The sequence below is a fragment of the Anomaloglossus baeobatrachus genome, chromosome 9, assembly GCF_048569485.1.
Source record: "Anomaloglossus baeobatrachus isolate aAnoBae1 chromosome 9, aAnoBae1.hap1, whole genome shotgun sequence".
Taxonomy (NCBI): domain Eukaryota; kingdom Metazoa; phylum Chordata; class Amphibia; order Anura; family Aromobatidae; genus Anomaloglossus; species Anomaloglossus baeobatrachus.
The window spans coordinates 112,595,299-112,667,387 of record NC_134361.1 but is presented as its reverse complement, the minus strand read 5'-3'; the positions used below and the strand labels follow the sequence as shown (position 1 = coordinate 112,667,387).

Below are 72,089 nucleotides of genomic sequence, written 5' to 3'. Positions count from 1 at the left end.
GACCGTCCGGTGCCAAAGCCCTACAGGCCAAAGCCCTGGTAAAGAGAGAAGAGAGTCCATGTAAGCTAAATACAGAAAGTTGACCAGTTTTGAAGTTTTGCAACGTTGAAGAAAAGTTTAAGAAATGTGCCCACATAAACTGATGTGAGAACCCTGTTTACAAAGTCTGCTTTTGCACCTGGTTTGTGCACTTCTACTAAGGACAATAGGCTATGAACTAGCTATAGCCACAAACTCTCGCAGTGTTGATAGTTACCTTAAGCGGTACCACCACCAGAGCACGCCTGTTTAGGGGCTTGGCTCATCTGTGACCAGAGAGCATGCCTGTTTATGGGGCCTGGCTCTCCACCACAAAGAGGGTACCATGCCTGGACTGACTGTGGATGCCGCCTCTACATTCCTGCCAGAAGCGGCCGAAGGCGCGGCTCCACAAGGGAGGCATACCCCGTTAACCACCAGACCAAGGAAGCCGCCTCTACATCCTGCCAGAAGAGGCCCAAGATGCGGCTCGACGGGAGAGTGGTTTACCTTTAACCACCAGCACCGGGAGAGGAAGATTGGAGGAACGGTCTGGGGAAACAGACGGCCCAGACCTGGTTGCTAAAAGGACCGGTGACCTGCCTCCTGAGAGGGTTTTGGGTGGGTAATGGACTTGTGGGTGGAGAGTGTTGGAAAGTGTTACCTGGTGTGGTTTTACAGTGTTTTTATGACGTTTTACTGTTTTATGCATTTAAAATGTTAGTTATCAACAGCACGTCCTCGGGCTGTAAAGACAAAGGGGGAATGTGGTGCCCTTAACCTGGTCAGGCACCACTGAGTACTACACTAATGCTGGGGGAAGTACATAACAGGTAATCCAGAAGGCTGACCGGGGTGTGGACACACAGGTGCATAGTAACCAGGTCTCCCACATTGACCCTTGAAGGGACCCCTGGGGAATCCAGGAGGGGGCATGGCCTCCATCTCCACTCAAGGCTTGTGGTAGAGAGGCTGGTTGCTAAGTTGTGAAGGCAGGCACAGAGGGGAGGGAGTAGTAAGCCATTCAGTCAGTGAAGCTCAGGGAGAGAGAGCAATCGCAAGGAAGATACCTGGAGGCTGTCACTAGTCAGACACCGCGGGTGCAGTGGTTGCTGGCAGGGGAGAATGGTCACTTAGTAGTGCCGCCCGAAAACCACCCGAGGCCGGAGCGCAAAGGAGTGGCTGAGTACGGGGACTGCCAGGTGAACCAGGCCCGCACGGGGTTACATGTCACTAGAGCAGAGACCCATTCAGTTGGGTCAACCTGCAGGTGAGAGCACTTCATGCCCTTTGCCAACCAAAACACAGAGTCCGCAGCCACGTAGAAACGAGAGGGCCCATAGGTGATGAGAGGCAAGCAGACGCAGTTACCTGTCCAGGCTACAAGCAAACGGGCCGAAAAGGGGAGAACAGGAAGAAGCAACTTCCCTGGGTGACCCCGTAGGACTTCAAGTCTGGGTCACCACAAAAACAAGAGGGCTAGGAAGGCGAGTCAGTAGCCACCCCCTAAGTCAGCCTGAAGGAGCCTGGTTCGCCACTTGGAGCATCACAGCATCGCCTGCCATCTGAAGTGAGTAAAAACCCTGAAAGACATTACTGCTTCACATGTGAGTTCTTCTGCGACCTGTGGTACTACACACCTACACTGGGCCCTGGGGCCAGCCTCACTCTCAGGAGGCCACCACATCTAACTGCACTCAACATCAGCCCCAGGCGTCCCCTGAACTGCAGTGGCTGTCGCCCTGACCACAACTACCGAGAGTTGTGTCACGAATCCCCCATTGAAGTTAACCTATCTGTGACCAGAAGGATCCAGGACGTGCAGTCCCTGAAGACCCTGAGACGACCTGAGGTTAACGGGGCCACGGGGCGGCACAATCACTCCCCCTGCCCTGTGATCACTGCCCCTGCCCTGTGATCACTGCCCTTGTCCTGTGATCACTGCCCCTGCCCTGTGATCACTGCCCCTGCCCTGTGATCACTGCCCCTGCCCTGTGATCACTCCCCCTGCCCTGTGATCACTCCCCCTGCCCTGTGATCACTTCCCCTGCCCTGTGATCACTCCCCCTGCCCTGTGATCACCCCTCCTGTCCTGTGATCACTCCCCTTGCTCTGTGATCACCCCTCCTGCCCTGTGATCACCTCTCCTGCCCTGTGATCACTCCCACTGCCCTGAGATCACTCCCCCTGCTCTATAATCACCCCTCCTGTCCTGTGATCACCCCTCCTGCCCTGTGATCACATCTCATGCCCTGTAATCACCCCTCCTGCCCTGAGATCACCCCTCCTGCCCTGTGATCACTCCCCCCCTGATAGTGAGGGAGAGGACCCCACTTTTCTCTATTCCTCCCACTCTTCCTCCTCCAGCGACACAGACTCACCATCACGAAGACGTCGCAGGACAAGAGATCATCCGGAGCCGGAGGCCGGGGGAGAAGAGCTGGAGGCCGGGGGAGAAGAGCTGGAGGCCGGGGGAGAAGAGCTGGAGGCCGGGGGAGAAGAGCCGGAATCCGGGGGAGAAGAGCCGGAGGCAGAGGTAGAAGAGTAGGAGGCCGGAGGAGAAGAGCCAGAAGCCATGGAGGAAGACCCACAGCCAAGTGTGAGTAACCCCTAACCTAGTGCTAATCACGCCCAACCTAGCACTAGTGCCCCATCTGGACCCCCGTCCCTGAAAATTTTGCTCGACGGATTCCTGATTTCGTTCCCTAATCAGGAATCCAGTTCGAGACTGCCAACCTCAGAGAAATAGATTTTTTCAAAGTCTATTTCTCTGAATCAATTGTCAGTCTTACGGTGGAGCAAACTAACCTGTGTGCCCAGCAATTTTTGTCCGAAAACCCAAATTTATCATATTCTACTTGGAGTCCCATTGACTCAGTAGAAATGATGAAATATTGGGGATTGGTCCTTCACATGGGGATTGTGAAGAAACCAGAAATTCGCCAATACTGGAGTACAGATATGTTATATCAAACTCCAATATTTGGCATGGTCATGAACCGCAAACGGTTTGAGGCCGTTCATAGGTGTCTTCATTTTAGGGACAATGCGGACAGCCTTCCCCACGATGACCCGAATTTTTATAGACTGTTCAAAATTAGGCCGGTCAGCGAACACTTCAGCAACAAGTTTGCTGAAGTGTACATTCCCGAAAGGGAAATTTGTGTGGATGAATCCCTCATCCACTTCAAAGGGAGGCTTCAATTCCGTTAGTACCTGCCCAGTAAGATGGCCATGTACGGGATAAAACTCTATAAGCTGTGAGAGTACCTCAGGGTAGACTTACATCTTTAGAGTTTACCAAGGGAAGTGTGACGCCTCTGACCTTATCAGGGTGTCACAGGGAACTGCACTCCTTTCTCTTATGGGGCAGAACTCACCCTCCATGGTTCTGGGATCCTAACTATTGGTATTGCATCAGCATTCAAATCCTAGTCACATCTCACACCACACCCTGTCAGGCACACCAGTGGGTGGTCTGGCTGGAAAAGGGCCACCCGCCTAGGGGTCAGGCAGACTGGTGAAAGGGACGTATTTAGTTGAGTAGTAGCCCTCAGAGAGTGAGGAGCTGAGGGAGTTGTAGCTTCCTGGGACACTTTGGTTAGGTCGCAGACGGTGGTCTGGGACCGGAGGAGTCGAAGACCCGGTCACAGGGTATTGGAGAAGGGTGCCCAGACTTAGTTTTGGAGAACAGTCGGCACCGAAAAAACCTAGTAACCGGACCGGTATCGAGCACGGCAGGGTACTGGACTCTAGATCAGGGAGTAGCTTCACGCAACCTGATAATTAACCTGTGAAGAATAGTCTCTTTATGAAGTTTCCCCAAGAGCTCAGAGATCGAAGGCACCAACACAACGAAGGGGATAGGGCTTTCCAGCTTATGCGGCCCACTGAAATCCCAAGTGTCAGCCATCGAGAGCACAGCTCCTCTATTAAAGTATAGGGAGCGGGACTCCGACAGCTTCAGGCTGAGGGGTCACTCAGAAACGTCTAAACACGAGTGCATGGAGGCAGACTCCAGACCGCCAGCAATACCAAGGGGGATGGATAACCAAACGAGCTCCCCAGAGTGGCAGCGGCACCCAGAGACTTGGTTTACTCCTGTGTCAGAGTCTACTTAATGGTCTCATCAACATCCACACGGCCAGAGTGAGTACGCTGCTTTCCCCCCTGCATCCAGCCTGCCGAATAGCCTGCACCACGCTTCCCTACACCTCCACCATCCAGAGTCCTGGGGCTTCCCCTACCCGTGGAGGGAACGTCATCTGGCTGCCCCACTCCATCTCCCCTGGGTACTCCCATCGGCAGCGGCGATACTTCCCTTACCGCGAACCACGGGTGGCGTCACGCACACATAACCCCCCCTTTAATTTCGAGTGGCCGCAATCCCCCGGGTCCGGAGACCCTCGAGCCACAGCAACCTCGGATACGAGCAGTCCGACTGCTGCAGGGGCGGTACACCTCGAAAACTTTGGTGTCACGAACAGGATTCGGACTGGGCCCACTAACCTGGCTGACGTGTGCATTAAAAAATCCAAGTTGCGGTGTCAAAATTCGGTTACCACCATTTTACGGCATTTTTGGCACCTAAGCGCCATCTTCCCGACCAAAAGAGCACGAAGCTGAAGCTCCGCCCCTCGTTCAGAGAGCGCAGACGGAAGCTGGAGAGCTGACTGCCGAAAACCAAGGGGGCGTAACATCTAACAAGTAACAAGGATCTAACAGCGGAAGTGGAGCAGGGACGCCAGGACTCTGCCCAAAAAGTTCCTGGAACTGGCAGAGGCAAGATGGCGGCAACAAGGGACTGGTCACCGGAGCGTGCTGCTTCTGGGACCACGACCTGGATCAAAGAAGAGGCCGAGCAGCTCTGCAGGAGGATGCGGATGCAGTTTCTCTACATACTGAAGCACTGGAGATAGGAAATGAGGAGCCTGGCTGTGGCGGTGCAGGCCCGTGAGATGGAGGCCCCGCTTGTGGAGCGGGTAAGCAGCTGCCCAGTCCCAGTTGACCCGGCCGTGGGATCCAGATTGCCACTGTCACCTTCGCCATTGGTGGATGCCGAGCCACTTCCCCCAACACCGGCAGCAGAACCTCCAGCCCCAGTAAAAAGCGAGCAGGCCGTAACGCCTCCGGCCTCACCACCGGCCAGACCAGACCAGGCCGCAACGTTTCCAGTCCCATCATCGCCCGACCAGACCCAGCCGCATCACTGGGCTCGTATCTCAGTACGGAGCCCCCAGACTCTGCTATGCCGGCTGCGAAACAGCCACTTCCTTTACCTACCACAGCGGAGGCGGAACCTGTTGAGATGCCGGTTCCACCGCCACGTGGCCTTCTGATAGCCGCCGGGGCCGCCGGAGTCTACCTACAGCCAGTTCCCATAGAGGAGGCAGAGCCTGATGCCAGCGCTCCCTATTGGGAAAGACAGCAGCAACAGCTGCACACCGAGATGGCCACTAGAGAGCGACGCCGACAGGAGATCGCCGCCCGCAGCAACAGGGAGAAGGAGAACCTGAGGAACGCCACCTACCAGGTCAGAGGTCCATGGTACCGTAGCCAAGTGGCCCGCTTTGACCCCATTAAGGGCTGGGGGTTTATTGACGAGCTGGGCCTTGCCACTGGGGTGTTTGTTTCCAGAAGGGATGTAGCCGAGCACCTCCCTAGGGGACACCCCGACAGAAATCTAGAACTGGATGGCCTGGTTTCCTATACCCGGCACTGCGGGGAGCGGGGCTGGTATGCCCTAGAGGTCAAAAAGCACGTGATAATGGGCGACAGGGTCATGCCAGCTCCTGCCACTGCCCCCGACTACTATAGAGAGTAATGTTAGCGGAACCCGGCTACTCTAATGTTTATAGTTATGTTATATGTTAATGGGAACTGTTGAAAAATGCTGATTCATTGCCAACTACTTGAATACCTCACCTGATTTTTGGAGTTTACAATGTTTGCACCCGGTGCATGGACCCTGTTTTATTCATTAGTATTAAGCATGGACCATGGCTGCAGAACTGGAAGCAGCCAGCACGAACTTGTGCTTATTGTATATATTTGCGTCTCGTGCGCCTACCAGAGTCGTCTTTTACACCTCCAGGACTTCAACGCTGTCACCAGGGACTGCCAAGGTGCCTGGAAAAGGGGTGTCCACCAGGATTAGAGTTGGCATCAAGGATACAGGTTGTTTGGGTGGCGCGTTGAAGGGAGAAGGACAATGGGAATGGACTGTCGCAGGAAGGGGCTGCAACAGAGTAGGCTGAGCCACCAACTACCGCTATAACCGGTAGCGTTCCCCGTTGTTTTAGTAAGTGAACTCTAAAGCCAGCTTTACACCTTACAATTAGGTGTGCGATCTCGTATGCGATGTGACACGCCCAGGTTGCATATGCGATTTAATGAGATCGCACATAGGTCGTTCATTTGCTGTCACACGCGCTTTAGTAGTCTACGTTAAATTGATCAATTTTGTGTGCGATCCTTTAGATCATGTGTTCTGTGACGTATGCATTGGGCAACCTTTTTTTTTTTTTTTTTATTTATTGACTTGCCAAGCGTGCGTAATGTGTAGGGAGGCGTTTTTACTATGTCATATGCCATTCAGCTCTGCTACATGGCCGTTGACAGCAGACACAGACAGCCATGTAGCAGAGCTGAATGGCAGATAACAGCAGACACAGAAAGTGCCGCACGATCAGAATGAACTCGGGTTAACTTCACCCGACTTCATTGTCATGCTGCGGCTCTGTCTGTGTCGCGTCCTGATTAGCGGTCACCTGTGAAGGGCTCACCGGTGACCGCTAATCCCCTGAGTGACTGAAGTTAGCAGCCCTCTGAAGTTAGCTGCGCTCTGAAGCGGACCTTTTTTAAGCTGCGGTGCAGAGCACACACCTGCGCACATAGCCTCAGACATCAAAATCGTATGAGGGATGTCACACGTTTCAATTGACTAGGTTCGTACAACAAAACGTCCAATGTATGAGGAATAAACGACGTGTATGCGATCACCGTATTTGCGTTCAATCTTGATCGAAGATTGTGTCTGTTTCTTTAAGTATATTTACTTATATGTAATATTATGCTATATGTTATAAGTAAAGCATTTTTCAGTTGTTGTGTTCTAGCACCATCTACTGGTGAAAACTGTAAGAATCTGAAGTGTTCATTGGGTGTTATCCTATTGGCTAGTTCTTTGTCACATGGCTCAATAGGTTGAGCTATTCTCCAGCCTCTGTCTAGAAACAACTGGAATGAGCTGGTTCTGGCTGAGTCTCCTCTGAGGGAAGACATTATGTGGAGAATCTCTTCACCACAAGACTCCTCCTAGGCCCGAGGCCTAGAATTTCATCATTTCCTGATTTTTACAGCCAATATGCTGAAGGCTTCCTATCCTGACATTGTGCATCTCTTCAGACAGTAGGGCATACTGACTATATACCAGACCCTACTGCACGCAGATTGGGGAAGTTTGAGGGTCTCCCGCCCCACTGCAATATTAGTGGCTTTCATGCCATTGTCCATGCACCAGTTGTCCGCTCCCAGTAGCACGCTGGGCAACTGTCTTCATTTGCTTACAAGTACTGCACGTGTCTGAACTAGCACTGAAATTAACCCCAGGACTCCAGGTCTGTACAATCTTATCATATCTACCCTCTAAACTCAAGAGACTCTGAACCTAAAGCATACCAGTATTAATTCTGAAACAAATCGTGCACTTAAAGCTCCAGTACCCTAATTGCACTTCAGCATTCAACTCCAAGCTGTATTTGCCGTGGCCTACCCACGAGAGACTGTGAAACATATATTCCGTATTGATTTGCTTTGTTCCTGCTATATTAAAGCAACTGTTATCCCCAAGACTGTGTCTGTGGACTGTCCATCAGCTGTGGATACTGTGTGGGGGTGGATAGCAGGGAACATCTGGGCCCTTACAAAGGTCGAATTTGGCGTCACGAACAGGATCATTCCTCTGTGCCTATCTTCTCTTACTGCACTACAAGTCTCAGCATTGCTCATTAACCTCTATCTTGCCAGTGAATACTGCCAAAGACTGTTTCCTGTTTCATGCTGGGGTTAACAGCACCTGCACCAGCTCTTCTACTCTCCTGCCTTTCAAGTTACTCAAATATGTGCAAATCCTCATTCACCGCAGTGCTATTTTCAAGAGGGGGAGCCTTCCATCTCAGAGACTGTGTTGGTGCATAACAGTGCATCCCTTAAAGCTACAGTGTCATCATTATTCTTAAAGAGACAGTACTTGCATTATCACCAAAATGTCTGAACCTTTTCATAATGGCCAGGCCGAGTCTGTTAACTCTGTATCATCATCCTCATCAGCTAGTGCTCCAGTGGAACGGGCTAATGCCGCCAACCCAGTTCCAGCCCCTGTCATGGCTACCGGCATGCCATTCTTCATTGGAACCTCTAGTCTCCCAAGCTACAGAGGAGATCCTCATACACTTGCTGGGTTCAAAGAAAAGATGATGCATACTCTTGAGCTTTTCTCACTTTCTCCCCATCAGCAGGTACAACTTCTCCTGGGACAGCTTGATGGACCAGCTGCTGAGGAAGTCCGTTCCTGGCCATCTACTGAGAAAACCAATGTAGAACAGATCCTTACCCGCCTGAGAAAAGAATTTGAATGCCAATCACCCACCGAGGTTCGTCTCAAATTTTACAACAGACGTCAGGGACCAGGTGAGACTCTTAGGGACTACGCACTAGCCCTTCAGTCTGCATACAGGGCCTTACAGCAAATAGACACTATAGATCCTGCTCCTGCAGAAAACATAATCACCGACAGATTCATAGAAGGTGTAGACTCCAGGCTAGTACAAAGTCAACTCCACATGCTAGCAGCACAAAATCCAAACATGTCTTTCTTAGACTTTAAAGCTCTAGCCCTGCGAGTAGTGGGTACTGACTCACCTTGTACCAGCTATGCTCTTGCGCCTCGTTCCTCAGACCTTGCTGCTGGAACTTCTACTGTATCTCCTCTTTCACCTGTTTCCCCTATGCAGGCCACACAGTCTGTGCAAGCCCCTACTCTCATTCATGCACCTCCTACCACGGATGTACTTGTCCAAGTCCTTGAATCCGTATGCCGAGCCTTGAAGGAGCTAAAAGGCCAACCCCCTGCATCATGTGAATCATCTGTAAATCGGACATTGTCCCAAGAGCCACATTCTAGTAGGTCAAGTCCTGATAGGCCCCCTCCTGGAAGGCCTCCATCTGGTGATTGTGTGTACTGTACTTATTGTGAGCGTCTTGGACACTACAAGTATCAATGTTATAAGTTAAACGGGACACCCCCGAGGCCAAGGGCCATCTCTCGGGAGGTGAATACAAGGGCCCAAAAGGGACAATCACAATGGATTTCCCGGTTCATCTCTAAATGCCCCTATATAACCATATGGTTCGATGGTGTACCTCTAGAAGCTTTAGTGGACACTGGTTCACAAGTCATCACAATTGAGCGACGAGCCTTTGAAAAGAATTGGGACTTTAATCTCCTGAATCCAATGGGTAAAGCAAAGTTAGACTTAATTGCAAGTAATGGTCAACCTATTTCCCAGCTAGGCTACTGGGAACCCACAATCCAAATTGGTGATCGCAAGTTACCAGGTCAGGGTGTAATTGTTACTGAGGCTGAGGGAGATACAACAGCAATAGTGTTAGGCATGAATGTCATTCGCGATGTGTTTACTGAATTGCTCGCTGCCTTGCATGCTTCTCTCCCTTCTGCTTCTTCCCCTTACAGGCAAGCTGTTGAGCGGACTATCAAAGTTCTCTACGCCCAACAGAAGTTTGCCAACAGTAAAGGTGAGATCTGCCGTGTTCGAATCACCGACGCACGACCAGTTACCCTCTCAGCCAACAGCGAGACTCTAGTCTGGTGTCGAGCTCGACCAGGAATTGACAATGAGGACTATGTAGCTCTTCTTGACTCCATCCAGATTGAAGAACAGCCCCTGGTAAAAGCTGCCAGAAGTATTGTCACCGTCTCAAATGGTAGAGTACCAGTACGGCTAGTCAACTTAAGTGATATTCCTATCGAGCTATACAAGTTTAATTCAGTTGCTCAACTGTATAGTCTTGATCCAGAAGACATCATAGATGAAGAGACACTTGCTCATCAAAAGTCATTAAAAGCCACTCCCAAAGGCTCTAATACACCCACTACCTTCTGGTGGAATGAACTTAATGTTGGAGATGCTAACACTCCTATCGAATACATCAATGGTGTAACTAAACTTGCTAAGCGACACAGCCAAGCTTTCAGCAAACACCCCCTTGACTTCGGCAAGACTACTCTGATCCAGCACAAGATCAACACAGGTGATCATCCTCCTATCAAAGAAAGACATCGTCCAGTACCTCCTGCTAACTATAAACAAGTAAAGAAGCTGTTAAAAGAGATGAAAGATTCTGAAGTCATCCGAGAAAGTCAAAGCCCATGGGTCATGTTGTAAGTGCCGAAGGTATCCAGCCTGACCCTGAAAAGATCTCAGCTGTGAACAACTGGAACACCCCAAGAACCGTCAAAGAAATCAGAAGTTTCCTAGGTTTTGCGGGCTACTACCGCCGCTTCATACCTCATTTTGCGCAAATAGCAGAACCCCTTACAGAGCTCCTACGAGGTTGCACTAGAGAAAACTACGACAGAAGACTTCGAATTAATTGGTCTGAGCGACATGAAACTGCCTTTCAGATGTTGAAAAGTCTATTGACTTCACCTCCAATTCTGGCGTACCCTGACTACCATCATCCTTTCCGTGACTACACGGATGCCAGCCACCAAGGCCTCGGAGCGGTACTATCACAAGTCCAGGGTGACAAAGAGAGAGTCATTGCATATGCCAGCCGAAGCTTGAGAGGTGCAGAGAAAAACGATAGCAATTACAGTTCGTTCAAGTTAGAGCTGCTAGCTCTTGTGTGGGCAGTCACAGAGAAGTTCAAAGATTACCTCGCTGCTACACCCTTCACCGTTTACATGGACAATAATCCTCTCGCTCATCTCAATACTGCACGGCTAGGTGCTCTTGAACAGAGATGGGCTTCAAGATTAGCGAATTTCTGCTTTGATATTAAGTATCGCAGTGGCAAGATCAACATCAATGCTGATATGTTATCCTGTTTGCCCGAAGGAGAAGAGCCTCCTGGGGAAGATCTGTGGGAAGATGTTGAGATGCCTCCCTTCTATCAAAGGTTTGCTACACAAAATGCTGTTGCTGCTACACAAACTGATGATGTTTCTACACAGAAACCTGACCTATTCCAAGATCCATCGAGATGGAAAACTCTTCAAAATGAGTCTCGTGTCCTAGGTGAGATCTATGATTGCCTGACTACTGGGAGAATACCTTTCAGATGACGCAGAAGATGTCCTGATGTTGAGCTTAATCGTCTCTGGAGACAGCGCAAAAGACTCTTCATTCAAAAGGGCTTGATCCTGCGCAATACCTTAGACCCGGTTTCAGGTGAAAGGCTACATCAGATTCTAATCCCACGGCGAGATGCCAAAATTGTTCTTCATGCCTACCACGACCAGTCTGGGCACTTTGGCGTGCACAAAACTGAAGCCACCATACGCCAACGCTTCTATTGGATTGGAATGCGGTCAGACATAGAAAATTGGTGTAGTGAATGTCCAACTTGCAACCTCACCAAAGTTGGTAAGAAAGATGCCAGAGCTCCTCTTCATCCAATCCATTCTCAGAAACCAAACGAGCTAGTCGCTCTTGATCATGTGAAGCTAGCACAAACTCGTTCAGGCTACACGTATGCCTTAACCATGGTGGATCACTATACTAAGTGGGTTGCTGTTGTGCCAGTAAAAGACCTTACAGCTCGGACTACAGCTATCACCTTCTACCGTGAATATGTGAGACATTACGGTTGCCCTGAAGCAGTCCTCACAGATCGTGGATCTGCCTTTGAGTCACAATTATTTCAAGAACTCTGCCAATTCCATGAGTGCAAAAAGCTGAGAACAACCGCCTGTCATCCCCAAGGGAATGGGCTCTGTGAGAAAGTCAACCAGCCCTTCATCAATATGCTGCGAACAGCATCTGTTACCAAACAAGCTGAATGGCCTCAATTGCTTGACGAGTTAGTGGAAATCTACAACAATACTGTCCACTGTTCTACAGGCTACTCGCCATATTATCTGATGTTTGGAAGACAAGGTCAGCTCCCAAAAGATCGTTCTCTTGGAATCCAAGTCCCTGACGTGATCAATCCCCTGCCAAAAACTGATTGGGTCTCAGAGCATCAGCGAAGAATACACGAAGCCCAACAGATTGTTGATTACCGCATGGGTGAAGCTCACCGTCAACAAGAAGAGAGCTACAATCAAAGAGCTAATGCTTCCCCACTTCAAGTTGGAGACATGGTATAGCTAAAGAAGTACCACCGTACAGGAAAACTCGACTCACTCTGGGAAACAGAGCCATACACAGTTACAGCTATCCCATATCCTGAGTCAGATGTCTATGAAGTGAATAAACCCGGGATGGCCCCACAGACGGTGCACAGGAACCGCATGAAGCTATGCACCAAAGAGGATCTACTGGTGATGTCATCACCTTCTCCACAAGTCTTGCCGGTCTACACACCAATTCCTGCAATGGAAACACCAGCCAGACAACCTACTGTGGAAGAGTCCCTCTACAACACTCAATTTATCCTTCCATGCTATCAATATGTCCCCGTCTCGGTTCCTGCTCCAGTTGCTGCTCCTCTGCCAACTTCACCTGAGCCAGCACACAATATCTTTCCTGCTCAAGAGGAAGATCAAGTGTTGAGGCGTTCAGAGCGAAGCACAAAAGGAACACTTCCAGCCCGCTACAGAGACTACAAGGTCATATCCTTTTCCATGACTATATAATCTTGTGTTTACTAAACTGACCATCCAGCTAAATAAATAATGTTTAAGCCTCTGCATCTGAGTAATACCAAGCACCTTGTTTATTATTTGCACAATTTTCTGTATACAGCCATGGACTTATAGACTGGACCACTAAAGTGCCTTTCCAGAGCCTTTCATATGTACGATAGTATATTGCGGAAAGAGACTCTATCTCATATTGGCACTACCACATTCATGTTTTGCATTTGTTCATTGCCTTATTGTTACTGTGCCTTAAATATATATTTCCTTCCTTTCTTAGCAGTCCTCCACTCGCACAATCGCCAAGGATGGCTCACCTTCAGAGGGGGAGTATGTAGTGGCCCGGTCCAGATTGTGTCTGTTTCTTTAAGGCATTGCAGCTATAAGTCCCCTTACCTGGCAGCCAGACTGGCTTGCAAAGTCTCCTTAAGGAGAATAGTGTTCCCCCGTGGTCCCCACATAGCTTTCTCATGAGCCAGATCAGACACCCCCATACTTTGCACTGACGAGGGGCAAGCACCCCGAAACACCGTGTCTGCAAATTGGGATTCTGATCTGGCTTATATATCCTGAGTCATATTGCAAAGGATTGTCAAAAATCCACTTGTGACTTTTAGGATCGCTACTTCCAATAGGTGGCGCTGTGCTAGAGTTTGTCTCCTTTACTGGAGAGACAATTTGAATATTTCCCAGAGGGGCATTGCAGCTATAAGTCCCCTTACCTGGCAGCCAGACTGGCTTGCAAAGTCTCCTTAAGGAGAATAGTGTTCCCCCGTGGAATTTTAGGGGCATTGCAGCTATAAGTCCCCTTACCTGGCAGGCAGACTGGCTTGCAAAGTCTCCTTAAGGAGAATAGTGTTCCCCCGTGGTCCCCACATAGCTTTCTCATGAGCCAGATCAGACACCCCCATACTTTGCACTGACGAGGGGCAAGCACCCCGAAACACCGTGTCTGCAAATTGGGATTCTGATCTGGCTTATATATCCTGAGTCATATTGCAAAGGATTGTCAAAAATCCACTTGTGACTTTTAGGATCGCTACTTCCAATAGGTGGCGCTGTGCTAGAGTTTGTCTCCTTTACTGGAGAGACAATTCGAATATTTCCCAGAGGGGCATTGCAGCTATAAGTCCCCTTACCTGGCAGCCAGACTGGCTTGCAAAGTCTCCTTAAGGAGAATAGTGTTCCCCCGTGGAATTTTAGGGGCATTGCAGCTATAAGTCCCCTTACCTGGCAGCCAGACTGGCTTGCAAAGTCTCCTTAAGGAGAATAGTGTTCCCCCGTGGTCCCCACATAGCTTTCTCATGAGCCAGATCAGACACCCCCATACTTTGCACTGACGAGGGGCAAGCACCCCGAAACACCGTGTCTGCAAATTGGGATTCTGATCTGGCTTATATATCCTGAGTCATATTGCAAAGGATTGTCAAAAATCCACTTGTGACTTTTAGGATCGCTACTTCCAATAGGTGGCGCTGTGCTAGAGTTTGTCTCCTTTACTGGAGAGACAATTTGAATATTTCCCAGAGGGGCATTGCAGCTATAAGTCCCCTTACCTGGCAGCCAGACTGGCTTGCAAAGTCTCCTTAAGGAGAATAGTGTTCCCCCGTGGAATTTTAGGGGCATTGCAGCTATAAGTCCCCTTACCTGGCAGCCAGACTGGCTTGCAAAGTCTCCTTAAGGAGAATAGTGTTCCCCCGTGGTCCCCACATAGCTTTCTCATGAGCCAGATCAGACACCCCCATACTTTGCACTGACGAGGGGCAAGCACCCCGAAACACCGTGTCTGCAAATTGGGATTCTGATCTGGCTTATATATCCTGAGTCATATTGCAAAGGATTGTCAAAAATCCACTTGTGACTTTTAGGATCGCTACTTCCAATAGGTGGCGCTGTGCTAGAGTTTGTCTCCTTTACTGGAGAGACAATTTGAATATTTCCCAGAGGGGCATTGCAGCTATAAGTCCCCTTACCTGGCAGCCAGACTGGCTTGCAAAGTCTCCTTAAGGAGAATAGTGTTCCCCCGTGGAATTTTAGGGGCATTGCAGCTATAAGTCCCCTTACCTGGCAGCCAGACTGGCTTGCAAAGTCTCCTTAAGGAGAATAGTGTTCCCCCGTGGTCCCCACATAGCTTTCTCATGAGCCAGATCAGACACCCCCATACTTTGCACTGACGAGGGGCAAGCACCCCGAAACACCGTGTCTGCAAATTGGGATTCTGATCTGGCTTATATATCCTGAGTCATATTGCAAAGGATTGTCAAAAATCCACTTGTGACTTTTAGGATCGCTACTTCCAATAGGTGGCGCTGTGCTAGAGTTTGTCTCCTTTACTGGAGAGACAATTTGAATATTTCCCAGAGGGGCATTGCAGCTATAAGTCCCCTTACCTGGCAGCCAGACTGGCTTGCAAAGTCTCCTTAAGGAGAATAGTGTTCCCCCGTGGAATTTTAGGGGCATTGCAGCTATAAGTCCCCTTACCTGGCAGCCAGACTGGCTTGCAAAGTCTCCTTAAGGAGAATAGTGTTCCCCCGTGGTCCCCACATAGCTTTCTCATGAGCCAGATCAGACACCCCCATACTTTGCACTGACGAGGGGCAAGCACCCCGAAACACCGTGTCTGCAAATTGGGATTCTGATCTGGCTTATATATCCTGAGTCATATTGCAAAGGATTGTCAAAAATCCACTTGTGACTTTTAGGATCGCTACTTCCAATAGGTGGCGCTGTGCTAGAGTTTGTCTCCTTTACTGGAGAGACAATTTGAATGTTTCTTTAAGTACATTTACTTATATGTAATATTATGCTATATGTTATAAGTAAAGCATTTTTCATTTGTTGTGTTCTAGCACCATCTACTGGTGAAAACTGTAAGAATCTGAAGTGTTCATTGGGTGTTATCCTATTGGCTAGTTCTTGGTCACATGGCTCAATAGGTGGAGCTATTCTCCAGCCTCTGTCTAGAAACAACTGGAATGAGCTGGTTCTGGCTGAGTCTCCTCTGAGGGAAGACATTATGTGGAGAATCTCTTCACCACAAGACTCCTCCTAGGCCCGAGGCCTAGAATTTCATCATTTCCTGATTTTTACAGCCAATATGCTGAAGGCTTCCTATCCTGACATTGTGCATCTCTTCAGACAGTAGGGCATACTGACTATATACCAGACCCTACTGCACGCAGATTGGGGAAGGTTGAGGGTCTCCCGCCCCACTGCAATATTAGTGGCTTTCATGTCATTGTCCACGCACCAGCCGTCCGCTCCACGTAGCACGCTGGGCAACTGTCTTCATTTGCTTACAAGTACTGCACGTGTCTGAACTTGAAGTGAAATTAACCCCAGGACTCCAGGTCTGTACAATCTTATCATATCTACCCTCTGAACTCAAGAGACTCTGAACCTAAAGCATACCAGTATTAATTCTGAAACAAATCGTGCACTTAAAGCTCCAGTACCCTAATTGCACTTCAGCATTCAACTCCAAGCTGTATTTGCCGTGGCCTACCCACGAGAGACTGTGAAACATATATTCCATATTGATTTGCTTTGTTCCTGCTATATTAAAGCAACTGTTATCCCCAAGACCGTGTCTGTGGACTGTCCATCAGCTGTGGATACTGTGTAGGGGTGGATAGCAGGGAACATCTGGGCCCTTACAATATTACCGTGCTCCCGCAGGAAAAGGAAGATCTCCAGCAGGAACTGGCAGAAGTCTTTACGAATACCAAACCACCCTGGAAGATTAAGGTTACAGTAAGGGTTCCACAATGTGACCACATTACCACCTCACACACAATGTACGGCGGCACTTACAGTGATTGCCTACTTTCTGGCCAAACGTTGTTGCCATCAGGGTAATTAAAGAAAGCCAGAGAGGGACAAAGATGGGGATATAGGAGAATAAATTATGTCCCTCCAATCGATGAACAAGCAAGATCTGCAACGAGAGAAGACACAGAGATTACACACCACTCACAAAAAGTTATATTTGGATTTTGGGAGAAAGTTTAGGATAAACCCAAAATGCCCTCTGACCTTTTCAGGTGACCTTCTCTAATCGTCTGAATGCAGATGTCCAACTGTTCAATCAGATCAGCAGACATGTGGGGGATTACTGTGGGCAAGCCGAGCGAGCCCGCGGTAACAGGACAGACATGGCCAAGGACGTATAGGTACATCTTTGGTTGTGAAGGAGTTAAAGAAATTTTGTTGTTTTTTTTTTTTTTTTAAATAAACAAACTGCTCCTGGGGACACAGATTTTCTGAAACCAGAAAACACTATAACCAGATTCCCAGAATGCAAAACATTATTTTCTTTATGGCACAGTCTCTATATTCTCTGGATTAGTAGCTGATCTGCAGCACCTGGCAGTGGCCACTACCCCTAACACAGCTCTGCTGTTCAGCTCCATTCAACAGTTACTTGAAGCTGATAAGAGCTGTTTGTTGGGGTCCCCCAATATCTGATATCGAAACTATATTCCTAGACAACCCCTTAAATGTTTGGTGGACTTTCTCCAAGACCAGACCCTTACTGCTCAAAAGTGACGGCATACAGTATGGAAAGTTGTTGTAGTCCTGGATTAATAATCCACTTTTAATAGGAATAGTTGAAATATATATATTATCTACATGTACCATATGACAATTGACATGGCTATAATTTATCTATGGGTATCACTATAACTATCAGTCAACCATACTGGATCCCACGATTATGTAGAAGTGAAAGTATAGACTCCATGCTGAATATGTGACCCCCACCACAGTCACGTACCTCAAAAGTGAGAAACGGCACGAAGATAACCATCCAGCTGACGGCCATGGTGATGTGGGTCCTTCTTTGCTCAGCGATGATGTTCATAGATCGTAACAACAAGACAAACCACACGATGTAGTACAGGACCACAAAACAGAGGAAGGACATCAGGATTCAGATCGGCACACAGACCACCTGAGCACAGAAGACATAGGAAATCACTGAATAATATAGAGCTAATGACCCAGCCGACATACACCAGGAAGAGCACATGGCGGACATCAAGAAGGAAGAAAACTTACAAGCCATGGCCACGTGATGAAGCTGTCCAGCCTCAAGGCAATGAATATAAGCTGCAAGATGTGCACCGAGCACAAGATCTCCAGCTGCAGAGAGAAGAGGTGCAGGTCAGCCGTCCCCATACAGCAGATACAGGTGCATCTCAATAAATTAGAATATCATCAAAAAGTTAATTTATTTCAGTAATTCAATACAAAAAGGGAAACACATATATTATATAAAGTCATTACACACAGAGGGATCTATTTCAAGTGTTTATTACTGCTAATGATTTTGGCTTCCAGCCAATGAAAACCCAAAAGTCATTATCTCAGAAAATTAGAATAATTGCCACAAAACACTTGCAAAGGCTTCCTAAGCGTTTAAAATAGTCTATAGTCTGGTTCAGTAGGCTACATAATCATGGGGAAGACTGCTGACTTAACAGATATACAGAAGATAGTCTCCGAGACACTCCACAAGGAGGGTAGGTCATAAAAGGTCATTGGTAAAGAAGCTGGCTGTTCACAGAGTGCTGTATCCACGCATATTAATGGAAAGTTGAGTGGAAGGAAAAAGTATGGTAGAAAAAAGTGCCCAAGCAACCAGGATAACCGCAGCCTTGATAGGATTGTTAAGAAAAGGTCATTCAAAACTTTGGGTTAGAGTCACAAGAAGTGCACTGCTGCTGGAGTCAGTGCTTCAAGGGCCACCACACACAGACGTATCCAGGACATGGGCTACAACTGTCACATTCCTTGTGTCAAGCCACTCATGACCAATAGACAATGCCAGAAGCGTCTTACCTGAGCCAAGGAGAAAAAGAACTGGACTGTTGCTCAGTAGTCCAAGGTGTTTTCAGATGAAAGTAAATTTTAAATTTCATTTGGAAATCAAGGTCCCAGAGTCTGGAGGAAGAGTGGAGAGGCCACAATCCAAGCTGCTTGAGGTCTTGTGTGAAATTTCTGTACCGCCCCGCGGGCTCGACCGGCTGCCAAGCCGCTCAGATCCGTGCTCGTACGGTGGGTGGCTCGAGCTCCTCACGGACCCGGGGGTCACGTCGCTCTGCGCTTCATGCAGGGACTTCGGTGGGGAGTTCCACGGCCGGGGCCGTGGTGGTTTGTAAGGGGATCTTTAAGTTTGTGACGCCACCCACGGGTTGTGGTGAATGGATGGACACCACTGCTGCCGTTGACTAGGCATCCCAGGGACGGTGTTGCGCAGCTTGGTGTTGACCCCTCCGTGGGTAGAGGAGTGATGGTCACGGGGGCGCAAATGAGGTGCTGAGGCGAGGGGATGGGTGATGTGTGCTGGCGTGTCGGTGCGGTGCGGCGTGGTGCACGGCCCGAAGGCACTGGTGTACTCACTATGATACAACACACTGGAGTCTCTGGTAAACCAAACGGGATGATGAAGGGTGCCCGCAGCCAGCTGCAGATTCCCCTTAACAGGTTGGGGGTTTCCACCTTTCTCCTGCACCTTCTTAATGTGAACGGTATGACTCCTATGCCTAAGCAACGGTAGTCCGCTACCCGGCTTGCTGTATGTCGGGAGAGCCCTGTTTGCCCGCAGATGCTGGCCTCTTGGGTCTCTATGCCTTGGCGGTGGCTTTACCCTAATGGTTGGGCTGTTGACTTCAGTTGGGTCTTGTGTGGGAAAGGTCCTAAAGTCCAGTCCTCAATCAGTTAATTCGACTTAGCCTAGTGGTTTCTGGGCTTCGTACTGGGTCTGAGTACCCCTCCTGGTGCTCCGGTTTCCAATCGGTTCCCCGGTTCGGTACCGGCGAGCCACCGCCCGACACCGGTCCCTATGGATCCACCGGCTGTAATCCTAGCTCCTGCAGGTGGCCACCACCATCTGCCTCCTTGCCAGAGGTGACTGGGCTCCAACCCAGACACCTGGTAGACTATGGCAGGCCTGGTGACAGGTCTGCCCTTGAACTTGATTTTTCTCCTCCACTGTCAAAGCTAATCTCTAGTCTACTGCTCTCTGTTTTTACCGCCTCCAGGCCTGTGAACTCCTCGGTGGGTGGAGCCAACCGCCTGGCTCCACCCCCCTGGTGTGGACATCAAACCTGGAGGGAGGTGACAAGGGTTTTGAAGTTTGGCTGCTGTCACCTTTTTAGAGAGGGTGTGTGTGTGTGAACGGGACTACCTGGGACGACCTGAATAGTCCAGGGCGTCACATTTCCACAATCAGTGATGGTTTGGGGAGCCATGTTATCTGCTGGTGTAGGTCCACTGTGTTTTATCAAGACCAAAGTCAGCGCAGCCATTTACCAGGAAATTTTAGAGCACTTCATGCTTCCCTCTGCCGACAAGCTTTCTGGAGATGGAAATTTCATTTTCTAGTAGAACTTGGCACCTGTCCACACTGCCAAAAGTAAAAAATACCTGGTTTAATAACCACAGTATCACTGTGATTGATTGTCCAGCAAACTTGCCTAACGGTTACCCCATAGAGAATCTATAGGGTATTGTCAAGAGGAAGATGAGAGACACCAGACCTAACAATGCAGATGAGCTGAAGGCTGCTATCAAAGCAACCTGGGCTTCTATAACACCTCAGCAGTGCCACAGGCTGATCACCTCCATGCCACGCTGCATTGATGCAGTAATTCATCGAAAAGGAGCCCCGACCAAGTATTGAGGCATTTACTGTACAGACATTTCAGGAGGCGCCAACATTTCTGAATTTAAAATCATTTTTTCAGTTGGTCTTATATAATATTCTAATTTTCTGAGATAATGACTTTTGGGTTTTCATTGGCTATAAGCCATAATCATCAACATTAACAGAAATAAACACTTGAAATAGATCACTCTGTGTGTAATGACTCCATATAATATACCGTATTTTTTGGATTATAAGATGCACTTTTCTTCCCAAAACTTTGGGAGGAAAATGAGGGGTGCATATTAAAATCAGAATGTAGCTAACCGGAGTGTGGTGGAGAGCAGTGGCGTAACTAGAGTTTGATGGGCCCCGGGGCAAAGTTTGGACCTGGACCCCCCCAAGCCATGTACACCGACACTTGGGGTACGGGATAATGACACTGACACTTGGCTCTTACCCTCAGCACCCAGGTTTCCCATGATCTGAAATCCCTCTATCTGCACCCAGATTTCCTATGTTCTGATATCCATCTCATCCTCGACACCCAGCTTCCCCATGCTCTGCTATACATCTTTCCCTCAGCACCCAACTTTCCCCTATCCGAGCATTAGAAAGCTGGGTGCTGAGAGAAGATGTATAGCAGAAAATGGGAAAGCTGGGTGCTGAGGGAAAGAGCCTTTTTCCCTCAGCACAAAACGTTCCCATCCCATGCTTGTATCTTTGTCCCCCTCGTTTATAGTTCTCCAAATACAATAATGGCCCCTACATAGCCTTCCATATAGTATAACGGGTCCCACATAACTCTTCATATATTAGAATGCAGCCCATAGTCCTCCATATACTATACTGCATCACATAGTCCTCCATATATTATAATGCACCCGCATAGTCCTCCATGTATTATAATGCATTTCCCATAGTCCTCCATGTATAAAATAGCCCTCATAGCGCTCCAATTATTTTAATGCATTTCCCATAGTTCTCCATGTATTATAATTCACCCCATAGTTCTCCATATATTATACTGCACCCCCATAGTCCTCCATGTTTTATAATGCACCCCCATAGTCCATGTATAAGGTAGCCCCCATAGTCCTCCATATATTATAATGTATCACCCATAGTTCTATATGTATTATAATGCAGCCCCATAAACCTTCATATTGTATTATGCAGCCCCATACTCCTCCATGTATAATGCACCCCTGTAGTCCATGTATAAGGTATCCTTCATGTTCTATAATGCATCCCCATAGACCTCCATGTATAATGCAGCCCCCTAGGCCTTCATGTATAATGCAGCCAGGCCCCCCAGGCCTCCATGTATTATGCAGCCAGCCCCCCCATGTATAATGCAGCCAGCCCCCCAGGCCTCCATGAATAATGCAGCCAGCCCCCCAGGCCTCCATGAATAATGCAGCCAGCCCCCCAGGCCTCCATGTATAATGCAGCCCCCTAGGCCTCTGGCCGTGTAATCACTGATTTAAAAAAACAAAAAGGTAAAAAAAACAAAAACAAGAAAAACAAGTACTCACCTCTCCTCATTTCTTCGCTGCTCCGGTCAGTGTCCTCCCATCCTGCGCTCTGTGCTTTGCATGCCTCAGCATAGCAGTCGCACAGGAGTGACGTCACCGCGCAGGCACAGAGGGAGAATGATTGAGCGGCGCAGACTACGCCATGCTTCATCATTGCTGTGCACGATGACTGGCAAGGGGGGCCTGGTGCCGCCGCCACCAGGCACCCCTGACTCGCGTAGTCTGCCTCAGAACAACGCAGCTCCTATCTCACAGAGGAGCTGGCTCCTGATCTGCAGGGTGGGCCCCTAACCTGCCAGGCCTGGTTACAATGGCAACCTCTGCGACCACGGTCATTACACCCCTGAAGCTGAGTGTATGTAGGTATGTATGTATGTATGTGTGTGTTATGTCCGCTAAAGGAATCCGCATCACCTTAAGTGACTCAGGGAACGTCATAGACTATATTTTGATGGGGATATTTAACCCTGCGCTTTACAGTTATTCACCAAAAAAACAGGTTAGATTAAAGTTAATGGCGCTGGGAGCTACAGGAACGGCCGGACTGGGACTAAAATTCAGCCATGGCATTTGGAGGTGCACAGGCCCACTTGTCGCGTGGTGAATGTGTAATATCTTTGTGCACTTGTATATTGTGTCACCCGACCATATAACATGCAGTCACGGCTGCGTCCAGTATTACAGCTCAGGCCTATTTATTGCTGTTAGTAGCAGGACCTGGTGAAGCCGCTATTTTCCTACAGAGCTGGGTCTCGCAGATAATGAAGAGGATGCTGTTCTCCATATAATGCTGCGGTCATATAGCTGATGGGCAGGGATACCCTGAACTAATATTGATGACCTATTCTACAGATAGGTGATCAGGGAAGCTGTTGTTTTCACTGGTGCTAATTTTGGGTGCATACCACTTAGGGAAGGTGCAATGACATTTTTGGGGGCAGATTCCACCATGGAAACCACTATGAAAAATACTATGAAAAATACGCAAATGAATGACCATATCCTTCTACTTCCTGTGCACAGGTTCAGGCTTTTGACCATTTTTTTAACCACTTCAGGTTCCTAAAACCACCAAGTGGTTAAAAGAAGTGACCGTTCTGGTGTCTTCCAGTCAGATGAGGCTCTCTACTTTACAATGGGAAGGCTCAAGAGATGCCCAGACGGCTTTTGTTGTGTTTAAAATTGCTTTTTCTTAAAAGTGCAGTAAAAAATATGTGACAAAAACAATGGGAAAATACTGAAAACCAAAGATGGTCAAAACCATCGAAAAAATATCCAGGAAATGACTGTAAAACTACACAGAAGATGGGTCGTGAATAAAAACGCCACGGATTTCAGCATCTTCTGCTTGAGAAACATGGCTGTTTTGTTGAGTTTAAAATCCATTGTGTGCACGTACCCTTAGGTTTTCCAGCTTTAGAAACCCATTCCCTGCATTGTTTGTTTGTTTTATTCATTCTCCCCAGGTCTACTATTGTCTGCAGCGCTGATGTCACATCAAAATGACAACACTGCAACCAATCAAGGAGCTCAGCAGCTAACTGATTGGCTACAGCGCTGATGTGATGTCAGAGATGCAGACAATTATAGACACCAGATGCAACAGCAGTTTGTATTTTTTATAACAAAAAGGACGCATCAGACATCAAGAGGATGTGAACAGTCAGCGTCATGGAAGGGGTGCTTACATGAATACATCACTAGAACCAAAGATTTGAGAACGATTTGAAGACATTCTGCTAGAAAAAAAATGTGCAAACATATGCTAATTTACACTGTTTTTGGAGCAGAAACTGAGTAGAATCTTGACAAATTCTCCTCATAATCTCAAAACAAACTTTTGATTTTATGTAAGCTTTAACATAGCCATGAAACTTGCTTTGGATTGTCAAGTTCAGAACCCCCATCAGCACATGACTGCTGCACCAGAACCACCATCAGCACATGAATGCTGCACCAGAACCACCATCAGCACATAAATGTAGCACCAGAACCACCACCGGCACATGAATGTAGCATCAGAACCACCACCGGCACATGAATGCAGCACCAGAACCCCCATCAGCACATGAATGCAGCACCAGAACCACTATCAGCACATGAATGTAGCTTCAGAAGCACCATCAGCACATGAATGTAGCACCAGATCCCCCATCAGCACATAAATGTAGCAACAGAACCACCATCAGCACATGAATGTAGCATCAGAACCCCCATCAGCACATTAATGTAGCATCAGAACACCATCAGCACATGAATGTAGCACCAGATCCCCCAATCAGCACATAAATGTAGCAACAGAACCACCAACAGCACATGAATGTAGCATCAGAACCCCCATCAGCACATTAATGTAGCACTAGATCCCCCATCAACAAATGAATGTAGCTTCAGAAGCACCATCAGCACATGAATGCAGCACCAGAACCACCATCAGCACATCAATGTAGCTTCAGAAGCACCATCAGCACATGAATGCAGCACCAGTACCACCATCAGCACATGAATGTAGCTTCAGAAGCACCATCAGCACAAGAATGTAGCACCAGATCCCCATCAGCACATGAATGTAGTATCAGAACACCAATCAGCACATGAATATAGCACCAGATCCCCCAATCAGCACATAAATGTAGCAACAGAACCACCATCAGCACATGAATGTAGCATCAGAACCACTATTAGCACATAAATGCAGCACCGGAACCACCATCAACACATGAATGTAGCTTCAGAAGCACCATCAGCACATGAATGAAGCACCAGATACCCCATCAGCACATGAATGTAGCATCAGAACATCCATCACCACATGAATGTAGCATCAGAACACCATCAGCACATGAATGTAGTACCAGATCCCCCAATCAGCACATGAATGTAGCACCAGAACCCCCATCAGCACATGAATATAGCATCAGAACCCCCATCAGCACATGAATGTAGCACCAGAACCCCCAATCAGCACATGAATGTTGCATCAGAACCCCCATCCAGCACATGACTGCAGCATCAGAACCACCATTAGCACAAGAATGTAGCATCAGAACACCAGAAGTATATGAATGCAGCACCACAACCATCATCAGCACATGAATGTAGCATCAGAACCACTATCAGCACATGAATGTAGCATCAGAACCACCATGAGCACATGAATGTAGCATCAGAACCACCATCAGCACATGAATGCAGCACCACAACCATCATCAGCACATAAATACAGCACAAAAGCCACAGTCAGCACATGACTGCAGCGTCAAAACTAACGTCAGTACATAAACCATTCTTAGCCCCATGTACAATTGGATTGTATGAACCTACAACTCTCAATTTGTCCATAACAATGGTAAAGAGATGCTGAGAACTGTTGTTATCAATAATTATCAGACTGCGGACCATATAGGAACCACAGTACTGATAAGACGCAGGCAGTATCACAAATAAACATGACCCCCATGCTGCCACTCTCCTTAATATACCCCCATACTGCCACTCTCCTTAATGTACCCCCCATGCTGCCACTCTCTTAATATACCCCCACGCTAGCACTCTCGTTAATATACCCCCCACGCTGCCACTCTTCTTAATATACCCCCCACGCCACCACTCTCTTTAATATAGCCCCTATGCTGTCACTCTCCTTATAGGGAACCTGTCAGGTCAAAAAAGCGTTATAACCTACAAGCAGGAGCATGTGTGAGCTATTAACCCCTTCCTACTCATCCCTGTGTTGTAATGATGTATAATATGAAAGTAATAAAATATGGTTGATTACTTACATATTCCCTATGTAAATGAGCAGGGGCTGTAGCCCCATGGGCGTCGCATCACGGTGGCTCAGTGGTTAGCACTGCAGCCTTGCAGCGCTGGGGTCCTGGGTTCAATTCCCACCAAGGACACCATCTGCAAGGAGTTTGTGTGTTCTCCCCGTGTTTGCGTGGGTTTCCTCCGGGTCTCCGGTTTCCTCCCACACTACAAAAACATACTGATAGGGAATTTAAATTGTTTGCCCCAATTGGGACAGTGTTGCCAATGTATGTAAAGCGCTGTGGAATTAATAGCGCTATATAAGTGAATAAATATTATTATTATATAAATATATATATTATATATATATACCGTATGTATTATATATATATTTATGATATAAAGAGGAGAACAAGAGCTTTTTAAAGTGCAACAATACAATTTTTCTTTATTTAGACAAAGTGGGGATAAGCATCCCATGAAGTTAAAAACATGATTAAAATTACATAACGGATTTGACCCCGTACATCAAGATGACAAAGGCAGTGGTATACATGTTCAGGGCACACAAACAAACCTGATCCTAGCAGGTAACAGATAAGCCTGTGGGCATATATATATCACTGGGCTAACTCAGCAACAATCATGCCGCCCATAAATGATGACAAGTTACATAAAAGGCAGTCCTAATTCAATTGATGCTCCATGGTTTATCACGGCACGCCACTCTAGTGCATGGGAAGAAAATAAAACTTAAAGTCACCCCCATTGAACAGATACCTCCACATGTTCCTGACAGAATAGGGGTACTCAATAAAAAAGAGACATTTTGGATATATAGACTTAATACCCTCAAACCCCGGGGGCTTAATGAGATTACAGATTTATTTCATTGATTAGGATGTATTATGCGTTTTCATATTTATTAAAATAACCCCCTTTTTTATATATATATAATATACATTTTTTATATATTCCCTATCTGGTTTTAGCTATTTATAATTGGCATATATAGGCTACTTTTGGATTTTAGTTTTAAGTATATATATATATATATATAATAATATATTTTATACATTTCTATACATTCTGATATTTATTATGACCTCGTCTTTGTTATATTCCTTTATGAACTATGTTTTTATTGAGTAGGTTCTTATCCTTTATTCCTTTTAGACGGTATATGTACATTTCTTTTATTTTACATCCTTGCTCCCTGGATTGGACTAGCGGTTTCTTCTGTGTTCACGTCCAGCAGGGTAATCGCACACACTTTCCCGTAATTCAGGCCGTTTTACTGGGTTGATGGTTCTTATCCACCAATACAGGCTTGATTATAGACATCACTATTTGTAAATATTATCTTCTCTTTCACTTGATCCCATACTTTCTTCATATATAAATATGTGAGCTTCTACATATTAGCACCAACACTGGTTTTTATTCTTGGAAGGGATGCATGCGCTCTGTGTTAATTTCCCACGGTCTTGAACTTCTGTAACCTGCCGGCTCCTTGGCGCAGGCGCGGTTTCATTTTTTCTCACGCCTATTGAACTCCTGTGAACTGCCGTCAGTATGTGAAGTTCTGCAGCGATTTCACATACCGATCTCACTCATGTCACTTCTGTTTTAGTTTCACAATATACACGTATTTACTTTTTTTTTCACAGTCTTTTATGGGTTGCCTTACCCTTACTCATATATATTTTTATGCTTTAATAAAAGCTTACTACTTCGTGATTTAAACAGACAACTCACGCACACCGTGGTGGCTATAGTGTACCTCTCTGGTAACCTCTAATGTTTTGCACTACTACAAATATGGGGGAGTTCTAGCCTCCATATATATGAAGAGTGGGATTCAACCCTGAATATAGTACACATCGATTTTATTTTATTTCACATCACATTTTTGCTTTATTTTATGCATATTAGTTGATGTTTGGTTCATTTTCTTCATATGATTTTTACACACATATTTCATTATCTTGTATATGCAAATGCTTGTAATACGTCATGTTTTAATGCAACTTGTTTTCCTGCTCGTTTTTTTCAAGAGGGATGGTCCTTATGACGTCAATATGGCTATTTAATGTATGTCGATAGGCACAATTTTAGATTTGATGTCTCTTGGTTCTCCACGGTCCTGAGGAAGGGAGCAGAGCTCCTGAAACGCGTAGACCTATGCCAATAAATATACGTTAATCTTACGGTTCCAGAAGTGATCTGTGGCGCGGTATTATCACCCTTCTCCATTTCTCTCTGTTATCTAATTCAATTGATGGCCCCACTAAGAGTTCTGCAATGCTAGGCATGAACGGTGCCTATGTAAATATCGTTACCACATATCAGCCAACGAAGATATACCAGAAGGGGGAATCCGTAGAAAAGAGCCTCAAGACATCCACCAATGTGGAACAAGGCTCTTTTCTACGGATTCCCCCTTCTGGGATATCTTCGTTGGCTGATATGTGGTAACGATATTTACATAGGCACTGTTCATGCCTAGCATTGCAGAACTCTTAGTGGGGCCATCAATTGAATTAGGACTGCCTTTTATGTAACTTGTCATCATTTATGGGCGGCATGATTGTTGCTGAGTTAGCCCAGTGATATATATATGCCCACAGGCTTATCTGTTACCTGCTAGGATCAGGTTTGTTTGTGTGCCCTGAACATGTATACCACTGCCTTTGTCATCTTGATGTACAGGGTCAAATCCGTTATGTAATTTTAATCATGTTTTTAACTTCATGGGAAGCTTATCCCCACTTTGTCTAAATAAAGAAAAATTGTATTGTTGCACTTTAAAAAACTCTTGCTCTCCTCTTTATATCATGTTTTTGAGTTTGTGCTAATGGTGTGGAGCTCCAGCAGAATCTGGATCCACCCCTTATTTTCTATGGTATTCTGGAATACCTGCATCTATCTATATCTATCTATCTATCTATCTATCTATCTATCTATCTATCTATCTATCTATCTATCTATCTATCTATCTATATATATATATATATATATATATATATATACACATATATTTTTATATATATATATATATATATATATATATATATATATATATATATATATATATATATATATATATATATATATATATATATATATATATATATATATATATATATATATTATCGCCCTGGGGGCGTTTGCATGCTTTCTGTGGTATCATGCCCCTGTGGGCGAGATACCATGGATTTACATGAGCGATGTCACGTCTGCTCCTTCAGAATCCTGCGCGTGCACGCTTACCATTCTTGACGCCTTCTCATCCTGGAAAGAGACAAACAAGGAAATAAACAGGGATAGAGATAAGCGGGCTTTACACGCTACGATATCGTTAATGAATTATCGTCGGGGGTCACATTGTTTGTGACGCACATCCGGCGTCATTAACGATATCGTAGTGTGTGACAATTATGTACGACCTTAAATGATCGCAAAAGCGGTCAAAATCGTTTGCCGCGGAGAGGTCGTCCTGAAATAAAAAATCATTTTCTTTTTATTAACGATGTTGTTCATTGTTCCTGTGGCAGAGCACATCGCTGTGTGTGACACCGCAGGAGCGACGAACATCTCCTTACCTGCCTCCACCGGCAATGCGGAAGGAAGGAGGTGGTCGGGATGTTACGTCCCGCTCATCTCCGCCCCTCCGCTTCTATTGGACGCCTGCTGTGTGACGTCGCTGTGACGCCGCACGAACTGACCCCTTAGAAAGGAGGCGGTTCGCCGGCCAGAGTAACGTCGCAGGGCAGGTAAGTCCGTGTGACGCTGCCATAGCGATAATGTTTGCTACGGCAGCGATCACAACATTTCGCGCATACGACGGGGGCAGGTGTTATTGCGCTCGACATCGCTAGCAATGTCACAGCGTGTAAAGCCGGCTATAGACAAAGACAGACAGAGAGACAGACAGAGACAAACAGGGAAAGAGACCAACAGAGCCAAACAGGGAAAGAGCCAAACAGGGAAAGAGCCAGACAGGGAACGAGCCAGACAGGGAACGAGCCAGACAGGGAACGAGCCAGACAGGGAACGAGCCAGACAGGGAACGAGCCAGACAGGGAACGAGCCAGACAGGGAACGAGCCAGACAGGGAACGAGCCAGACAGGGAACGAGCCAGACAGGGAACGAGCCAGACAGGGAACGAGCCAGACAGGGAACGAGCCAGACAGGGAACGAGCCAGACAGGGAACGAGCCAGACAGGGAACGAGCCAGACACAGATAGAGACAGACAGGGAACGAGACAGACACAGATAGAGACAGACACAGATAGAGACAGACAGACAGGGAAAGAAGTAGACAGACAGGGAAAGACAGACATAGACATAGAGAAGTAGAGAGATACAGACAGACATAGTGAGGGAGAGAAACAGAGACCGTTGCTATCCCGGGCAACACCGGGTACTACAGCTAGTCAAGAAATAAAATCCAAAAAATAATCCATGGTAGATAGCCTATGAACAAAACGCAATTTGTTCATAGGCTACTTACCATGCATTAAGTTTTGGACTTTATGTCTTGATGTTACAAGTTTTTTTTTTAAATGTTTGATAAATAAAGGATAAAGGAGTTTTTAATAAGTCGCCAATTGCCGGATATTCCTATTCCTTTGTGCTCCTGCTGACACCCAGTTTCCGCTGCAACGGACGTCTTCTCCCGCTAGTGAGCTGACCCCTTTCCTCTAGGTGCTGCTGTATGTGCCCCTATTACTGAACCAGCTGTGTGGCACAAAAACTGTGCTCCTCTTACTGCCACACATAGTAATGTCAGCACTGTGTCCCTTACATGGTAAAAAATATTAATGGTGGAAAATATTAATGCCCTGTTCAAGTGCCCTAAAAAAAATGCCCACATTTTGCTCCTAGAAAGTAATAATGCCCACTGTGTGCTCCTTTGACAGTCACAATACCCTGAGTGCCCGTATAACTGTAGTGGGTGGGCCTACCCCCTACCAGTACCAGCATAGTTAACCCGGAGTTGTAACTAATAAAAATGTTGATGTTTATTATTATATGTTGTGTTAGGGCACCCCCTAGTGGCCGGGTGGGACGGCTGTCGCTACCGGGGAGGAGGAGTCGGCTGAATGATAGGGGAATGTGTGAGTGTGTGTGAGTTGTTGGATCCGGGACGTGAGAGAGTGAAGATCAAGGGGCAGAGTGTGTGGGCTGAATCCAACGGGGACGCCGGAGAGAACGGGAGTGTACGGATCCTCAGAGAGTGAAGCAACCGGGGTGGGTCCGGTGTGTGTGTAACCGTCAGTGGGAGCCCGGTGAAGCGGAGTAATCAGGGCACAGCCCCACGTGAGGATTCGTTAGGGCAGGTTGTTCCCCAGCCCAGGAAGTGTTTTTCTTGTCTGCAACAGCCGGATTGAGTCTACGTATGTCAAGTGTGTCAATAAATATGTCTTTTGCTTGCATCACATCTGGCCTGAAGACTGTTTGTGCCACTATCGACGACGACAACACTACCACACTCTGCCCCACCAAGTCAGCTCCCAACCTTGAGGTAGTGGTGGAGCCAGGGGTAAGCCTGAAAAGTACAGCCACGACTACAAGGCCTGAGGCTCCCCTGGCTCATCACTACATGTAGCGTAGTCGGCAGGATGCGACTCCCTTGCCGGAGACCCAAGAAGCCGGAGACCAAGTGGTGCCGAGTGCACCGTATCCGAGCTATGAGAACAGATTTCCAGTCCCATGGTGGGAGGAAGAAGTGCCTAAGGCGTTGGACCGGGCACAAGATGGCGACAAGATGGCCGCCGTCTGCGAAGCTGAGGGAGAACAGGCGCGGAAAATTGGCGCCAAAAGAAGAGCCTGGGGCTGGCCGGTGCCGAAGAAGTACGGAGTACTCCGCCCAAAGAGGGGAGGCGCCAGTCCCAGGGCACACAGAAAGACGTGTGAAGTGGGCGGTGTTCTGAAAGAAAAGAAGTGCCGCCGCGGAGGGGTTGAGCTGTGGTGTGGGACCAAGGGTGGAGCATCTTCAAGAGCGGGAAAAGTGAGCCCGCCTCCACTTCCTGTAGTCTCGCCACTAACCCTGACGCACGTACGGAAGCCTTGTGCTGCTAGCAAAATGGAGAACTTGAACGAGAACCGCGAGAAGCAGTTGATGGCTGCGGGGGGATTCCCCGCCTTCTTGCCGGCCGTACCCGGAGGACCGGGACGAGCCACCCGGGTGACCTGGCTCACGACCTGGGATGCGGAGACCGGCGCGACCACCACGGAGGTCCGGGCTACCTACGCCGCCCAAATCCCGTCAGGGAGCCGGATGCTGGGCGCCCCACCTCCCTGCCCAGAGGGACCCCCGCCAGCCGCGGTGGAGTCTGAAAAGCCCGCTCCACTCCGAATGCCGGCGGAGGAATATGCCCGGACGCTGGAGCGTGATGAATGGGGTTTCTATTGGGATCCGGTGCTGCCATCTCCCCAGCCGACCCGAAGAACCCCGTCCCCTGAGCCGGACCCCGTACGAGAGCGGCTGCTGGCCGAGACCGTCACTCGCGAGATAATGGCCGGTCCTTACGGAGAAGAGTTCGAACATCAGTTTACGACTGGGATAGTCGTTAAATTTAACCAAAAGGAAGGCTACGGCTTCATCCGGGACGGAGAGACCGGAGATGATTATTTTTATAATCGTGTTCACCTGGACACCGAGGGCCTTCCCCAGCGGCTGCATACCCTGTACCCTGGGGAAAAGGTCCGTTTTCTGAGAGAAGTGGGCTGCCGGGGTTTGTTTGCGGTGGGGGTACACCGTACGCCCACTGAACAGGAGGCCTCTCGTTGGCAACAGGAGGTGGAGTGGGAGGAGCACCAAGCCCGGCGGCAAGAACAACGAAGACCGGTGTTGGCTACAACCTCCCGACCTCGACACACCGTGGCCGTAGCTCCGGCAGTCATGCCCGCGTCCAGTACCGACCCGGAGCAGGGACCCTCGCCGGTACTGGCCATCAACCAGAATATAACAACACATCCAACGATCGTTGTAGGAAGCCCGCCTCTGTCCCGTGCAGCGACCCCCTCACCTCCATCCGAGCCTGAGGAGTTCAAGCCGGAGGTCGAAGCGGCGGAACAGCTCGCCCGTCCTGAGCCTTTCCGGCGGCTGCGCCGATTACCCGGGCAGTCCCTGTCTGAATACATAAAGGCGCAGAGGGCCGAGTGGCAACGGGCCTACCACCCGGAATAGGCCTCCAGATCAGGAGATGACGAGCCTGCTTGTTTGCTGCCGGTATGTTTGAGCCGGAGAAAGTTTTGTTCCGTGTTCCAGTTGATTCCGGAGAGAGCCTGCTTGCTGGACTGAGCCAGGGGCTCCTCCGCGGTTTGTGGAAGAGGTTGCTGTTGCGCCTCCGGACATACATCGAAGACCGGGAGCGCTGTTGAGCCTCCGGGCGCCATCACAAGACCGGGAGCGCTGTTGAGCCTCCGGGCGCCATCACAAGACCGGGAGCGCTGTTGAGCCTCCGGGCGCCATCACAAGACCGGGAGCGCTGTTGAGCCTCCGGGCGCCATCACAAGACCGGGAGCGCTGTTGAGCCTCCGGGCGTCCCAAAGGACCGGGAGCGCTGTTAAGTCGCTTATTGTGGACTGGGGCTGAAGGGTATTTTTATGCCATGTTCATTGTTTTTAGTTATATGTTTTATAGTTAGAGCCTTGCCGGGAGGCTCGGATTTTAAGAGGGGAGGCATGTAGTGGGTGGGCCTACCCCCTACCAGTACCAGCATAGTTAACCCGGAGTTGTAACTAATAAAAATGTTGATGTTTATTATTATATGTTGTGTTAGGGCACCCCCTAGTGGCCGGGTGGGACGGCTGTCGCCACCGGGGAGGAGGAGTCGGCTGAATGATAGGGGAATGTGTGAGTGTGTGTGAGTTGTTGGATCCGGGACGTGAGAGAGTGAAGATCAAGGGGCAGAGTGTGTGGGCTGAATCCAACGGGGACGCCGGAGAGAACGGGAGTGTACGGATCCTCAGAGAGTGAAGCAACCGGTGTGGGTCCGGTGTGTGTGTAACCGTCAGTGGGAGCCCGGTGAAGCGGAGTAATCAGGGCACAGCCCCACGTGAGGATTCGTTAGGGCAGGTTGTTCCCCAGCCCAGGAAGTGTTTTTCTTGTCTGCAACAGCCGGATTGAGTCTACGTATGTCAAGTGTGTCAATAAATATGTCTTTTGCTTGCATCACATCTGGCCTGAAGACTGTTTGTGCCACTATCGACGACGACAACACTACCACACTCTGCCCCACCAAGTCAGCTCCCAACCTTGAGGTAGTGGTGGAGCCAAGGGTAAGCCTGAAAAGTACAGCCACGACTACAAGGCCTGAGGCTCCCCTGGCTCATCACTACATAACAATAATGATTAAGTGCTTTCTTAACATTTAATAATGTCTCCCCATCTATAGCTCCCCTATACACAGTATGATGGGTCCACAGCTCCCCCAAAAACAACAGACCACCACGCACTGAATAACAAAACAAATTAAAAAAAAAGCATCCGGCTGACACATTGGCCAGAGGCTTATGTCCAGATGAACAATGCGATCAGCAGTCTGAAATCGGACATGTCCAATAGACATCACCCTTGGCCATCAGTCGACCAGCGCACCATGCACATTAGACTGTCGGTTGAACCTATAGAAATCAGCTGATTCCCCCGCCATTAGTCTAATGTGTATGAGTTTTCAGGGTACCTTTCACACTGTCCAACAACTGGCAACACTAAAGGCGGCGTTACATGCTACGATTTATCTGACGATATGTCGTCGGGGTCACGGATTCTGTGACGCACATCCGGCATCGCTAGCGACGTCGTTGCATGTGACACCTACGAGCGTCTCCGAACGATCGCAAATAGGTTGGAAATCGTTGATCGTTCACACGTCGTTCACTTTCAAAATATTGTTCATCGTTTGGAACGCAGCAGACTTATTGGTACGTTTGACACCCTGCAAACGACGAACAACATCCAAACGGCCGCCTTGGTCAAACAATATCGCTGAACGATTTTGCGTCGCTTGTGCGATCGTTACGTGTGACCGCTAATAAACGACCTATGAGCGATCTCGGCAAATAGTAACTACGATCTGGGCGTGTCACATCGCTAATGAGATTGTCAGATAAATCGTAGCGTGTAAAGCGGCCTTAAGGGTCTATCCGCACGTTGCGTTTTTCTTGCGTTTTGGTTGCGTTTTAAACTGCACTGTGTCATTGACAAACTGCATGCTTTTGTTTCCCAGCAAAGTCTATCAAAGTCTACCAGGCCCAGACCACCGTCTTCCACCTAGTTACTTCCAAGGAGCCCGGCTCCTGACCTCCTCTCTCCTTCACTCCTTACACTTCAGTTGGAGGGTAGGGGAGTGAACTACTCCTGACACTCCTCTTACCAACCCCCCAAGTGGGCGACCCTATTCCACTCAGGCCGTCCACTGGTGTGTATGGTGGGTGTGGTGCAGAGTGTACCTAGGACCTTTAATTGGCTGATGTAGGCAACATCATGTAGTTGAGGACCCATAACCAAGGAGGAGGTGGATATTGCACAGAAGGGCAGCTTGCACAATACCTTGTGACAACCTGATAGTGCAGGGCGTCACCCCCCCCCACGCTGAGTGACAGCTGTCTGACTGCAACCAATCATAGACACCAGTGGGCGGATCTATATCATACAATAAAATACATAAATAAATAATTTAAAAAAACAACAGCGTGCAGTCCCCCTCAATGTGATACCCAGCCAAGAAAAAGCCTCACAGCTGGTGGCTGGTATTCTCAGGCTGGCGAGACCCACGTTATTGGGAGACCCGCAAAAGATCAGCCAGCAGCCGCACGAATTGCCACATCCATTAGATGTGACAGTCACGGGACTTTACCCAGCTTTACCCCTGATTCGGTGGCAATCTGGGTAATAAAGAGTTAATGGCAGCCCATAGCAGCCACTAAGTCCTAGATTAGTCATGGCAGGCGTTAACGATCCGGCATGTCTGATTTTGCACTGCCGTTCCTTTTGTTCCTAGACATCAAATTCGGGACTGGAGAAAACAGGTTTAACACCGCGCTTGAAGACCACGGACATCAGTGTTGAACACACAATTCTTTTATTTTACTTCATTCCTACGCGTTTCGGAGACCACAACTGCCTCCTTCTTCAGGGAAAAGAATTTTACAGAGACCAAGGAGGAGCCCTTAAAAAGGATATACAGAAAAAAAGAGGAAGAAAAAAAAAAAGGGAGAAAGGAAGAGGGATCCCTGGCTATGACGTCAGTTCACCGTGTGCTGCAGAGCAATGACTCATTGCCACGTGGAGTAAAGCCGCATTACATGGCCCTTACAAGAATTAAATAAAATATACATTGATACATTTAGCTCAAACAGAAAATTCATAATCAAAAATCATAGCAATGAAAAATACAGACAACATGAATTTAAAGTGAAAACATGAAAAAAGGGGGGGGGGGGAAATATATATACAACTATTAATGATCTTTGACACGAACCCGGGGTAGAGAGGCCGTGAAATTGACCGGTCATCTCACTGACATTGTGCTAACAGAGAGGTTGAATGATGCCTCATGATAAGCTACAAAAACCATTAACCATTAAACCTGCACTAGGCAAAAAATCGGCAAATAGAACAGGGCATATATTATATTTGCAAGTAGGACCGATAGTGACATCATTTTTTTGTTATTATTACAACTCAACCTTTTTAATTAATGAGTGAGGTGCACTTGAATAGGATCGACTAATGAAAGGGATCCGTTATGATAAACCAGGAGGAACAACAGAGGAACGGTGTAGTGCGCATGTATAAGAATGGAAGCAGATTCTCTTAATGAGAAGAGGTGAAAGGAGTTCAGATTATGGGAAAAAAATTGCAAAGCGCAGGCGCGCTTCACATAGAAAGTAGCAAGTTCCTCACATCTCAAGGTTAAGAAAGTTCAGAAGCGTGGGAACTAACTATAGTGCGCGTGCGTGCAGCCAGTGACAGTTAAGGATTTTAACTCAAAAAAACCATGTAGTCAAGCCGTGGAGAAGGAAAGACAAATCACGAATGAAATGCTCAGAGAAGTGTGAAACGGGATCAAGCCCGACAGTGCTAGGAAGAAAGTTCATTTTAAACTGACAAAACATCCAAAACTCACTCATAATTGGTTTACCCGAAAAAACTAATCTTTAACACTAAAAAGCAAGGGAAGGGAAAGGGTAGCTTAAAAACAATAATGCATTATTTGAAACACGTAGTAATTTGAGCAAGAAATGAATTAATAAAAAAAGGGGATAAAAATTCCGGATATATGTGCGATGCGCACGGGGATTAATGACAAAACATATGTTGACAGTGTATCATTAGTAACATGAAAAAAGGGAGGTGGGGGTGGAGGGGGGAGGGGGGGGGTTTAAAAATATCTGAACTGGTGATTAAAACAACATTTAAGACATGAATATATTAAATATTTGAATGAATGTAAAAACAGTCCATCAGAGAAAAATGATATAAAAATGATATAAAAATATGTAAATATATATATAAAAATGTAAATATATATATAAAATATATATATATAAAATATATAAAGAATATATGGCGAATAAAACATAAAAGGCAATCATTATGATTAAAATATCATAAAAAATCACAAGAACATATTCCCATAAATTAATAAAATAAATCAGTAATCTCATTGAGGCCAAAGGGTTTAAGAGTATTCAATCTGTGTATCTAGTAGGTTTCCTTTCTGCTGAGTGTTTCTGCCCTATTGTTGGCATTAGGGGGAACCTGCTCAATGGGTGTGATTTTAAAATCTGGATTTTTATTGTGTGCAATAGTGCAGTGTTTAGACAACCCATGTTTTAGGAAGCCAATCTTGATGTTATGGCGATGGGAATTGACTCTATTATGGAGTTCCTGACTGGTCCGACCTACATACTGCTACTATATGCGATAAAGAGATCAACTTTTTGGACCTAACAATTTTTCATGACAATGAAAAAATTCTTACTAAGACCTTCTTTAAGAAAGTAGATGCTAATGCCTATATACACTTTGGAAGTGAGCATTATGCCAAATGGTTACAAAATATTCCCCTCAATCAATACAAGAGGATTAGGAGAAATTGTTCGCGTGACACTGATTTTAGAGATCAAGTAGATGTATTGAGGGGACGTTTTTCAGAGAAAAGATACCCTGGTTCTTTGGTCCGGAGAGCCTACCAGGAGACTGCTAAACTCAAACAGTCTGATCTCATTAAAAGGAGAAAGGTCCCCTTGGATCTAACAAAGGGTAAAATGTTAGATGGATTTGCACTCAATTTTATTACTACCTTCAGCAGGGATAATCTGACCATAAGGGACACTCTATCTAAGCATTGGTCGATCCTGCAAAAAGATCCCATTCTTAGCTCCTTTTTGCCCTCAGCTCCTGGTGTTACTTTCAAACGGGCACCAACTATCAAGACTATAGTAGCCCCTAGTAGGCTCAGAACAGTAACTCCTAACCAAAATAAGAATACTCCTACCATAGGGGGAGCTTTTAGATGTGGGGTCAAAAAAATGTTTGTGTTGCAAAAACATATGTCACGGGAGGACCACTTTTAGTACTCCTGGTGTCTCTGAGAATTTCCCAATAAGAGATCATCTGACATGTCAGTCCGATTATGTGGTGTATCTGGTGGACTGCAAATGTGGGAAGCAGTATGTAGGTCGGACCAGTCAGGAACTCCATAATAGAGTCAATTCCCATCGCCATAACATCAAGATTGGCTTCCTAAAACATGGGTTGTCTAAACACTGCACTATTGCACACAATAAAAATCCAGATTTTAAAATCACACCCATTGAGCAGGTTCCCCCTAATGCCAACAATAGGGCAGAAACACTCAGCAGAAAGGAAACCTACTGGATACACAGATTGAATACTCTTAAACCCTTTGGCCTCAATGAGATTACTGATTTATTTTATTAATTTATGGGAATATGTTCTTGTGATTTTTTATGATATTTTAATCATAATGATTGCCTTTTATGTTTTATTCGCCATATATTCTTTATATATTTTATATATATATATTTTATATATATTTACATTTTTATATATATATTTACATATTTTTATATCATTTTTATATCATTTTTCTCTGATGGACTGTTTTTACATTCATTCAAATATTTAATATATTCATGTCTTAAATGTTGTTTTAATCACCAGTTCAGATATTTTTAAACCCCCCCTCCCCCCTCCACCCCCACCCCCCTTTTTTCATGTTACTAATGATACACTGTCAACATATGTTTTGTCATTAATCCCCGTGCGCATCGCACATATATCCTGATTTTTATCCCCTTTTTTTATTAATTCATCTCTTGCTCAAATTACTACGTGTTTCAAATAATGCATTATTGTTTTTAAGCTACCCTTTCCCTTCCCTTGCTTTTTAGTGTTAAAGATTAGTTTTTTCGGTAAACCAATTATGAGTGAGTTTTGGATGTTTTGTCAGTTTAAAATGAACTTTCTTCCTAGCACTGTCGGGCTTGATCCCGTTTCACACTTCTCTGAGCATTTCATTCGTGATTTGTCTTTCCTTCTCCACGGCTTGACTACATGGTTTTTTTGAGTTAAAATCCTTAACTGTCACTGGCTGCACGCACGCGCACTATAGTTAGTTCCCACGCTTCTGAACTTTCTTAACCTTGAGATGTGAGGAACTTGCTACTTTCTATGTGAAGCGCGCCTGCGCTTTGCAATTTTTTCCCACGATCTGAACTCCTTTCACCTCTTCTCATTAAGAGAATCTGCTTCCATTCTTATACATGCGCACTACACCGTTCCTCTGTTGTTCCTCCTGGTTTATCATAATGGATCCCTTTCATTAGTCGATCCTATTCAAGTGCACCTCACTCATTAATTAAAAAGGTTGAGTTCTAATAATAACAAAAAAATGATGTCACTATCGGTCCTACTTGCAAATATAATATATGCCCTGTTCTATTTGCCGATTTTTTGCCTAGTGCAGGTTTAATGGTTAATGGTTTTTGTAGCTTATCATGAGGCATCATTCAACCTCTCTGTTAGCACAATGTCAGTGAGATGACCGGTCAATTTCACGGCCTCTCTACCCCGGGTTCGTGTCAAAGATCATTAATAGTTGTATATATATTTCCCCCCCCCCCCCCTTTTTCATGTTTTCACTTTAAATTCATTTTGTCTGTATTTTTCATTGCTATGATTTTTGATTATGAATTTTCTGTTTGAGCTAAATGTATCAATGTATATTTTATTTAATTCTTGTAAGGGCCATGTAATGCGGCTTTACTCCACGTGGCAATGAGTCATTGCTCTGCAGCACACGGTGAACTGACGTCATAGCCAGGGATCCCTCTTCCTTTCTCCCTTTTTTTTTTTTTCTTCCTCTTTTTTTCTGTATATCCTTTTTAAGGGCTCCTCCTTGGTCTCTGTAAAATTCTTTTCCCTGAAGAAGGAGGCAGTTGTGGTCTCCGAAACGCGTAGGAATGAAGTAAAATAAAAGAATTGTGTGTTCAACACTGATGTCCGTGGTCTTCAAGCGCGGTGTTAAACCTGTTTTCTCCAGTCCCGAATTTGATGTCTTGCTTGTACAACAGGGCTGCTGCTGGACCACCTTAGCACTCGCCTATGCCATTAAAGGGGTTGTGACTGGCACAACCCGACCAGGTGAGTGCACCATTTTCCGTATACCTTTTACCCAGTAAATCGGGTAATACCCTATTGCGCCTTCTCTCTCCTAATTTTAGTTTGCTCAAGTCCTTTTGTTCCTAGTGAGATAAGCCAACACCAAAGTTGTTCGGAAGCGGCTTTCTCATATAAAACACAGGACAGTTCAATTTAGCAAGTTATCCTGTGTGTGGAGAGTCTGGAGAGATAACTTGCAGCTGTCAGTTGGCCAACAGCTACCCTGTTTCCCTGAAAATAAGACCTACTCCAAAAATAAGCCATACAAGGATATGGGCGCAGTAGCAGAGGGGGCGCGCTGCCAGGCACTGCAGCAGAGTGGTGTGCTGCCAGAGAGTGCCAGGCGCAGTAGCAGAGGGGCAAGCTGCAAGGTGCAGTAGCAAAGGTGCATGTTACCAGGCACAGTAGCAGAGGGGTGAGGAGCAAGCTGCCAGGCGCAGTATCAGAAGGGGCATGTTGCCAGGCATAGTAGCAGAGGGGCGAGGCACACGCTGCAGGCTCAGTAGCAAAGAGGCAAGGAGCGTGCAGAGGGCGAGGAGTGCTCTAGTATGCACCACAGTGGAGGGGCGTGTTGCCAGGTGCTGCAGCAGAGGGGCACACTGCCAGGCATAGTAAAAGAGGCGTGAAGAATGCCAGGCACCGCAACAGGAGGAGCGCTGCAGCTGGGGGGGGGGACACTGCCAGGCGCGCCGCCAGGCGCTCCAGCAGACGGGTGTGCTGCCAGATGCCAAAGCAGAGGGGTGCGCTGTCAGGCACCGCAGCAGTGAGGCACACTGCCAAGCACAGCAGCAGAGGGGTGAGGACAAGCCGCCAGGCGCAGTAGCAGATGGGCAAGAGGGACTCTGCCTGGTACACTAGCATAGAGGCGTGCTGCCAAGAGCAAATAGCAAGGGGGGAAAGGGGCCCAATGTCAGGCGCAGTAGCAGAGGGGCAAGAGGCAGAATGCCAGGCACAGCAGCAGAGGGGTAAGTGGAATAATGCCAGGTGCAGTTGCAGAGGGGCGAGGAGCACAATGCCAGGCATTGTTGCAGAGGGGCAAAAGACACATTGCCAGGCACAGTTGCTCAGTTGCTGAGGGGCGTGCTGCCAGGCGAAAGAAGCAAAAGGGGCACAAGGCTAGATGCAGTTGCAGAGGGCGATGGGCACAATGCCAGGCACAGTAGCAGAGGAGCACATTGCCAGGCACTGTTGTAGAGGGATGAGGGGGACACATTGCCAGAGACAGTTACAGGCGGGCGAGGCACTGCCGGCCGCAGCAGCGGGGGGGGGGGGGGGGGGGGGGTGAGGGGTTTGCTGACCAGGAGGTGTCCCATGCAGTCGCTATACCAAGTGTGCACTTTTATGTTTCCTATGGACACAGGTAGACTTATCAAACTTTGGAACTACAACTTCCAGACTGCTGTGATTTCATCGCTACGCGTCCTGTCCGGTCCACCAATGTGTTGTCCGCACTGGGAACAGCTGCTGACTGATCACAACTCTCTGGTATCAGCCACTCACCTGCTCATCGGGTTTAGAGGCCACTCTGTGTTTATCAGCAGATCATAGAGAAGATTTTCTTCACTTTTCCCGCTAACAGTCATATCTATATGCTCTGCCATCTTTACCGGAAAGTGAAGTAACAGCACAGGAGCTTGGTCGTGGCTACATCGATAATGATGTCGCAGGATGGGGCGGAGCCTCCTGTATCACAGCGCCGGGCTCAACTGCTCTAGAGGAACTGATAGCGGCGCTGTCCTGCACAAGGGGGAGGATTAGGCAGCGGAGCCATGTACTAGAGGAGGAGGCTGTATATAGATGAGTGGAGCCGTGTACTAGAGGAGGAGGCTGTATATAGATGAGAGGAGCCGTGTACTAGAGGAGGAGGCTGTATATAGATGAGAGGAGCCGTGTACTAGAGGAGGGGGCTGTATATAGATGAGAGGAGCCGTGTACTAGAGGAGGAGGCTGTATATAGATGAGTGGAGCCGTGTACTAGAGGAGGGGGCTGTATATAGATGAAAGGAGCCGTGTACTAGAGGAGGAGGCTGTATATAGATGAGTGGAGCCGTGTACTAGAGGAGGGGGCTGTATATAGATGAGAGGAGCCGTGTACTAGAGGAGGAGGCTGTATATAGATGAGTGGAGCCGTGTACTAGAGGAGGGGGCTGTATATAGATGAGAGGAGCCATGTACTGCAGGATGGGGCTGACAGGAGTGATGTACTAGAGGAGGAGGCTGTATATAGATGAGTGGAGCCGTGTACTAGAGGAGGAGGCTGTATATAGATGAGAGTTGCCATGTACTGCAGGATGGGGCTGACAGGAGTGATGTGCTGCGGTAAGTAGCTGTATATAACGGGATAAGAGATACAGTATATACTGTGCAAAGCATGACAGCAGAACCAAAATCATTAAAACGAGACCTGTGAGACACTACACCCATATTATAGTTTATTGGAGCGTACCATTTATATATTTTATGTTTTTCGTAGGCTGTATAACACAAGACGCGGCCCCCATTACATCTCTAGGGTCTCTCCCGGATTTCTAAAAATTCAGAGTTTTTATGATTCAATAATTTTTATTAGGTTTTCAAAGTTTATACATAAAACAGTTCTAACAAAAACAATAAAACAAAGTGCTGTATAGCATTACTTCATGCTATATCAAACAAATAATATACAGTAGACATATACAAAAGGAGAAACAAAAATAACATTGGTAAAAACTATGACATACAGTCGGATTAAGTATTTACAAAGTATGATATTCAAATAATATGTCAGGAGATAGATGTAAACAAACAATTTTCTTGTTAAACTAATTAAATAAGTATAGTGTATTACGTTTATACAAGAATTATAACTAGAATAGATTTAAAATTTTATGTATTGTTGTTAATAAAGTCAGTCCATGGGTCCCATTTTTTATGAAATCTGTTCCAAGAGTTATTAATTAGAGCATGCTTCTCTTCATAGAACTTATGAAGGGATATTTTTTCTATTAGATCGTAAATATTTGGAATTTTATTGGATTTCCAACGTGCCGCCAATTCGATTTTGGTAACTAGAAGGATATGAATTACGATGGCCCTGTATTTTAGGTTTATTGTATCCGAATCTATCGATAAGAGAGCTAATTGTGGGGTTAGACTTATTTTTGAGTGCATTATCAGATTTATTATTTTAGACACTTTCTGCCATAAGCTTCTGATTTTAGGACAGCTCCAAAAAATATGAACAATGTCACCTTTTGTATCACAACCTCTCCAGCATGTTGGTTTTTGGCTTGGGAATATTTTAGCTACTTTGTCCGGAGTGAAATACCATCTGGTATAAATCTTATAATAAGCTTCATGTAATGTAGCGCAGATATTGGAAAGGTATATGTTTTTAAGAGCTTTATCCCATTGGTCTTGGGTGAATTCTAGTTTCAAGTCCTTTTCCCAAATGGATATGTGTATCATTTTTCTTGTGGGGAGTTCAGAATTGTAGGCATGATAGACTCCATATTAGTTTGTTATTTGGGTTGTTTATCAATTTAAGTATGAATTTGTTTATTTTACATTTGGGTTCTACAAGTTTCCGGATGGTTTTCCTTATTTCTAGGAAGAAGTAAAGATCTTTAGCTGGTATATTGTTTTGTAGTTTAAGTTGTAAGAATGAGGTGAAGTTTGGATCCAGTCAGGGATAAAATACATAAAAAATATATACGATGGTACAAATTCAGAGTTTTTATTTAGTTTAACATCTGTCACTCAACTTTCCCAGAATCCTTAGTGGCTGATCCTCCGGCTCCAGAGCTGTGAATTCAGGGGAACCATTGATCGCACATTCGCTTTTTATAGTCCTCTGCGTTGTAACTAGACAAGAAAACTGAACCCCGACATCTGTGCGCCGCAGTCATGAATGGTTCAGATGATGATGACGGCCAGGCCCCAAATGCAATGTTCATGTCTGTTCTCATTGTGGGAATAAGGATAACGTTTGGAACACCATTCTAAGTCTGAACTGGGTGCAAAAACCTAAAAAAAAAAAACATCACTATGGGGAGAAAAGGTATGCACACCAGTGACTATGTAAGGGGAATACATGGAATAGCAGAAACTGCTGTGTGAATACTGACTTGAAAAATCCAATAGCTATATGTAAAGTGAAAATGTGAAAAATGGAATCTGCATTACTGCCATGAACATATGAATCAAGAGAAATTTAGCTACTGAATTGATCAATGCAATAGAGCCCCAACACTACGCCAAAGTATTTCTCTACGTTGGGGTCCCTAGCTTGTGTGTGTCCTCTCATGCAGTTAAAAAACTTACCGTGTATGGGAAGCTGAGACCCAGGCTATATATGCGTATGATATGGATTGGCAATAGGTGTGTGGGGAGGGTTCACAAACGAAAAACTACTAACAATAAGGAATAACGTTTGGAACTCCATTCTAAGTCTGAACTGGGTGCAAAAACCTAAAAAAAAAACATCACTATGGGGAGAAAAGGTATGCACACCAGTGACTATGTAAGGGGAATACATGGAATAGCAGAAACTGCTGTGTGAATACTGACTTGAAAAATCCAATAGCTATATGTAAAGTGAAAATGTGAAAAATGGAATCTGCATTACTGCCATGAACATATGAATCAAGAGAAATTTAGCTACTGAATTGATCAATGCAATAGAGCCCCAACACTACGCCAAAGTATTTCTCTACGTTGGGGTCCCTAGCTTGTGTGTGTCCTCTCATGCAGTTAAAAAACTTACCGTGTATGGGAAGCTGAGACCCAGGCTATATATGCGTATGATATGGATTGGCAATAGGTGTGGTTGGGGAGGGTTCCCAAACGAAAAAATACTAACAATAAGGATAACGTTTGGAACACCATTCTAAGTCTGAACTGGGTGCAAAAACCTAAAAAAAAAAAAAACATCACTATGGGGAGAAAAGGTATGCACACCAGTGACTATGTAAGGGGAATACATGGAATAGCAGAAACTGCTGTGTGAATACTGACTTGAAAAATCCAATAGCTATATGTAAAGTGAAAATGTGAAAAATGGAATCTGCATTACTGCCATGAACATATGAATCAAGAGAAATTTAGCTACTGAATTGATCAATGCAATAGAGCCCCAACACTACGCCAAAGTATTTCTCTACGTTGGGGTCCCTAGCTTGTGTGTGTCCTCTCATGCAGTTAAAAAACTTACCGTGTATGGGAAGCTGAGACCCAGGCTATATATGCGTATGATATGGATTGGCAATAGGTGTGGTTGGGGAGGGTTCCCAAACGAAAAAATACTAACAATAAGGATAACGTTTGGAACACCATTCTAAGTCTGAACTGGGTGCAAAAACCTAAAAAAAACATCACTATGGGGAGAAAAGGTATGCACACCAGTGACTATGTAAGGGGAATACATGGAATAGCAGAAACTGCTGTGTGAATACTGACTTGAAAAATCCAATAGCTATATGTAAAGTGAAAATGTGAAAAATGGAATCTGCATTACTGCCATGAACATATGAATCAAGAGAAATTTAGCTACTGAATTGATCAATGCAATAGAGCCCCAACACTACGCCAAAGTATTTCTCTACGTTGGGGTCCCTAGCTTGTGTGTGTCCTCTCATGCAGTTAAAAAACTTACCGTGTATGGGAAGCTGAGACCCAGGCTATATATGCGTATGATATGGATTGGCAATAGGTGTGGTTGGGGAGGGTTCCCAAACGAAAAAATACTAACAATAAGGATAACGTTTGGAACACCATTCTAAGTCTGAACTGGGTGCAAAAACCTAAAAAAAAAAAAAACATCACTATGGGGAGAAAAGGTATGCACACCAGTGACTATGTAAGGGGAATACATGGAATAGCAGAAACTGCTGTGTGAATACTGACTTGAAAAATCCAATAGCTATATGTAAAGTGAAAATGTGAAAAATGGAATCTGCATTACTGCCATGAACATATGAATCAAGAGAAATTTAGCTACTGAATTGATCAATGCAATAGAGCCCCAACACTACGCCAAAGTATTTCTCTACGTTGGGGTCCCTAGCTTGTGTGTGTCCTCTCATGCAGTTAAAAAACTTACCGTGTATGGGAAGCTGAGACCCAGGCTATATATGCGTATGATATGGATTGGCAATAGGTGTGGTTGGGGAGGGTTCCCAAACGAAAAAATACTAACAATAAGGATAACGTTTGGAACACCATTCTAAGTCTGAACTGGGTGCAAAAACCTAAAAAAAACATCACTATGGGGAGAAAAGGTATGCACACCAGTGACTATGTAAGGGGAATACATGGAATAGCAGAAACTGCTGTGTGAATACTGACTTGAAAAATCCAATAGCTATATGTAAAGTGAAAATGTGAAAAATGGAATCTGCATTACTGCCATGAACATATGAATCAAGAGAAATTTAGCTACTGAATTGATCAATGCAATAGAGCCCCAACACTACGCCAAAGTATTTCTCTACGTTGGGGTCCCTAGCTTGTGTGTGTCCTCTCATGCAGTTAAAAAACTTACCGTGTATGGGAAGCTGAGACCCAGGCTATATATGCGTATGATATGGATTGGCAATAGGTGTGTGGGGAGGGTTCACAAACGAAAAACTACTAACAATAAGGAATAACGTTTGGAACTCCATTCTAAGTCTGAACTGGGTGCAAAAACCTAAAAAAAAAACATCACTATGGGGAGAAAAGGTATGCACACCAGTGACTATGTAAGGGGAATACATGGAATAGCAGAAACTGCTGTGTGAATACTGACTTGAAAAATCCAATAGCTATATGTAAAGTGAAAATGTGAAAAATGGAATCTGCATTACTGCCATGAACATATGAATCAAGAGAAATTTAGCTACTGAATTGATCAATGCAATAGAGCCCCAACACTACGCCAAAGTATTTCTCTACGTTGGGGTCCCTAGCTTGTGTGTGTCCTCTCATGCAGTTAAAAAACTTACCGTGTATGGGAAGCTGAGACCCAGGCTATATATGCGTATGATATGGATTGGCAATAGGTGTGGTTGGGGAGGGTTCCCAAACGAAAAAATACTAACAATAAGGATAACGTTTGGAACACCATTCTAAGTCTGAACTGGGTGCAAAAACCTAAAAAAAAAAAAAACATCACTATGGGGAGAAAAGGTATGCACACCAGTGACTATGTAAGGGGAATACATGGAATAGCAGAAACTGCTGTGTGAATACTGACTTGAAAAATCCAATAGCTATATGTAAAGTGAAAATGTGAAAAATGGAATCTGCATTACTGCCATGAACATATGAATCAAGAGAAATTTAGCTACTGAATTGATCAATGCAATAGAGCCCCAACACTACGCCAAAGTATTTCTCTACGTTGGGGTCCCTAGCTTGTGTGTGTCCTCTCATGCAGTTAAAAAACTTACCGTGTATGGGAAGCTGAGACCCAGGCTATATATGCGTATGATATGGATTGGCAATAGGTGTGGTTGGGGAGGGTTCCCAAACGAAAAAATACTAACAATAAGGATAACGTTTGGAACACCATTCTAAGTCTGAACTGGGTGCAAAAACCTAAAAAAAACATCACTATGGGGAGAAAAGGTATGCACACCAGTGACTATGTAAGGGGAATACATGGAATAGCAGAAACTGCTGTGTGAATACTGACTTGAAAAATCCAATAGCTATATGTAAAGTGAAAATGTGAAAAATGGAATCTGCATTACTGCCATGAACATATGAATCAAGAGAAATTTAGCTACTGAATTGATCAATGCAATAGAGCCCCAACACTACGCCAAAGTATTTCTCTACGTTGGGGTCCCTAGCTTGTGTGTGTCCTCTCATGCAGTTAAAAAACTTACCGTGTATGGGAAGCTGAGACCCAGGCTATATATGCGTATGATATGGATTGGCAATAGGTGTGGTTGGGGAGGGTTCCCAAACGAAAAAATACTAACAATAAGGATAACGTTTGGAACACCATTCTAAGTCTGAACTGGGTGCAAAAACCTAAAAAAAACATCACTATGGGGAGAAAAGGTATGCACACCAGTGACTATGTAAGGGGAATACATGGAATAGCAGAAACTGCTGTGTGAATACTGACTTGAAAAATCCAATAGCTATATGTAAAGTGAAAATGTGAAAAATGGAATCTGCATTACTGCCATGAACATATGAATCAAGAGAAATTTAGCTACTGAATTGATCAATGCAATAGAGCCCCAACACTACGCCAAAGTATTTCTCTACGTTGGGGTCCCTAGCTTGTGTGTGTCCTCTCATGCAGTTAAAAAACTTACCGTGTATGGGAAGCTGAGACCCAGGCTATATATGCGTATGATATGGATTGGCAATAGGTGTGGTTGGGGAGGGTTCCCAAACGAAAAAATACTAACAATAAGGATAACGTTTGGAACACCGTTCTAAGTCTGAACTGGGTGCAAAAACCTAAAAAAAATCACTATGGGGAGAAAAGGTATGCACACCAGTGACTATGTAAGGGGAATACATGGAATAGCAGAAACTGCTGTGTGAATACTGACTTGAAAAATCCAATAGCTATATGTAAAGTGAAAATGTGAAAAATGGAATCTGCATTACTGCCATGAACAAGTTTTTTAACTGCATGAGAGGACACACACAAGCTAGGGACCCCAACGTAGAGAAATACTTTGGCGTAGTGTTGGGGCTCTATTGCATTGATCAATTCAGTAGCTAAATTTCTCTTGATTCATATGTTCATGGCAGTAATGCAGATTCCATTTTTCACATTTTCACTTTACATATAGCTATTGGATTTTTCAAGTCAGTATTCACACAGCAGTTTCTGCTATTCCATGTATTCCCCTTACATAGTCACTGGTGTGCATACCTTTTCTCCCCATAGTGATGTTTTTTTAGGTTTTTGCACCCAGTTCAGACTTAGAATGGTGTTCCAAACGTTATCCTTATTGTTAGTATTTTTTCGTTTGTGAACCCTCCCCAACCACACCTATTGCCAATCCATATCATACGCATATATAGCCTGGGTCTCAGCTTCCCATACACGGTAAGTTTTTTAACTGCATGAGAGGACACACACAAGCTAGGGACCCCAACGTAGAGAAATACTTTGGCGTAGTGTTGGGGCTCTATTGCATTGATCAATTCAGTAGCTAAATTTCTCTTGATTCATATGTTCATGGCAGTAATGCAGATTCCATTTTTCACATTTTCACTTTACATATAGCTATTGGATTTTTCAAGTCAGTATTCACACAGCAGTTTCTGCTATTCCATGTATTCCCCTTACATAGTCACTGGTGTGCATACCTTTTCTCCCCATAGTGATGTTTTTTTTTTTTTAGGTTTTTGCACCCAGTTCAGACTTAGAATGGTGTTCCAAACGTTATCCTTATTGTTAGTATTTTTTCGTTTGGGAACCCTCCCCAACCACACCTATTGCCAATCCATATCATACGCATATATAGCCTGGGTCTCAGCTTCCCATACACGGTAAGTTTTTTAACTGCATGAGAGGACACACACAAGCTAGGGACCCCAACGTAGAGAAATACTTTGGCGTAGTGTTGGGGCTCTATTGCATTGATCAATTCAGTAGCTAAATTTCTCTTGATTCATATGTTCATGGCAGTAATGCAGATTCCATTTTTCACATTTTCACTTTACATATAGCTATTGGATTTTTCAAGTCAGTATTCACACAGCAGTTTCTGCTATTCCATGTATTCCCCTTACATAGTCACTGGTGTGCATACCTTTTCTCCCCATAGTGATGTTCTCATTGTGGGGACATCAGAGGTTTATGGCATCGTAAAATATGCAAATTCCATCAACTTCATATAATATGCAAATTGCATCTGACCACACCCGATGACTAATAAAGGTGCCCCACCCACTTGCCTATGTCATCACTTTGTGATGTCACAATGATCAAAGGCTCTAAACAAACCGCTCCTGGGAGCTTTACAGCCATTTCTCACTATTTTACTATAGCGGCAGGACGATAGAGCCGAACCATGGCAGCCAGAAAGACGTAAGTGGAGCTCTTGGAATATAAATCTGGAGCCCTGCAACAATATTACTTTCTTATATAGGACAAAGGACGAGAACGAGCCTGTGGATTATAAACCGTGGAGCCTGTGGATTATAAACCATGGAGCCTTTGGATTATAAACCGTGGAGCCCTGCACCCTTATTGCCTTTTTGGAGAGAAACAGGATAAGAACGATACATTTTTATCAGAATGAAAAAAGAGCAGATGAAGGATAACCCAGGACCATGATGTGAACCTGGTGACGTATACCCCTCCCCTGCTCTGTGTCTGCTGATGTCATGTAACCCTTTGGTGGCGTTTAATCAAGGCTGGTGTTTTTCTATACCAACCTTCATGAAGCGCCCGTTGGAGTAACATGCACTAAATTCATTTCCTCTTAATGAATTTGACTCATCTTTTGTAGGGACTCTTTCAGGAGGTTTTTGCCAACTAATCTGCATAACGTAGGGGCAGAGATAGTGATCCCAGCAATGTGTCACTTACTGGGCTGCTTAGTGTAGTTTTGATAAAATCACTGTGTAATCAGCAGGAGATTATCATTTTAGGACTACTTAGTGTGCTGCAGGTAGTCCAGCATATTCATGATCTCTGTATAACTGCTAGATCTGCAGCAGAGTTTAAAACATTGACAGCAAACAGCTCAGTAAGGGACACATCGTTGGAATCAGGGTCTGTTGTGATGTGCAAATATTTTTTTCAGAATTTTAATTCAGGTTTGTTAAAGGGATTTTCCAGGCTTGAGGTAAAAGTCTGCAGTTGCTCTTGGTGTCAGCCCCTGAACGCATGTATACAAGTCACATACTTGTGGTCACGACTGCCCGATACCGGCAAAGGCAAATCCTCGCAGCGCACAGTGCAATTCCTGTTAGGATTCAAAGGTCTGTCCTTAACCTCAAGCCTGGACATCTCCTTTAAGACAAAAATTACATTTTATTATATATTAAATATATTAAAATTAGGGGCGTAACTATCGCGGTCGCAGCGGTCGCTATCGCGATTGGGCCCGTGAGGTTAGGGGTCCGCGGCTGCCCGGCAGATCAGCAGTCAGCTCCTTTCATTGAGAAAGGAGCTGCGCTGATCTGTCACAGACCACGCAGCCACTGTATGACCCGCTGCCACCGCCGACACCGGGGCCTTCTGCCTTGTGGCAGCGGCACTGGGGCCCCCTTCCCCCAGCACCGTGCACAGTAATGATGAAGCATAGAGCGGCCGGCGTCGCTCTATGAATCATCATTCTGCCCCTATGCCTGCGCGGTGACGTTACTCCTGTGAGACTGCTGTGCTGAGTGCACAGAGCGCAGGGCGGGAGGACGCCGACCGGAGCAGCGGGGAAACGGAGGACAGAGGTGAGGACAGCAGCGGTGAAATGGAGACGTGAGGACAGAGCAGCGTTGGAAGGAGGAGACAGATGAGTACTTGTTTTTTTATATAAATTAGTGAGTACACGGTGGCCAGAGGCCTGGGGAGGCTGCTATATTATACATGGAGGCCTGGGGAGGCTGGCTGCATTAGAATACATGGAGGCCTGGAGAGGCTGGCTGCTATATTATGCATGGAGGCCTGGAGAGGCTGGCTGCTATATTATACATGGAGGCCTGGAGAGGCTGGCTGCATTATTATAGATGGAGGCCTGGGGAGGTTGGCTGCATTGTTATACATGGATGACTGGGGAGGCTGGCTGCATTGTTATACATGGAGGCCTGGAGATGCTGGCTGCTATATTATAGATGGAGGCCTGGGGAGGCTGGCTGCATTATTATACATGGAAGCCTTGGGAGGCTGGCTGCATTATTATACATGGAGGCCTGTAGATGCTGGCTGCTATATTATACATAGAGGCCTGGGGAGGCTGGCTGCATTATTATACATGGATGACTGGGGAGGCTGGCTGCATTGTTATACATGAAGGCCTGGAGATGCTGACTGCTATATTATAGATGGAGGCCTGGAGAGGCTGGCTGCATTATTATACATGGAGGCCTGGGGAGGTTGGCTGCATTATTATACATGGAAGCCTTGGGAGGCTGGCTGCAATATTATACATGGAGGCTTAGAGAAGCTGGCTGCTATATTATACATGGAGGCTTGGAAAGGCTGGCTGCTATATTATGCATGGAGGCCTGGGGAGGCTGGCTGCATTATTATACATGGAGGTCTAGGGAGGCTGGCTGCATTATTATACATGGAGGTCTGGGGAGGCTGGCTGCTATATTATACATGGAGGCCTGGGGAGGCTGGCTGCTATATTATACATGGAGGCCTGGGGAGGCTGGCTGCTATATTATACATGGAGGCCTGGGGAGTCAGGCTGCTATATTATACATGGAGGCCTGGGGAGGCTGGCTGCTATATTATACATGGAGGCCTGGAGAGGCTGGCTGCTATATTATACATGGAGGCCTGGAGAGGCTGGCTGCATTAGAATACATAGAGGCCTGGAGAGGCTGGCTGCATTAGTATACATGGAGGCCTGGAGAGGTTGGCTGCATTAGTATACATGGAGGCCTGGAGAGGCTGGCTGCATTAGTATACATGGAGGCCTGGAGAGTCTGGCTACATTAGTATACATGGAGGCTTCAAGAGGCTGGCTGCTATATTATACATGGAGGCTTGGAGAGGCTGGCTGCTATATTATACATGGAGGCTTGAAAAGGCTGGCTGCTATATTATACATGGAGGCTTGGAGAGGCTGGCTGCTATATTATACATGGAGGCCTGGAGAGGCTGGCTGCATTACTATTCATGGAGGACTGGGGAGGCTGGCTGCATTATTATACATGGATACCTGGGGAGGCTGGCTGCATTAGTATACATGGAGGCCTGGGGAGGCTGGCTGCATTAGTACACATGGAGGACTGGAGAGGCTGGCTGCTATATTATACATGGAGGCCTGGTGAGGCTGGCTGCTATATTATGCATGCAGGCCTGGAGAGGCTGGCTGCTATATTATACATGGAGGCATGGAGAGGCTGGCTGCATTATTATAGATGGAGGCCTGGGGAGGTTGGCTGCATTGTTATACATGGATGACTGGGAAGGCTGGCTGCTTTATTATACATGCAGGCCTGGAGAGGCTGGCTGCTATATTATACATGGAGGCCTGGAGAGGCTGGCTGCATTATTATAGATGGAGGCCTGGGGAGGTTGGCTGCATTGTTATACATGGCTGGCTGCATTGTTATACATGGAGGCCTGGAGATGCTGGCTGCTATATTATACATGGAGGCCTGGGGAGGTTGGCTGCATTATTATACATGGAAGCCTTGGGAGGCTGGCTACAATATTATACATGGAGGCTTAGAGAAGCTGGCTGCTATATTATACATGGAGGCTTGGAAAGGCTGGCTGCTATATTATGCATGGAGGCCTGGGGAGGCTGGCTGCATTATCATACATGGAGGTCTAGGGAGGCTGGCTGCATTATTATACATGGAGGTCTGGGGAGGCTGGCTGCTATATTATACATGGAGGCCTGGGGAGGCTGGCTGCTATATTATACATGGAGGCCTGGGGAGTCAGGCTGCTATATTATACATGGAGGCCTGGGGAGGCTGGCTGCTATATTATACATGGAGGCCTGGAGAGGCTGGCTGCATTAGTATACATGGAGGCCTGGGGAGGCTGGCTGCTTTATTATACATGCAGGCCTGGAGAGGCTGGCTGCTATATTATACATGGAGGCCTGGGGAGGCTGGCTGCATTATTATACATGGAGGCCTGGGGAGGTTGGCTGCTTTATTATACATGGAAGCCTTGGGAGGCTGGCTGCATTATTATACATGGAGGCCTGTAGATGCTGGCTGCTATATTATATATAGAGGCCTGGGGAGGCTGGCTGCATTATTATACATGGATGACTGGGGAGGCTGGCTGCATTGTTATACATGAAGGCCTGGAGATGCTGGCTGCTATATTATAGATGGAGGCCTGGGGAGGCTGGCTGCATTATTATACATGGAGGCCTGGGGAGGTTGGCTGCATTATTATACATGGAAGCCTTGGGAGGCTGGCTGCAATATTATACATGGAGGCTTAGAGAAGCTGGCTGCCTATATTATACATGGAGGCTTGGAAAGGCTGGCTGCTATATTATACATGGAGGCCTGGGGAGGCTGCATTATTATACATGGAGGTCTAGGGAAGCTGGCTGCATTATTATACATGGAGGTCTGGGGAGGCTGGCTGCTATATTATACATGGAGGCCTGGGGAGGCTGGCTGCTATATTATACATGGAGGCCTGGGGAGGCTGGCTGCTATATTATACATGGAGGCCTGGGGAGGCTGGCTGCTATATTATACATGGAGGCCTGGGGAGGCTGGCTGCTATATTATACATGGAGGCCTGGGGAGTCAGGCTGCTATATTATACATGGAGGCCTGGGGAGGCTGCCTGCTATATTATACATGGAGGCCTGGAGAGGCTGGCTGCATTAGTATACATGGAGGCCTGGGGAGGCTGTCTGCATTAGAATACATGGAGGCCTGGAGAGTCTGGCTGCATTAGTATACATGGAGGCCTGGAGAGGCTGGCTGATATATTATACATGGAGGCCTGGAGAGGCTGGCTGCAATATTATACATGGAGGCTTGGAGAAGCTGGCTGCTATATTATACATGGAGGCTTGGAAAGGCTGGCTGCTATATTATACATGGAGGCTTGAAGAGGCTGGCTGCTATATTATACATGGAGGCTTGAAGAGGCTGGCTGCTATATTATACATGGAGGCTTGAAGAGGCTGGCTGCTATATTATACATGGAGGCTTGAAGAGGCTGGCTGCTATATTATACATGGAGGCTTGGAGAGGCTGCCTGCTATATTATACATGGAGGCCTGGAGAGGCTGGCTGCATTACTATTCATGGAGGACTGGGGAGGCTGGCTGCATTAGTATACATGGAGGCCTGGGGAGGCTGGCTGCATTAGTACACATGGAGGTCTGGTGAGGCTGGCTGCTATATTATGCATGGAGGCCTGGAGAGGCTGGCTGCTATATTATACATGGAGGCCTGGAGAGGCTGACTGCTATATTATGCATGGAGGCCTGGGGAGGCTGGCTGCATTATTATACATGGAGGTCTAGGGAGGCTGGCTGCATTATTATACATGGAGGTCTGGGGAAGCTGGCTGCATTATTATACATGGAGGCCTAGGGAGGTTGGCTGCATTATTATACATGGAGGCCTAGGGAGGTTGGCTGCATTATTATACATGGAGGCCTGGGGAGGCTGGCTGCTATATTATACATGGAGGCCTGGGGAGGCTGGCTGCTATATTATACATGGAGGCCTGGGGAGGCTGGCTGCTATATTATACATGGGGGCCTGGGGAGTCAGGCTGCTATATTAAACATGGAGGCCTGGAGAGGTTGGCTGCATTAGTATACATGGAGGCCTGGAGAGGCTGGCTGCATTAGTATACATGGAGGCCTGGAGAGTCTGGCTGCATTAGTATACATGGAGGCTTGGAGAAGCTGGCTGCTATATTATACATGGAGGCTTGGAAAGGCTGGCTGCTATATTATACATGGAGGCTTGAAGAGGCTGGCTGCTATATTATACATGGAGGTTTGAAGAGGCTGGCTGCTATATTATACATGGAGGCTTGGAGAGGCTGGCTGCTATATTATACATGGAGGCTTGAAGAGGCTGGCTGCTATATTATACATGGAGGCTTGGAGAGGCTGCCTGCTATATTATACATGGAGGCCTGGAGAGGCTGGCTGCATTACTATTCATGGAGGACTGGGGAGGCTGGCTGCATTATTATACATGGATGCCTGGGGAGGCTTGCTGCATTAGTATACATGGAGGCCTGGGGAGGCTGGCTGCATTAGTACACATGGAGGACTGGAGAGGCTGGCTGCTATATTATACATGGAGGCCTGGAGAGGCTGGCTGCTATATTATGCATGGAGGCCTGGGGGAGGCTGGCTGCATTATTATACATGGAGGTCTGGGGAAGCTGGCTGCATTATTATACATGGAGGCCTAGGGAGGTTGGCTGTATTATTATACATGGAGGCCTAGGGAGGTTGGCTGCATTATTATACATGAAGGTCTGGGGAAGCTGGCTGCATTATTATACATGGAGGCCTGGGGAGGCTGGCTGCTATATTATACATGGAGGCCTGGGGAGGCTGGCTGCTATATTATACATGGAGGCCTAGGGAGGTTGGCTGCATTATTATACATGGAGGCCTGGAGAGGCTGGCTGCTATATTATACATGGAGGCCTGGGGAGGCTGGCTGCATTATTATACATGGAGGCCTGGATAAGGCTGGCTGCTTTATTATACATGCAGGCCTGGAGAGGCTGGCTGCATTACTATTCATGGAGGACTGGGGAGGCTGGCTGCATTATTATAGATGGAGGCCTGGGGAGGTTGGCTGCATTGTTATACATGGATGACTGGGGAGGCTGGCTGCTTTATTATACATGCAGGCCTGGAGAGGCTGGCTGCATTATTATAGATGGAGGCCTGGGGAGGTTGGCTGCATTGTTATACATGGATGACTGGGGAGGCTGGCTGCATTGTTATACATGGATGACTGGAGATGCTGGCTGCTATATTATAGATGGAGGCCTGGGGAGGCTGGCTGCATTATTATACATGGAGGCCTGGGGAGGTTGGTTGCATTATTATACATGGAAGCCTTGGGAGGCTGGCTGCATTATTATACATGGAGGCCTGTAGATGCTGGCTGCTATATTATACATGGAGGCTTGGAAAGGCTGGCTGCTATATTATACATGGAGGCTTGGAAAGGCTGGCTGCTATATTATGCATGGAGGCCTGGGGAGGCTGGCTGCATTATTATACATGGAGGTCTGGGGAGGCTGGCTGCTATATTATACATGGAGGCCTGGGGAGGCTGGCTGCTATATTATACACGGAGGCCTGGGGAGGCTGGCTGCTATATTATACATGGAGGCCTGGGGAGGCTGGCTGCTATATTATACATGGAGGCCTGGGGAGTCTGGCTGCTATATTATACATGGAGGCCTGGGGAGGCTGGCTGCTATATTATACATGGAGGCCTGGAGAGGCTGGCTGCTATATTATACATGGAGGCCTGGAGAGGCTGGCTGCATTATTATACATGGAGGCTGTCACGCTCCCCGGCTCCTCTGCCATGCTCCCCGGCTCCCCTGCCATGCTCCCCGGCTCCCCTGCCTTGCTCACCGGCTCCCCTGCCACGCTTCCCCGCTCTCATGTCACGCTCCGTCGCTCCCGTGCCATGCTTCCCGGTCCCCCGCTCCACAACCTCCATGCCCCATCACCTGCGGTCTCCAGGCAGCCCAGTCTCCACTCCCAGCGCCCGTCGGCAACGCTGAGCCAGCCCGGCACTCCTGCCTCCTGTGCACCGCTCCCTGCTCTGGCTTCTGGCACCCGGTCCTCGCGCATGCGCATTAGGGCGCGCGCGCGGTCATTGACCCTCTCTTAAAGGGCCAATGTCCTCCAACAGGATATTGAAGAATCAGGTACAGGGTATATAGGGGGATCCTTTCCAAGTGGGCGGGGCCTGTTCTTCATGTTTGCTAAGCTAGGAGTCAGGTCTCCCTGTGTCTTGTTCCATACTTACCTATCTCTCTTGTAGAGTCGCTCCTGTCTCGCCAACCGGTCCTGACGATTCCCGAACCCCGAACGGTGACTGTCCGCCATCTCGTCAGTCCATACCATCTCCAATCCCTGGATCTGTGTGGTGACCCACCTCCTCGCTCCGTTGGTTCCGGATTCTGCCTGACATCATCTCGGCCTCCGAACCTGAGCTCCGTCACCCGGACTACCTTCAGAGACTCCGTGGTCCCAGGGATTTCTTCACTCCACTCCTCTGAACGGACTGTCCTGCTACCCGTAGTGCTCCGGCTACCGGGCACCTTTCCCTCGGTGAGGTGTTCAGCCCAGTGGATCCACCTCCTGGGCCTACCCGTCCTCCTGGTCCTAACAGAGGCCTGGAGAGGCTAGCTGCTTTATTATACATGCAGGCCTGGAGAGGCTGGCTGCTATATTATACATGGAGGCCTGGAGAGGCTGGCTGCATTATCATAGATGGAGGCCTGGAGAGGCTGGCTGCATTGTTATACATGGAGGCCTGGAGATGCTGTCTGCTATATTATAGATGGAGGCCGGGGAGGCTGGCTGCATTATTATACATGGAGGCCTGGGGAGGTTGGCTGCATTAGTATACATGGAGGCCTGGGGAGGCTGGCTGCATTATTATACATGGAGGCCTGGGGAGGCTGCTATATTATACATAGAGGCCTGGGGAGGCTGGCTGCATTATTATACATGGAGGCCTGGGTAGTCTGGCTTCATTATTATACATGGAGGCCTAGGGGGCTGCATAATACAAAATGAAGGACACCTTATACATGGAATATAGGGGTGCATTATACATGGAGGAGTATGGGGCTGCATAATACAATATGAAGGTTTATGGGGTTGCGTTATAATACGTATAGGACTATGGGGGCTACATTATAATATATGGAGGACTATGAAGCCTACCTTATACATGGACTATGGGGGTGCATTATAAAACATTGGGGACTATGTGGTGCAGTATAATATATGGAGTACTATGGGGTGAATTATAATATATGGAGAACTGAGAAATTCATTATAATTGGAGGGCTATAAGGGCTACTTTATACATGGATGACTATAGGGGTGCATTATAATATATGGAGGACTATGGGGGTATGGAAGGCTATGTGGGATCCATTATAGTATTTGGAAAACTATATACGAGGGGCGACAAAGATACAAGCAGGGGATGGGAATGTTTTGTGCTGATGGAAAATGGCTCTTTCCCTCAGCATCCAGCTTTCCCATGCTCTGCTATACATCTCTCAGCACCCAGCTTTCCCATGCTCTGATATGGGAAAGCTGGGTGCTGAGGGAAAGATGTATAGCAGAGCATGGGGAAGCTGGGTGCCAAGGACAAGATGGATATCAGAACATAGGAAAGCTGGGTGCTGAGAGTAAGAACCAAGTGTCAGCGTCATTATCCCATACCCCAAGTGTCAGTGTACGTGGAGGGAGGCCCAGGTCTGAACTTTGCATCGGGGCCCATCAAACATTAGTTACACCACTGATTAAACTGATTGTCCACGATGGGAAATCCCTTTTAAAGTAAATAGTTCCCCTTGTAAAATTTTTGGTGCAAACTGCTTCAGGAGTGAACTTTTAGGCTGCGTGCCTGCGATCAGTGTTATCAGCGTTTTGGATGCAGAATGCTTCAGCTCCGTCTAAAATGCTGCGTTGTACATTACAACCACAGTGGATGGGATTTCTAGAAATTCTGTGCCCACTGTGCAGGGGCGGCCTGCAGCAAACACTGACCTGTAGTGTGGCTTTCCTGAGCCGCAGCATGTCAATTGTTTGCTGCGGAGTTAGGGAGAACACAAGCAGGAGGCCGCAGCGCACTGAACCCTGAGTGTGGGCACGGGCCGCTGCGGTCTCCTGCGTTCTCCTATAGAGGCTCTCTGCCCCGCAGGTCAGGACATATATTTTATTCCGGTACCTTGTTGGATTTTGCCTTCAGTACTTTATTGGATTTTGTCTCCTGGTAATTTGTATCATTTACATTTGTCCGTCTTTTAAAATCTTAAAACTAAAACGCCATAAAAGATCTGTTTTATGTTACAGTGAGGCTCCTTGAATGGAAACCTGAGTGAATGTATACGGATTACCTATAAAATCCTGATTGTGTATAAGGGAGTCCAACTAGGTGTGGTCAACAGTCATTTGTGGACTGAAGACAAATGATAGGGTATTATACACTACACCCCAGGTACACGCCCCCTGATCCCCTATAGATAATATTTTTTGTTGTCTTATATACCTATCTAGGTATTGTTATATGTAAATTTCTACTAATAACACTGAGTGACTGAAACCTCCACGTTTCAAAAGTGGACGCAGGGTCAGACCTGTGGCGGTCGAGTGGGACCTTGTCACGATCACTGTGGAGTTAGTAGAGTCCGCGCCGGTGGTGCTCTGAATACCTGATTTTAAGAACGGGAAGTCTCTGGATATAAAGAGGCGGTGTCATTGGACTTTATCTCAGCACTTCAGGTCTAGGAGTGCGAGGGAACTTTTATCATCTTGTCTTGTACATTCTTCTTGTCTGTTGCTGGAGATATTGTCTCAAGTACTGAAGTAAATTACCCTTGAGTGTTATTATAAACAGATATGTTATATCTTATACTAAATTGCAAAGTACCGGATTAACATATTTCACAAGTTCTAATATTATATTGGTTAAGTGTCTGCATGTCAGTTATAATATATTGTGTTATGATTGGAGATGACAGAACCCAAACTGTAAAGTTCGGGGATCATACCAGACACTGGGTGTTCAGGGCTCGAACTCCAACACAGACGTTTAAAAAAAAGTCTGTGTCCAAGTTTGAATGCTGTTTGTTTGCTAATAAAGTTTGTTGAAAGGCTGCAGTGCAACCAATTAAACTTTATTGCATGGGGAAGATGCCTGTATGTTGCTGTGAACAAAATAAATTAAAAAAAAAAAGGAGAGGGCTCCCCCTATATTTATAGCCAGCCAAGGCAAGGCAGACAGCGGGGAGTTGGTATTATCAGGTTGGGAAGGCCCATGGTTATTTTGCCCTTCCCAGCTGAAAAATAGCAGCCCCTAGCCAATCGGATTAATACTTTTGGGCCTGATGTCAGAATGTGATGTGATGTCAGCATGTGATGTGATGTCAGCATCAACCCTAGCGGTTAGTAATGGAGAGGTGTCTATCAGACACCTCCATTACTACCCCCGCTGAAAGAAAAAGGTTCATGGATGGCATAAATGTGCCTTTTGTGAATAATAGAATATTTCATGTTATTGTTACTAGATTTTGTTATGGGATGTTGATCCAGGGAACTAGTCTGATTGCCGTATGTGGAGTCGGGAAGGATTTTTCCCCTAATATGGGGCAATTAGCATCTGCCTCATGGGGTTTTTGCCTTCCTCTGGATCAGCACATTAGCTTTTAGAATGAACTTGATGGACTTGTGTCTTTTAATCTTAAAGCTATGAAACTGTCTTTGTATTGAGGCTCAAGGGTGTAGGCCGGGGTTTCTTTGGGACCAGCATTAAAGGAGTGTTTTGCTCCAAGTCTATCCCAGGAAGCCTTTTTGAGCTGATGTCCTTACACAGATCCCAACATTTAGGGGGGAAAAAAACTTTAGTTAGTTAAAGAGGTTTTCCCATGAGTAAACTTAATTTTAACATAAATTTAAATCAACAGATCTTGGAATAATAATTATTTCCAGAATTGGATGTAATTAAAAAAATGTTCCTGTCCTGAGATACTCCTATATATGTACCCCTGCTATGTACTGTGTAATGGCCATGTCTGACCGTACAGGGACATAGTCTGATCATACTCCTAGGCAGAGGAGGACTTAAAAAAGTATGCAGACATTACAGCACAGGATCACAAATTATTCTTTCTTTGAGGAAAAAGATTTTTTAAAAGCAAGTAGGGAAATGTGTTATCTCACAAAAAGAATTAGCTGTGATCCTGTTCAATTGATTAAGGTTTAACTGTATTCGTGGGGAAACTCCTTTAAGGGTGAATTAAAAGCAAAGCCACAGCAAGATTTAGAGGTTTTTTTTGTGATATTGAACTTCCGAGGAATTTTAATTCCCTTTTCTGTGGCTTTGCCTTTAATTTTAAGTAGGGACTCGCACGATAATGAGGACCCTTGACGTGGGTTGCGAGCTTGTATATTTTGGCCAAAATATTGACCCATGCCACAAATTTATTATATTTTTTTTGAATATTACATCTCTTTTTATGCAGGATGCAGCCAAGCCCATCTATGTTGGCTTTGTAAACTAGGGTGTCTGTGATTGTGGGGTCCACTGAGAGTGCTGGGCAGCCCGCCTTATCTAATACTATGGGCGTCACTAATAGGCATAAGCCAGGCACTGTGAACTTCATGTGTGACCAGCCCCCTATTCAGGCCTTCTCTGTGTGCAATGTTAATACTGAGCAATCACCCTCCATGATTTGGCAGGTTGTGAGTGGTTGTCTCATAAGTGTATTGCACCTGGGTTACCTCCATATTTATCAAAGAGGGCTGCTCCATCCGGTTACTGCATTACATTCTGTGACCTGGGCAGGTGAATACAACAGCATTTTTTGCTATATTGAACTTGGGAAATTTTGGGAAATTTTAATTTTTCTGTGGCTTTGCTTATATATTTAGTATAGGGACTCACAAAACAATGAGGAGCCTTGACGTTGGGTTGTGAGCTTGCATATTTTGGCCAAAATATTAACCAATACCTCGTTTATTTATATTTTTATGTACACGGTTCTCGATTACAGCCAATGTTGGTCTTGTAAACTAGGGTGTCTTTTCCGGTGGAGTGCAATTATAGAGTGCTGGGTAGGGTGTCTGTCCCGGTGGAGTGCAATGATACAGTGCTGGGTAGGGTGTCTGTCCCGGTGGAGTGCAATGAAAGAGTGCTGCGTAGGTCATTTGTCCCGGTGGAGTGCAATGATAGAGTGCTGGGTATTCCGTTTGATCTAATAGTAGGGGCTTCAGTAATAGGCTGTAAGCCAGGCACACTGTGCACTAAATTACCCTCCCCGTATACAAGCATAGTGCCTGTGCAATTTTAATACTGAGCAATCACCGCCTCCATGAATTGGTAGGTTGTGAGTGATTGTCTCATCAGTATTTTGCCTCTGTGCTGCCTTCATCTTTATCAAGGAGGGCTGCTGTATCCTGTGAGTGCATCAGTTTCTGTGACCTGGGCAGATAAATACTGTTGTTTTTTCATTTGCTATATTTAACTCATTGTTGAATCAATCACTGGCCTCAAGCTCGCTCCTCCGGCCAGCAGCTACTCTGTAGATGCAACCCATTGCCTGTGGTAAGTCTCTATCTCTGTACAGGGGTCTAAAAGTGAAGGGGAGGGTTCCTTTGGAATCTGTAGGATAGAGTGGCTAGTGTCAAGTCTGGGGAAGCCTTTTTGAGCCGACGGCCTCAGACAGGTCCTAACAAGAGAGTTGCAGTAGACCGTTTTTTTTCATTTAGGGTTGATTCAGCCACTCTAGCCTCAAGCTCACTCTTCTGGCCAGCAGCTACTCTGTAGATACAGCCCTGGACCTGTGGTATGTCACAGTAGCAGAGGGGTGTGGGCTGCACCGACAGGCTAAAGCAGCAGAGGGAAAGGGGACCATTGCCAGGCGCAAGTGGTGTGCTGCCAGGTGCAGGTGGAGAGGGGTAAGGGGCGGTGGGGGCACTGTCAGGCACTGCAGCAGAGTGGTGTGCTGCTAGGTGCTATAGCAGAGAGGCACGCTGCTTGGTGCAGTAGCAGAGGAGCACGTTGTCAGGTGCAGGCGCAGAGAGGTAAGGGACACGCCACCCAGCGCAGTAGCAGAGACGTGCTGCCAGTTGCCACACCAGAGCGAAGGGGTGAGGGGAATGCTGCCTGGTGCAAATAGCGCAGGGGCGAGGGACACCCTACCATACGCAAGTAGCAGAGGGGCACCCTGCCAGGCGCAAGTAGTGAAAGACTGGCACATTGCCAGGTGCAGAAGCAGAGGGGCGAGTGACACAATGCAATGCGTAGTAGCAAAGGGGTAAGGGTCACAATGCCAGGCGCAGTAGCAAATGGGCACAATGACAGGAGCTGTAATCAGGGCCGGACTGGCCATCTAGCAACTCTGGCAAATGCCAGATGCAGGGCTGGCTCCAGGTTTTTGTGGGCCCTGGGGGAAAGATTCCCAGTGGGCCCCTTTAATAGATACCACGATTCATGATTAGAATATAGATGTAGCTAGGGGTTCAGCTCGGGGGGGGGTGAAACATCAGAGTGGGCCCCTAACAAGGAAACCATGATTACTACAGTAGCGCAGCTTAATCGTGGGTATAGTGGAACCTCGGCTGATGACACTGATATTACCGCCATATGGTGACTATATAGTGGTAGATATCGGTGCTGCAGGACATACAAGAGATCACAGTGCAGTTATAGATGGTGACTTACAGCTGACGTTCTTTCGGATGGAATGGTTCACTTTTCCCATCTTTTCCATCTGGTCCAGACTGACATAACTTCTTCCAGGAACAACTCATCTGCAGAGATTACAAAAAAAGACATTTGACCTCCAATTCCCGACCCCGTCCCATCTATTCCCAACCTGCACAAACTCCTCACCCTCCTGATACCCCAATACTGAGCCGCTGCTGCGGTATGTGTCCTTATTACTGCCCCAGCTGTGTGGCACAAAAACCGTGCTCCTCTTACTGCCCCACATACCGTGTTTCCCCGAAAATAAGACACTTTCTTATAATTTTTTTTGCCCCTAAAAAAGCAGTAGGTCTTATTTTCGGGGGAGGGCTTTTTTTCAGGGAGACATGGTTTGGGGTAAGTTTACCCCCCAGGAAATGCAGAGCCCCCTTCCCAGTTATACAGTGTAGGGGGCACTTATACAGGATGGGAGCTAATGTGGGGGCTGTCATATACTGTGGGGACTACTTTGGGGGTTCTCATACAGTGTGTGGACTACTGTAGAAGCCATTATACAATGTGGGGACTACTGTTGGGACAAGCAAAATGGGACTGTGCAGTGTACAGTATATTTATAGAACAATACATATACTGAGATTTACACCCAGTATTTAGGACAGGAGAAGTAGTACTGTGCAGTGTATATATAAAGAATATAGCCAGGGTCAGACGGCCATACATCTTGGATGCATATCACATTGCAGTGCACGCACTGGTCGGCACTCTCCTGTCAAGAGCGTGACGACTTTATGTATTTCTATGCAGCTCTCATGCTTAGGTCAGGAGAGCCTGTGGCCCACTTTAGAGGTTGCTTCCACAGCCCACTGGGCATTTGCTTGAATTAGCTTGGTGTTGTGTGATATAAAATGTATTTGGCCACATATCTTTAAATACCTGTGACTGCACCATTGTATTATTTTAAACTTTCTTTTTTTGGCATGAACATGCAGTCTGCAGATGCAATACTTGATCACAGTGTCCAGTTGGAAAATGAAACCCAACCGGATGGCTCCAACGTTTCCATCTCAGATATAACAGTCTTTGTCAGTGGTGTACTGCCAATGGCGGCTAACCACGTGGCTGCTATAGGGCCAGTGAGTCAAGCAGGCCCAGTGCCAGCACCGGCACTGGGCCCCCTCCGTAAGTTCACCTGTATCGGAGAACTATATGGGGTGCATTACTCTATATGGAGGACTATGGGGTTCATTATTCTATATGTAGGACTATGGGGTGCATTATTATAGATGGAGGATTATGGGGTGCATTATTATAGATGGAGGACTATAGAGGTGTAATATAATATATCGAGGACTATGGAGATGCATTATTCTATATGGAAGATTATGGGGTGTACATTACACTATGTGGAGGGCTATGAGGATGCATTATTCCATATGGAGTACTATGTTGAGGCCATAATACTTTTTGGAGGGTTGTGAGGGAGCTTTTATACATTATGAAGGGCTATTAGAGTGCCATTATAATGTATGCAAGCAACTATAAAGTGTGAGGGACTATGGGGGTTCCATTATACTGTTTGAGGGCTACATTAAACAGTGTTAGGAGGTGTGGGAGCCATTATACTGTATGGTATCACATTATATTATATGGGGGGGTTGTGTGGGGGCCATAGTTTGGCGATCATAATGTGTTGGGCTCACCATACTCAGCTGGGGTAGTTAAAGGGGGGGTACAGTAGGGTCATCATAGTGTGTGGGTGTGTTGAGGGTACTGTGGAGAAATTCACTGTGGGGGTATTGTGCAGTGTTTGTGGGGTAGTTTTGTTGGCTTCAAAGTTTATGAGTGCAAAGAAAGGGGATTCTATAGGCTTCAATAGGAGATAAATTACTTTGTAAGGGCTGCAAAGTTGTGAGATATGTTCTCCTGTGACCCACCAAAAAATTAATTAATGTTTTTTTTAGGGGGGGACAATCAGAACTTGCATTAAAGGACCCCTGGCTTTTGTGCTACTTTTTTAGAATGATATCCCTGGAAGTCATGACTGTGAAATTATTGCACCCACTATAATTTTGTAGGGTGGGGGAACAGACTACAGTGTAAGTAAGGGACGGTCTGCATAGGAATGAACGCTTTGCCTTGATACAAGGGCTCTTGAGGACAACCACAGGCTTACTGCAATGCCTCTCTGATAGACAAGTGACCTTCTGGTCCTGAGCCAACCACATCTCCAGCTATGTCTTTGTTATAGGAACTTGAGTTCAGGCTCAGGACTGGAGCCAGGAAGACATTGCACAGATGCTAGTTCTTTTGGCCTCATTATATACCCACCTAGATGCCATATGCTAATTCCTCACTGGGTGTACCTTGCATATCTCAGCCAGACGGGGCCTCTAATTCTATTAGAAGAAGAAAAAATAGTCTCCAGTGGTCAGAGATCAGGTCATCGTCCCCTCACACTGGTGTTTTATTCCGAGGACCCACGTGGTGCTGTTCCCCTGTGTTTCCTGCCAACCCTTTTCTCCTCAGTTTAATCCACACACCCACAGCGACCCAGATCTTTAAATTCAGCAATTCTTTCTCAGGTTTCAGCAAGTCATTGGCAGCCGGGGCTATTTTTGGGACATTTTTCTCTCTCGCTCTCTTTCCCACTGTAGTGCAGATGCAGCTCAGGGAAACGCAGGGAGCATGATAAGAACCCGCAGCTATATGCATTGTGGAATCCTCTCTTTCCTACTGATTTCCCTCTTCCCCTCCTCTGATCACTCCACGAACCGTCTCTCCCTTCCTCGTTCAGCCGGGGAAGCCTCTTTATCGGGATCTCAGTCTTCATCGCACGGATTGGTAGACAGCTGCAGCACGGTAAGGACCGCACACTTCATACTGCAGCCTTTTCATGTGAATGATGGGATTTTTTTGTGGAGAGAGCTTGCATTCTGTGTCTATACCTTCCAAATCTATCTTTGCTGCCATGGCAGGCACAGTCAGGATCATCTGATCTCCATTTCTCTGCACTTGTAAGTAGTGCTAGGTCCCTTCATCTTGCCTGTGCGAATTTCCTATATAGGAGATAAAGACATAGGAGAGCTTCATGTCATGATGAGTATGTAGCGAAGCTCCAGCCTTACAGACGAGACCATCTATCTATCTATCTATCTATCCATCTATCCATCAATCCCTGGCAGTCTTGGAGGCCCCTAATCATAAATGTGGATTACAGCTATCTAGACTGCATGTGCTGGATTCTTCTGGTACACAAATAGTTAACGACCCTTTCTATATCTCTCCATTCGACAATGGGTTTCGCCATACTAGATATCATACTCAGCTGATGGCAGAGCACATAGGTCCATGAGGATGTGTGTGAAGTGAGAAGTCCATGACGCAGCACTGCGTGGCAGACACAGGACCCCACTGATGAGCCGTGTACAGTAACCTGGTGCTACCCTACAGTCACACACTGCAAAGCCTGAGGGAATGAGCCATGCCAAGCTGCAGATCAGTGCAGACACTCATTTATACAGCAAAGATGTCCTACCACCCATGCCCCCAGGTGAAATAGGGCTTCCTCCCATTGCTCTGCAAGATGACAGCCTAATGAATCAGCAGTGTCATCAGAATTTCACATTCTTTGCCTAGGAGGGACGTTCTCCTCTTCAGCTAGGCCTAGTGCTCCGTGAAGCTGTTTGTATTCACCGTAATGCCATTCCACTGAAAGAGATGAACTTGTCAACCCATAAAATTCAAGTGGCTTTAGTCAGGCTCCAGCTATGGGTGCTCTTAAAGGGGTTGTCCAGGGAAAATAAAACTTTGCCCCAAGAGAAAGGATATGTAAAACGTAACAAACTCAGTCATACCCTCCTGCTGGCACCCACCTGGATCCAGTGCAGGCTGCCCTGGGGTCTGCACAGGAAGCAGTAATGAGATGTGGAACATGTGATTGGCTCCAGTGGTCAGATGATCTAACCAGTCTGCCATGTGACATTTTATGATGATGTTCTGCTCAGTCATTTGACCGCTACAGCCAATCACAGGCTGGTGGAATGATGGCATCACTTCCTCTTGTCTCTGCGCAGACCACGAAGCAGTCTGCACTGTATCCAGGTGGGTGCTCTTAGGTCAAGGTTTTGTTTTGCCCGGACAACCCCATTAATGTGCTACTATTGCTTTTTATACTTTGTTAATAAGCTATTCGGCTAGGTCCAACTCATATATACAGTTTACCGCACAATAATATCTATGCTCTATTCAATGAGTCACTTAAAGGGAATCTGTCACCAGGTTTTTGCTCCCCCATCTGAGAGCAGCATAATGTAGAGACAGAGACCCTGATTCCAAGCGATGTGTCAGTTACTGAGCTGTTTGCTGTCATTTTGATAAAATCAATGTTTTCTCTGCTGCAGTTCTAGCAGTTATACAGAGCTCATGAATATAATGGACTACCTGGCAGCACGCCAAGTAGTGCTGTAATGATAATCTCCTGCTAATTAAACTGTGATTTTATCAAAATTACACTAAACAGCCCAGTAAGTGACACATTGCTGCAATCAGGATCTCTGCCCCTACATTATGCTGCTCTCAGATTAGGTGGTGAAAACCTGGTGACAGATTTCCTTTAAATGCTCAATGTCATTAGACACAAGTGGATAAAATTAGTATATGATCACTGTGCTAAAGTACTGGAATCTGAACTACTATTAAAGGCTATGCACACCTTTTACATGCAGTAATTAAAGTTAAATATGTTCATTGTTATCTTTACTTGGGGCAATTTTATAAAGTTTCAACATGCAAGCTTCATTTCTTCAATCATTTTCAGAAACCTGATTTGGGGTTTTCATTCTGATCCAAGTTTCCGATTTTTCTCTTATGAGAGTATCTCTCCCTGTAATATAGGCTGGATAAGAGCTCTATATGTATCTAGGATTCTGCTAACTTCAATTTTTTTCATTTATCAATACAACTCCAGAGCAGAAATAGATTTCCTTTCACTTTACTTTTCTCTTTGCCTATCACATGTTTACTCTTCTTTCCAGAAGATCTTACTTTCTCCCCTCTCAACTGCATATCTCTCTCCTCTCTCCACTGCAGATCTTTGTACAATCCTCTTTGCATCCCTTCTACTAAGTGTGCAGTCACATGGCTATATGACTCGTCTGAGGATCGTATCGCAATTCTCGGGCTGACCGACGGCTCTCCTGATAGGTTCTTAGTATTGCACGTTGACACGTTCGGGCCAGGAGAGCCGCCGGCCAGTCTGAGCATTGCGATGTGATCCTCCTACAAGTTATGCAGCCATGTGACTGCAGCCTGACACTGAGAGCAGGGGTGCCAATTTGACTTTTTATCTTTTCTGGACAGCGCATCAAAAAATCATACATAGACAATATATACTCCTTTACAATTAAAATGATCTAATATTTTGATTAAGACAGTTTAGAAAGTTGCTTCATTTTGTATTTAAGAGGCAAATAATCAATAACGTGTATGAAGGTGCATTTAGCTTTTATCACTGAGGAAGAAGGCTGCAGACAAAGACATCTTGGACTTCAGGATGATCCTTGCTAAAATATACCTTTAATTAAGTTATACCTTAAAAGCTGTATTACATTTCCTATGTAGTATTAAGCATATTTATTTAAAGTGAAATATGATTTGTGACGCCCCTGGACTAGTCAGCGCGTCACAGGGTACTGCACTTGCTGCTCTTTAGTGCAGGGCTAAACCCCCCATGGTTCTGGGTTCCCAACCTATGGTACTGCCTCCATCCGCATCCAAATCCAAACCACACCTCACACCAAACCCTGTCAGACACACCTGTAGGCTGCTGAGCTGGAATAGGGCCGCCCACCTAGGGGTCAGGCAGACTGGTGGGAGGGAAGTAGAACAGAACAGTGGTAGCTCTCGAGTAGTGAGGAGCTGGGGGAGCGTGTGGCTCCCTGGGTGTTAGAGGTTGGGTCGCAGACGGTGGTCTGGGCCCGGAGGAGTCAGAGTCCCGGTCGCAGGGTATTGAGGCTGGGTGCCTAGACCTGGTCTTGGAGAACGGTCAGCAGCTCGAGTCTAATAACCGGTACAGGACCCTAGGTTGGGGAATAGCTTCAAGAAACCCGGCAATTAACCTGCGGAGGATAGTGACTTTATGGACTGTCCCCAAGAAGCTCAGAGATCAGGGGCACTAGCGCAACGAGGAGGTTAGGGCTTTACAACCCACGCAGCCCACAGAAAACCCAAGCGTGAGCTCTTGAGAGCGCGGCTCCACTACGAACAAGTAGGGAGCAGGGCCTGGACAGCTTTACGCCAACGGGCCACCAGAACACTTCTAATTTGTGCACGGAGGCAGGCTCCGAACCACCCGGCAGTACTATAGGGGACGGATACCCGGATGGGCTCCCCCAAGAGGGCAGCGGCACCCAGAGACTTGGTTTACCTTGTTGTGAGTCTGCTTTGCAGTCGCATTATCATCACCAATACTGCATGGTCCTCCCCTGCTTCCAACCAGCGCTGCGCTCCCCTACAACTAGCACCCCACTACCCATGGGGGGAACGTCATCTGGCTGCCCCACTCCATCTCCCCCGGGTACTCCCATCGGCAGCGGCTGGACTCCCCTTACCGCGAACCACAAGTGGCGTCACAAACTCTTATCCCCTGTAAATACTCCCCTTTACATTTGAGTGGCCACAAGCCCAAGGTCCGGAGACCCTCGAGCCACAGCAGGGACCCCCAGATACGAGTGGTTCGACAGCTGCAGGGGTGGCACAGATTCATGCTGCCTGAATTAGTCAGCCAAGATTTATAGTCACTGATCAGCATTTCAAAGTATGCTCACTGTGAAAAGCTGCTGTATTTTAACGTAAAATATACCTGTCCGCCATTGGCTAGCCACTATCTCATCTGGCAGCACCATGTGCTACATGAAGAAATTTGATGACAGGTTCCCTTTAAAGGGAACCTGTCACATGAAAAGCGCTATAAACCTGCAGACATGGTGTTAATCCGCAGGTTAATAGTGTTTGGAACCAGCCTGGTTCCTGCATATCAAACCCCGCTGCTGGGAGGAAAATAACTTTAATCCCTTCAGCCGTGTTTGGATTTCAGTCACGGCGATGGTGATGGTGCTGGTAACAATAACCACTCTGTGTACGGAAAGCGGCGGCTGTAACCGCACAACCCACACTGACTGACAGCAGATTCTAATGCAGAGTGGCTGTCAGTCAGTGCTGTGAATATGTCCATATTCTGTCATAGGGCATATGAGACAACCCCTTTTAATTACTTTTTTAAGGCGGACCTTTGACCAAATATTTCTGGTTCAATTGGACGCACGTTGTAATAGGCGCTGCAGACCAGAAACTATTTTTTCTATTTCATCTTGCTGTTGCAATGATATCAGTGATTAAAGTATTTGGCACCTAAACAGTTAATTTTTTTTAAAGTTCAAGGTGGCATTACCAGAGAGATTTCACTGGGGGCGTGTACTTGCTCC

General features: G+C 46.5%; 2 protein-coding genes across 2 annotated transcripts in view; one reads left to right on the top strand and one right to left on the bottom strand.

Annotated features, from left to right (window-relative positions):
- Positions 1-16,391: 16,391 nt before the first annotated feature.
- Positions 16,392-64,702, bottom strand: LOC142250532 (transmembrane protein 185A-like). Its single transcript, XM_075322709.1, has 5 exons — positions 64,624-64,702; positions 17,966-18,049; positions 17,682-17,858; positions 16,718-16,841; positions 16,392-16,638 (listed from the first exon to the last, which is right to left on the bottom strand). The coding sequence occupies exons 3-5, from the start codon at positions 17,829-17,831 to the stop codon at positions 16,460-16,462; spliced, it is 453 nt and encodes a 150-aa protein (XP_075178824.1). The 5' UTR covers positions 17,832-17,858; positions 17,966-18,049; positions 64,624-64,702; the 3' UTR covers positions 16,392-16,459.
- A 2,427-nt stretch (positions 64,703-67,129) lies between these two features.
- Positions 67,130-72,089, top strand: part of AMMECR1 (AMMECR nuclear protein 1) — a 248,158-nt gene continuing 243,198 nt past the window's right edge. The window contains exon 1 of the mRNA XM_075323940.1: positions 67,130-67,467. The gene's annotated coding sequence lies outside the window, so the exon portion shown is untranslated. The remainder of the gene's footprint in view (positions 67,468-72,089) is intronic.

Bases quoted from the DNA above. Each gene is read 5' to 3' on its own strand.
- LOC142250532 (XM_075322709.1), bottom strand. From the start codon at position 17,831: ATGTCCTTCCTCTGTTTTGTGGTCCTGTACTACATCGTGTGGTTTGTC. The intron at 16,842-17,681 runs GTACGTGACTGT...CTCTCGTTGCAG, and splicing joins TGCCGTTTCTCACTTTTGAG to ATCTTGCTTGTTCATCGATT. The intron at 16,639-16,717 runs GTAAGTGCCGCC...TTAATCTTCCAG, and splicing joins CCAGAAAGTAGGCAATCACT to GGTGGTTTGGTATTCGTAAA.